This window comes from Nyctereutes procyonoides, unplaced genomic scaffold, assembly GCF_905146905.1.
Source record: "Nyctereutes procyonoides isolate TBG_1078 unplaced genomic scaffold, NYPRO_anot_genome, whole genome shotgun sequence".
Classification (NCBI taxonomy): domain Eukaryota; kingdom Metazoa; phylum Chordata; class Mammalia; order Carnivora; family Canidae; genus Nyctereutes; species Nyctereutes procyonoides.
Window position 1 is genome coordinate 95041 of NW_026575042.1, and position 72089 is coordinate 167129.

A 72089-nucleotide genomic window follows, 5' to 3' on the forward strand; every position below is an offset into this window, starting at 1 on the left:
GAGGGTTAGGGTTAAGGTATGGGTTAGGGTACGGGTAAGTTTTAGGGTTAGGGTACGGTTTATAGTAAGGGTTACGGGGGTATGGATTAGGGTTAGGGTTAGTGTACGGGTTAGTGATAGGGTTAGGGTACGGGTTAGGGTTATGGTACGGGTTACGGTTAAGGTTAGGGTTAGTGTTAGCATTAGGGTGAGGGTACGGGTTAGTGTTAGTGTTGGGTATGGTTTATGGTACCGGTTAGGGTAAGGGTTAGGGTTAGAGGGGATCCTTGGTGGCTCGGCGGTTTGGCGCCTGCCTTTGGCCCAGGGTGCGGTCCTGGAGACCCGGGGTCGAGTCCCGTGTCGGGCTGTCTGCGTGGAGCCTGCTTCTCCCTCTGCCTCTCTCTCTCTCTCTGTGACTATCATGAATAAATAAATAAATAAATAAATAAATAAATAAATAAATAAATAAATAAATAAATTTTTTAAAAAAGGGTTAGGGTTAGGGTTAGGGTACAGGTTAGGGTTAGGGTTAGGATACGGGTCAGGGTTTGTGTTAGGGTTAGGATACGGGTTAGTTTAGGATCAGGTTATGTTTAGGGTTAGTGTTAAGGTTAGGGATATGGTATGGGTTAGGACTGGGTTGGGGTAAGGGTTAGGGTTAGGGTTAGGGTACGGGTTAGGGTTCAGGTTGGGTATGGTTTAGGCTACCGGTTAGGATACGGGTTAGGGTACAGGTTATGGTACAGGTTAGGGTTAGGGTACGGGTTAGGGTTAGGGTACGGTTAGGTTTAGGGTTAGTGTACGGGTTAGGGTTGTGGTTAGGATACGGGTAAGGTTTTGGGTTAGGGTTAGTGTACAGGTTAGGGTTAGGGTACGGGTTATGGTTAGGTTTACCGTTACGGTTAGGATTAGGATTAGGGTTAGGGTAGGTTACGGGTTAGGGTTAGCGTTAGGTTTAGTGTTAGGGTACAGTTTAGGGTATGGGGAGGGGTATGGTTAGTGTTAGGGTTAGGGTTAGGGTAGTGGTTAGGGTTAGGATTTGGGTTAGGGTTAGGTTACCGGTTAGGGTTAGTGTTAGCGTTAGGGTAAGGGTACGGGTCAGGGTTAGGGTTAGGGTACGGTTTAGGGTTAGGGTTAGGGTTCGGGTTAGGATTAGGGATAGGGTCAGGGTTAGGGTACGGGTTAGGGTACAGTTAGGGTACGGGTTAGGGTACGGGTTAGGGTACGGGTTAGGGTACGGGTACGGGTTAGGGTACGGGTTAGGGTACAGGTACAGGTTAGGATTAGGGATAGCGTATGGTTTTGGTTTAGGGTTAGGGTACGGATTAGTGTTAGGGTTAGCGTACGGATTAGGGTTAGGGTTAGGGATAGGGTTAGAGTACGGTTTAGGGTTAAGTTTAGTGTACGGGTTAGGGTTAGGGTGTCATTAGGGCTAGGGTTAGGGTTAGGATACGTGTTAGGGTTGGGTTAGGGTAAGGGTATGGGTTAGGTTAATGGTACGGGTTAGGGTTAAGGTTAGGGTGAGTGCTAGGGTAAGGAATAGTGTATGCGTTAGGGTTAGGGTTAGAGTACGGATTACGGTTAGGGTTAGCGTTAGGGTTAGTGTTAGGATTAGGGTACGGGTTAGCGATAGGGTTAGGGTACGGCATAATTTTAGGTTGAGGGTTAGGGTTATGGTACAGTTTAGGGTTAGGGTTAGAGTTCGGGTTAGGGTTAGGGTACTGGTTAGTGTTAGGGATAGGGTTACGTTTAGGGTACGGGTTAGGGTTAGGGTTAGCGTTAGGGTTAGGTTTAAGGTACGTGTTAGGGTTAGGGTTAGGAGAAGGGTAAGGGTTAGGCTTAGGGTTAGGTTACGGGTTAGGGTTAGTTTAGGGTACGGGTTCGGGTTCCGGTTACGATACAGATTAGGGTTAGTTAGGATACAGGTTAGGGTACGAGTTAGGGTATGGGTTAGGGTTAGCATTAGGGTTAAGGTGATGGTTAGGGTTAGGGTACGTGTTAGGGTTAGGGTACGGGTTAGGGAACGGGTTAGAGTACGGGTTAGCGTTAGGGTTATGTTACGGGTTAGGGTTAGGGTTAGGTTGAGGGTTAGTGTACTGCTTAGGGTTAGGGTACGGATTAAGGTTAGGGCTAGGGTTAGGGTTAGGGTATGGGTTAGGGTTATGGTTAGGGTTAGGGTACGGTTTAGGGTTAGGGTTAGGTTACGGTTTAGGGTTAGTGTTAGCATACGGGTTAGCATTTGGGTTAGGGTTAGGGTGCGGGTTAGGGTTAGGGTACGGGTTAGGTTTAAGTTTAGGGTTAGCGTTAGGGTTTGGGTTAGGGTACAAGTTAGGGTTTGGGATAGGGTACGGGTAGGGTTAGTGTTAGCGTTAGGGATAGGGTTAGGGTTAGGGTTAGGGTTATGGTATGGATAAACGTTAGGGTTAGGGTTAGGGTTTGGGTACAGATTAGGTTACAGGCTAGGGTTAGGGTATGTGTACGGGTTAGGGTTAGGGTACAGGTACGGGTTAGGATTAGGGTTAGCGTATGGTTTAGGGTTAGGGTTAGGGTACGGGATAGGGTTAGGGTTAAGGTACGGGTTAGGGTACAGGTAGGGTTACTGTTAGTGTTAGGATTAGGGTTAGGGTTAGGGTTATTGTACGGGGTAGGTTTAGGTTTCGGGTTGGGGTTAGGGCACGGGTTAGGGTACGGGATAAGGTTCCGGTTCGGGTTAGGGCACAGGTCAGGTGTAGGTTTAGTGTTCGTGTACGGTTTAGTCTACGGGTTAGGGTTAGGGTACATGTTAGGGTTAGAGATAGGTTTAGGGTTAGTTTTAGGGTTAGGGTATGTGTTAGGGTTAGGGTTAAGGTATGGTTTAGGGTTAGGGTTAGGGTACAAGAACAGTTTGGGGTTAGGTTTATGTTTAGGGTTAAAGTACGGGATAGCGGACGGGTTAGGGTTAGGGTTAGCATACGGATTAGGGATAGGGTTAGGGATAAGGTTAGAGTACGGTTTAGGGTTAAGTTTAGGGTACGAGTTAGGGTTAGGGTTAGGGTGTGGATTAGGGTTAGGTTTAGGGTTAGGATACGGGTTAGGGTTTGGGTTAGGGTAAGGGTATGGTTTAGGTTTATGGTACAGGTTAGGGTTAAGGTTAGGGTGAGTGTTAGGGTAGGGGATAGTGTATGGGTTAGGGTTAGGGTTAGCGTTAGGGTTAGTATTAGGGTTAGGGTACGGGTTATCGATAGGGTTAGGGTATGGGATAATTTTAGGTTTAGGGTTAGGGTACAGGTTAGGGTTAGGTTAGGATACGGGTTAGGGTTAGGATACTGTTTAGTGTTAGGAATAGGGTTATGTTTAGGGTACGGATTAGGGTTAGGGTTAGCATTAGGATTAGGGATAGGGTCAGGGTACGTGTTAGGGTTAGGGTTAGGGTTAGGGTTAGGGTTAGGGTACAGGTAAAAGTTACGGTTAGGTTTAGGCCTAGAGGTAGGGTACGGGTTAGGGTACGAGTTAGGTTTAGGGTACGGGTTAGGATTAGGGTACGCGTTAGGGTACGGGTTAGGTTTAGGTTTAGGGAATGGGTTAGGTTTAGGGTTAGTGTATGGGTATGGGTTAGGATTAGGGTTAGGTTTAGGGTACTAGTTAGGGTACAGGATAGGGTTAAGGATAGGGTACGTGTCAGGGTCAGGGTTAGGTTTAGGTCACAGGTTAGGGTACGGGATAGTTTTAGGGTTCGTGGTAGGGTTCGGGATAGGGTAAGGGTTAGTTTTAGGGTTAGGGTTAGGGTACGGGTTAGGCTTAGGGTTGGGGTTAGGGTTAGGGTACTGGTTAGGGATAGGGTAAAGTTGAGGATTAGGGGTAGGGTTAGGATTAGGGTGAGCGTGCGGGTTAGGGTTAGGTTTAGGGTTAGGGTATGGGTTAGGGTACGGGTTAGGTTTAGTGTTAGTGTTAGTGTTAGGATTAGTGTTAGGGTACAGGTTAGGGTTAGGTTTAGTGTTAGGGTACAGGTTACAGTACGGGTAGGGTTAGTGTACTGGTTAGGTTTAGGGTTAGTGTACAGGTTAGGGTTAGGGTTAGAATACGGTTTAGGGTTTACGTTAGGGTTAGGGTATCGTTTAGCATTAAGGTTAGTGTTAGTGTTAGTGTTAGAGTTAGGGTACGTGTTAGGGCACGGGTTAGGGTACAGGATAGAGTTAGGGTTAGCGTTAGGGTTAGGGTTCATGACGGGTTAGGGTAAGGCTTAGGGTACGGGTTAGGGTTAGGGTTAGGGTTACTGTAGGGGTTAGGGTTAGTGTTAGGGTTAGGGTACGGGTTAGGGTTAGGCTTAGTGTACGGGTACGGGTTAGGTTTATGGTTAGCGTACGGGATATGATTAGGGTACGGATTAGTGGTTACAGTTCGGGTTAGGTTTAGGGTTAGTGTATGGTTTAGGGTTAGGATTAGTGTACGGCTGAGAGTACGGGTTACGGTTAGTGTTAGCGTTAGGGTTCGGGTAGGGTTTAGGGTTATGTTTAGGTTTAGGATAAGGGTTAGGGTTAGGGTAAGGGTTAGGCTTAGGGTTAGGTTACGGGTTAGGGTACGGGTTAGAGTATGGGTTAGCATTAGGGTTAATGTTAGAGTTAGGGTACGTGTTAGGGTTAGGGTACGGATTAGGGAACGGGTTAGGGTTACGTTACGGGTTAGAGTTAGGGTTAGGGTTAGTGTACTGGTTAGGGTTAGGGTACGGATTAAGGTTAGGGCTAGGGTTAGTTAGTGTACGGGTTAGGATTAGAGTTACTGTATGGGTTAGGGTTATGGTTACGGTTAGGGTTAGGGTACGGGTTAGACTTAGTGTTAGGTTACGGCTTTGGGTTAGAGTTAGCATACGGGTTAGCATTTGGGTTAGGGTTAGGGTACAGGTTAGGGTTAGGGTATGGGTTAGGTTTAAGTTTACTGTTAGTGTTCGGGTTAGGGTACAGGTTAGGGTTAGGGTTAGGGATAGGGTATGGGTTAGGGTTAGTGTTAGCGTTAGGGATAGGGTTAGGGTTAGGGTTACGGTATGGGTAAACGTTAGGCTTAAGGTTAGGGTTAGGGTACGGGTTAGGATACGGGCTAGGGTTAGGTTTAGGGTTAGGGTAGCGTTAGGGTTAGGTTACGGTTGGGGTTAGGGTTAGGGTACGGGTTACGTTACGGGTTAGGGTTAGGGTAAGGTTTAGGGTTAGTGATAGGGTTAGGATTAGGGTTAGGGTACGGATTAGGGTACGGGTAAGGGTTAGGGTTTGTTTTAGGGTTAGGTTTAGGATTAGGGTATGAGTTAGGATTAGGGTTATGGTATGGGTAAGGGTTAGGGTTAGGATACGGGTTAGGATTTGGGTTAGGGTTAGGGTATGGGTTAGGTTTAAATTTAGGGTTAGTGTTAGGGTGAGAGTTAGGGTTAGGGTTAGGTTTAGTGTTAGGGTACGGGTTAGTGATAGGGTTAGGGTACGGGTTAATTTTAGGTTTAGGGTTAGGGTTAGGGTACAGGTTAGGGTTAGGGTTAGGGTACAGGTTAGGGTTAGGGTACTGGTTAGTGTTAGGGATAGGGTTATATTTAGGGTACGGGTTAGGGTTAGCGTTAGGTTAGGGTTAGGGTATGTGTTAGGGTTAGGTTAGGGTACAGGTTAGGGTTAGGTTTAGGCTACAGGTTAGGGTTAGGGTTAGGATACAGGTTAGTTTTTGGGTTATGGTTAGGGTATGGGTTAGGTTTAAATTTAGGGTAAGTGTTAGGGTGAGAGTTAGGGTACGGGTTAGGGTTAGTGTTAGGGTACGGGTTAGGGAATGGGTTAGTGTTAGGGTTAGCATTATGGTTTACCTTAGCGTTAGGGTTAGGGTACGAGTTAGGTTAAGGGTTAGGGTTAGGGTACGGTTAGGGATAGGGTTTGGGTTAGGGTTAGACTTAGGGTATGGCTTAGGGAACGGGGTAGGGTTAGCGTTAGGGTTAGGTTTAGGGTACGGGTTAGGTTATGGGTTAGGGTTTGGGTACGGGTTAGGGTTAGGGATAGGGTTAGTGTTAGTGTTAGGGTTCGGGTTAGGTTACGTGTTAGGGTTAGGGTTAGGGTACGGGTTAGGATTAGGTTTAGGGTTAGGGTACGGATCAGGGTTAGGGTTAGCGTTAGGGTTAGGGTTATGGTTAGGGTATGCGTTAGGCCTGGGTTTGGTTACGGGTTAAGTTTAGGTTTAGGGTTAGGGTATGTGTTGGGATTAGCGTTAGGGTAGCAGATAGGGTTAGGGTGAGGTTTAGCATACCGGTTAGGGTTAGGGTAGGGATTAGGGTTAGGGTTAGGTTTCGGTGTAGGGTTAGCGTACGGGTTTGGGTTAGGGTTAGGGTATGGGTTATGTTTAGTGTTAGCGTTAGTTTAGGGTTAGGGTACGAGTTAAGGTTAGGTTTAGGGTTAGTGTACGGGTTAGGGTTAAGTTTAGGGTACGGGTTAGGGTTAGGTTACGGTGTAGGTTTAGGTTAGGGTAGGGGTTAGGGTTCGGGTTAAGGTACGGGATAGGGTTAGGATTAGGGTAAGGGTTAGGGTTAGGGTACGGGTTAGGGTTAGGTTTAGGGAACAGGTTAGGGTTATGTTTAGGGTTAGTTTTATCGTTAGGTTAAGGTACGGGTTAGGGTACGGGTTGGGTACGGGTTAGGGTTATGGTTAGCGTTAGGGTTAGTGTTACGGTTCGGGTACTTGTTAGGGTTAGGATACGGGTTAGGAAACGGGTTAGGGTACGGATTAGCATTAGGCTTAGGTTACGGGTTAGGATTAGGGATAGGGTTAGCGTACGGGTTAGGGTTAGTGTATGGATTAGTTTTAGGGTTAGGTTTAGGGTACGGGTTAGGATTAGGTTTAGGGTATTCGTTATGGTGTGGTTAGTGTTAGGGTTAGGGTACGGTTTAGGGTTAGGGTTAGGGTGAGGGTCCAGTTTAGTGTTAGTGTTGCATACGGTTTAGCGTTTGGGTTAGGGTTAGGTATGGGTTAGGGTTAGGGTTAGGGTTAGGGTAGGGTTTAGGGTTATGGTTAGGGTATGGTTTAGGGTTAGTCTAAGCGTAAGGGTTATGCTTTGTGTCAGGGTACGGGTAAAGTTTAGGGTTAGGGTAGGGTAAGGGTTAGGGTACAGGTTAGGGTACGGGTTAGGGTTACGTTTAGGATTAGGGTACGGGTTAAGGTGAGGATTAGGTTTAGGGTTAGGTTTAGGGTACGGGTTAGGGTTAGTGTTAGCGTTAGTGTTAGGATTAGTGTTAGAGTACGGGTTAGGGTTAGATTTAGTGTTATGGTTAGGGTTAGGGTACGGGTTAGGTTTAGTGTACGAGTTAGGGTTTAGGTTAGGGTTAGGGTACGGGTTAGCGTTAAAGTTAGGGTTAGTGTTAGGGTAGGGTGAGCGTACGGGTTAGTGTTAGGGTTAGCGTACGGCTTAGGGTACAGGTTAGGGTTAGAGTTAGCTTTAGTGTTAGGATTAGTGTTAGGGTACGGGTTAGGTTTAGTGTCCGGGTAAGGGTTTGTGTTAGGGTTAGGTTACGGGTTAGCGTTAAGGTTAGGTTTGGTGTTAGGGTTAAATTTTGGGTACGGGTTAAGTTACGGGTTAGGGTATGGGCTAGGGTACGGGTTAGGGTTACGGTTAGCGTTAGGGTTAGGGTTAGGGTTAGGGTATGGATTAGGGTTAGGGTTAGGGTACGGATTAGGGTTAGGGTTAGGGTATGGGTTAAGGTTAGGGTTAGGGTTACGGTACGGGCTAGGGTACGGGTTAGGGTTAGGGTTACTGTAGGGTTATGGTTAGTTTTCGGGTTAGGGTTAGGGTACGGGTTAGGGTTAGGCTGAGTTTACGGGTACAGTTTAGGGTAGGGATAGTGTATGGGTTAGGTTTGGGGCACAGATTAGGGTTAGGTTTTAGTTTAGTGTATGGTTTAGGGTTAGTGTTAGTTTATGGGTTAGTGTACGGGTAGGGTTAGTTTTAGCGTTAGGGTTAGGATTAGGGTTCGGGTATGGGTTAGGGTTAGTTTTATGGTTAGGGTACGGGTTAGAGTTAGAGTTAGGGTAAGGATAAGGGTTAGTGTTAGGGTTAGGGTACAGGTTCGGGTTCTGGTTAGGATACGGGTTAAGTTTAGGTTTAGGGTACAGGTTAGGGTTAGGGTTAGGGTACGTTAGGTTTAAGGTTAGCGTTAGTGTTAGCGTTAGGTTAAGGTACGGGTTAGAGTACGGGTTAGGGTCGGGTTAGGGTATGGGTTAGGGTTAGGGTTAGCATTAGGGTTAGGCTTAGGCTTAGGGTGTGTGTTAGGGTTAGGGTACGGGTTAGGGAATGGGTTAGTGTACGGGTTAGGGTTACGTTTAGGGTTAGGGGTAGGGTTAGCGTCTGGGTTAGGGTACGGTTTAGGGTTAGGGTTAGGGTACAGGTTAGGGTTACGGTTAGGGTTAGCATACGGGTTACGGTTAGGGTACGGATTAAGGTTAGGGCTAGGGTTAGGGTTTGGGTATGGGTTAGGGTTAGGTTTAGTATAAGGGTTAGTTTTTGTGTTAAGGTTAGTGTACTGGTAAGGGTTAGGGTACGGGTTAGGGTTAAGGTTAGTTTTAGTGTTAGGGTTAGCATACAGGTTAGGGTTAGGGTTAGGGTACGGATTAGGGCACGAGTTAGGTTTAGTTTTAGGGTTAGGGTACTGGGGTGGGTTAGGGATATGGTTAGGGTTAGATTTAGGGTACGGGTGAGGGTACAGTTTAGGGTACGTGTTAGGGTTAGGGTATGGGTTAAGTTTAGGTTTAGGGTTAGGTTACGGGTCAGGTTTAGGGTTAGGGTACGTGTTAGGGTTAGGTTTAGGATACGGGTTTGGGTTAGGGTTAGGGTAGGGGTTAGGGTTAATGTTAGGGTTAGTGTTAGGGTAAGAGTTAGGGTAAAGGTTAGGGTTATGGTTAGGGTATGGGTTAGTGTTAGGGTTAGGTACGGGTTAGGTTTACGGTTAGGGTTAGGGTTAGGTTTAGGGTACGGGTTAGGTTACGATTAGGGATAGGGTTAGGGTTAGGGTTAGGGTACGGGTTAGGGAGAAGTTTAGGGTTAGTGTTAGGGTACGGGCTAGGGTTAGGGTTAGGGTACATGTTAGGGTACGGGTTATGGTTAGGGTTAGCGTTAGGGTTAGGGTTAGGGTACCGGTTAGGGTATGTGTTAGGGTTAGGTTTAGGTTTAGGGAATCGATTAGGGTTAGGGTTAGGGTTAGGGTTCGGGTTAGGTTACGGGTTAGGGTTAGGGTACGGTTTAGGGTTAGGGATAGGGTTAAGGTGAGGGTCCGGTTTAGTGTTACTGTTAGCATACGGTTTAGCGTTTGGGTTAGGGTTAGGGAATGGGTTAGGGTTAGGGTACGGGTTAGGGTTAAGGTTAAGGTTAAGGTTAGTGAGGTTTAGGGTCAGAGTAGGGTTTAGGGTTAGTGTTAGGGTATCGGTTAGTGTTAGTCTTGGCATAAGATTTATGCTTTGGGTCAGGATAAGGGTAAAGTTTCGGGTTAGGGTAGGGTTAGGTTTAGGGTACGGGTTAGGGTTTGGGTTAGAGTTAGGGTACTGGTTAGGGTTTGGGTATGGGTTAGGGTTAAGTTTAGGGTTAGTGTTAGGGTTAGGGTTAGGATTAGTGTAAGTGTTAGGGTTAGGGTACGGGTTAGGGTTAAGTTTAGGTTTAGTTAGGGTTAGGGTTACGGATAGTGTAAGGGTTAGGGTTAGTGTTTAGGGGATGGGTTAGGGTACGCGTTAGGTTGAGGGTTAGCATTAGGGTTAGGGTTAGGGTTATGGTTAGGGTACGGGTTAGGGTACGGGTTAGGTTTAGGGTACCGGTTAGGGTTAGGATACCGGTTAGGGTTAGCGTTAGGGTATGGGTATGGGTTAGGGTTAGGGTACGGGGTAGGTTTAGGGTTAGGGTTCGGGTACGGGTTAGGATTAGGTTTAGCGTATGGGTTAGGGTTAGGGTACGGATTAGGGTTAGGGTTAGGGTTAGGGTTAGGGTGAGCGTACGGGTTAGGGTTAGGGTACGGGTTAGATACGGCTTAGGGTTAGTGTTAGCGTTAGTGTTAGGATTAGTGTTAGGGTACGGGTTAGGGTTAGATTTAGTGTTATGGTTAGGGTTAGGGTATGGGTTAGGGTTAGTTATGGGTTAGTGTTTAGGTTAGGGCTAGGGTACGGGTTAGCGTTAAAGTTAGGGTTAGTGTTAGGGTTAGGGTACATGTTAGCATTAAGGTTAGGGTTAGTGCTAGGGTTAAATTTAGGGAATGGGTTAGGTTACAGGTTAAGGTATGGGTTAGGGTACGGGTTAGGGTACGGTTTAGGTTTAGGTTTAGGGTACGGTTTAGGTTAGGGTACGGATTAAGTTTAGGGCTAGAGTTAGGGTTAGGGTATGGGTTAGAGTTAGGGTTAGGGTTAGGGTACGGGTTAGGGTTAGGGTACAGGTTAGGGTACGGGTAAGGTTTATGGTAGGGGTTAGGTTACAGTTTAGGGTTAGGGTACTGGTTAGGGTTAGGGAATAGGTTAGGGTTAGGGTTAGTGTTAATATTAGGGTTAGGGTTAGGGTAAGGATACGGGTTAGGATGCGGGTTAAGGTAAGCATTAGGGATAGGGTTAGGGTACTGGTTAGTGTACGGTTTAGAGTACAGATTAGGCTTAGGCTTAAGGTACGGGTCATAGTTAGGATTAGGGTTAGAGTTAGGGTAGGGAACGGGTTATGTTTAGGGTTAGGGTTAGGGTTAGTGTTAGGGTACGGGTTAGGGTATGGGTTAGGTTTAGGGTATGGGTTATTGTTAGGTTATGGGGTAGGGTACTGGTTAGGGTTAGTGTTAGGGTACAGGATAGGGTTAGTGTTAGTGTTAGGGTACAGGTTAGGGTACGGGTTTCTGTACGGGTTAGGGTACGGGTTAGGGTTAGGTATAGGGTTAGGGTACAGATTAGGGTACGGGTTAAGGTACGGGTGAGGGTTAGGGTACGGGTTAGGGTTAGGGTTAGGGTACAGGTTAGGTAGAGTTAGGTTAGGGTTAGGGTAAGGGTTAGGGTTAGGGTTAGGGTATGGTTTAGTGTACCTGCTAGGGTTAGGGTACGGGTTTGGGTTATGTTTCAGATTAGGGTAAGGTTACGGTTTAGGATTTGTGTATGGGTTAAGGTAAGGCTTAGGGTTTAGGGTTAGGCTTAGGGTTTGGGTTTGGGTTAGGGTTAGGGCTTAGGGTTAGGGTATGAGAGTTCGCTTTAGGGTATGGGTTAGGGTTAGGGTTAAGGTTAGGGTTAGGGAATAGTTTAGAGCTAGGGTACGGGTTAGGGTTAAGGTACGGTTTAGGGTTAGGGTTAGGCTGAGTGTACGGGTTAGGGATAGGGTACGGGTTATGATTAGGGTACGGTTTAGGGTTAGGGTTAGTGTTAGGGTTAGGGTATGGGTTAGGGTTAGCATTAGGGTTAGGGTTAGGGGACGGGTTATGGTTAGAGTTAGGGTTAGCGTACGGGTTAGGGTTAAGGTTAGGGTACGGGTTAGGGTACGGGTTGGGGTTAGGATTAGGGTTAGGGAACGGGTTAGGTTTAGTGTTATGGTACAGGTTAGGGTACGGGTTGGGGTTTGGGGACTGGATAAGGTTAGGCTTAGGGGTTAGGGTTAGGGTTATGGTTAGGGAACGGGTTAGGTTTAGGGATAGGGGTTAGGTTAGTGTACGGGTAAGGTTTAGCGTTCGGGTATGAGTTAGGGTTAGGGTTTGGGTTAGGGTACGGGTTAGGGTTAGGGTACGTGTTACGGTAAGGGTACAGGGTAGGGTTAGGGTATGGGTTAGGGTACGGTTTATGCTTAGGTATGGGTTAGGGTTAGGGTTCGGTTTTCGGGTAGGTTTAGAAATAGAGTATGGGTTAGTGTTACGGTTAGGGTTAAGGTACGGCATAGGGGACTGGTTAGGGTAAGGGTTAGGGTTCGGGTTAGGGTACAGTTTAGGGTACGGATTAGGGTACAGGTTAGTGTACTCATTTGTGTACGTGTTAGGTTTAGGGTTACGGGAACGGGTTAGCATTAGGGTTAGGGTTACAGTTAGGGGTAGGGTACATGTTTGGGTTCGGGTTAGGATTAGTGAATGGGTTAGGATACTGGTTAGTGTACGGTTTACAGTATGGGTTAGGTTACGGACTAGGGTTAGGGTAAGGGTTATGGTTAGGGTTAGAGTACGGGTTAGGGTTAGGGTACAGGATTGGGTAAGGTTTAGTGTACGGGTTAGGGTTAGAGTACGGGGTTTTGTATGGGTTAGGTTATGGATTAGGGTTAGGGTTAGGTTTAGGGTAGGGGTAGGGTTTGTGTACGGTTTATGGTTAGGGTTAGGGTTAGGGTATGGGTTACGGTACGGGTTAGGGTAGGTTAGGGTTAGGGTACGGCTTAGGGTTAGTGTACGGGTACGGGTTATCGGTTCCGTTAGGGTTAGTGTTAGGGTTACGTAAGGGATAGGGTATGGGTTAGGTTACGGGTTCGGATTAGGTACGGGTTACCTTTAGGATACGTGTTAGGGTTAGTGTCAGGGTTATGGTATGGGTAAGTTTTACGGTAAGGGTTAGGTTTCAGTTTAGGGCTAGTGTACGGTTTAGGGTTAGGGAACGGGTTAGGGTTAGGGTAGGGTTAGGGTATGGGTTAGGGTTACGGTTGGTGTTATGGATAGGGTTAGGGTTAGGGTAAGGATACGAGTTAGGGTGCGGGTTAGGGTAAGTGTCTGGGTTAGGGTTTGGGTACTGGTTAGTGTACGGTTTAGGGTCCGGATTAGGCTTAGGGTTAAGGTACACGTCAGGGTTATGTTTAGGGTTAGATTTAGGGTAGGGTACGGGTTATGTTTAGGGTTAGTTTTAGGTTTAGGGTACGGGTTAGGGTTAGGGTTAGTGTAAGGGTACGGGTTAGGGTTAGGGTTACGTTTAGGGTTAGGATACGGGTATGGGCTAGAATACGGGTTAGGGTTAGGGTAAGGGCTAGGGTTAGGGTACGGATACGGGGTACTGGTTAGCGGTTAGGATTAGGTTACGGGTTAAGTTTAGGGTACGTGTTAGGGTACCGGTTAGGGTTAGGGTACGGATTTGGGTACAGGTACGGTTTAGGGTTAGGGTACAGGTTAGGGTATGGTTTAGGGTACGGGTTAAGGTTAAGGGATGGGTTAGGTTTAGGGTTAGGGTTAGGTTACGGTTTAGGGGCGTGTTTGGGTATGCGTTAGGTTTAGGTTACGGGTAGGGTGAGGGTACGGGTTAGTGTTAGTGTTAGGGGTAGGGTACGGGTTAGGCTACGGGTTAGGTTTAGGGATAGGGTACAGGTTAGGTTTAGTGTTAGGGTATGGGTTAGGGTTAGGGTACGTGTTACAGTTAGGTTACGGGTTAGGGTATGGTTTAGGTTATGGGTTAGGGTACACGTTAGGGTACAGGTTAGGGTACGGGCCTGTGTATGGGTTAGGGTATGGGTTAAGTTTAGGTGTAGGGTTACGGTACAGATTAGGGTACAGATTAGGGTAAGAGTGAGGTTTCGGGTACAGGTTAGGGTTAGGGTTAGGGTACGGGGACTGGTTAGGTACGCATTAGGTTTAGGGTACAGGTTATGATACGGTTAGGGTAAGGGGACGAGTTAGGGTATGGTTTAGGGTTAGGGTATGGGATAGGGTGCTGTTGACGGTTAGGGTACGGGTTATTGTTAGCCTACGGGTAAGGTTTAGGGTATGGTTTAGAGTGAGGGTTAGGGTTAGGGTATGGGTTACGGTACGGTTTAGGGTTCGGGAACGGTTTAGGGTTAGGGTATGGGTTAGGGTTAGGGTACGGGTAAGGGTTAGGGTACAAGTTAGTGTATGGGATAGGGTAACCTAACCCATACCCTAACCCTAACCCTAACTCGTACCCTTACCCTAACCATAACCCTAACCCTAACCCGTACCCTAACCCTAATCCATACCCTAACCCTAAACCGTATGCGAACCCTAACCCTAACCCATAACCTAACCCTAACTCATACAGTAACCCGTACTCTAACCCGTACCCTAACCCATACCCTAACCCATACCCTAACCCTAACCCATATAATTACCCTAACCTGTACCCGTTCCCTAACCCTAACCCGTAACCTAACCCGTACCCGTAGAAAAACCCTAACCCGTAGCCTAACCCATATGCTACCCTAACCCGTACCCAAACCCTAAACCTAACCTGTACCCTAACCCGTACACGTACCCTATCAGGTACCCGTAAACCTACCCTAACACATAATCTAACTCTAACCCATGTCCTACCCCTAAACCCTAACCCCTAACCTGTACCCATACTGTAACACTTACCCTCATCCCTTACTCATAACCTGTAGCCGTACCTTAACACTAACCCGTACCCTAACCCTAACCCATACCCATACCCTCACCCTAACCCTAACCCTAAGCCATACCATAACCCTAACCTGTACCCTTACCCAAAACCCTAACCGCTAACCAGTACCTGTACCTTAACACTTACCCGTACCCTAACCCTAACCCTAAACGGTACCCGTACCATAAACCTAACTCTAACCCTAACTCGTACCCGTAACCTAATGCTAAACCTTACCTTAACCCTAACCCTAAACCTAACCCGTATGCATACCTGTACCCTAAACCTAACCCTAAACCATACCTTAAACCTAACCCGTACCCGTATCCTAAACCTAACCCTTACCCTAACCCATACCTGTGCCCTAAACTGTACCCATAAACTAACCCTAACCTGTACCCTAACTTGTACCCTAAACCTTACCAGTATTATCACCCTAAACCTAACCATAAACCTAACCTGAATCCATACCCTAACCCTTACCCTAAAACTAACCCTAGCCCGTACACTCATTTGTACCCTAAACCGGACCCTAACCCATGACCTAACCGTAACCCATACCCTAAAATTCACCCGTAACCTAACCCTAAATCTTTTTTTTATAAATTAATTTTTATTGGTGTTCAATTTACCAACATACAGAATAACACCCAGTGCTCATCCCGTCAAGTGTCCCCCTCAGTGCCCGTCACCCATTCACCCCCACCCCCCGCCCTCCTCCCCCTCCACCACCCCCAGCTCATTTCCCGGAGTTAGAAGTCTTCATGTTCTGTCTCCCTTTCTGATATTTCCCACACATTTCTTCTCCCTTCCCTTATACTCCCTTTCACTATTATTCATATTCCCCAAATGAATGAGAACAAATACTGTTTGTCCTTCTCCGATTGACTTACTTCACTCAGCATAATACCCTCCAGTTCCATCCACGTTGAAGCAAATGGTGGGTATTTGTCGTTTCTAATTGCTGAGTAATATTCCATTGTATACATAAACCACATCTTCTTTATTCATTCATCTTTCGATGGACTCCGAGGCTCCTTCCACAGTTTGGCTATTGTGGACATGGCTGCTAGAAATATCGGGGTGCAGGTGTCCTGGCGTTTCATTGCATCTGAATCTTTGGGGTAAACCCCTAACAGTGCAATTGCTGGGTCGTAGGGAAGGTCTATTTTTAATTCTTTGAGGAACCTCCACACAGTTTTCCAGAGTGGCTGCACCAGTTCACATTCCCACCAACAGTGTAAGAGGGTTCCCTTTTCTCCGCATCCTCTCCAACATTTGTTGTTTACTGCCTTGTTAATTTTCCCCATTCTCACTGGTGTGAGGTGGTATCTCATTGTGGTTTTGATTTGTATTTCCCTGATGGCAAGTGATGCAGAGCATTTTCTCATGTGCGTGTTGGCCATGTCTATGTCTTCGTCTGTGAGGTTTCTCTTCATGTCTTTTGCCCATTTCATGATTGGATTGTTTGTTTCTTTGCTGTTGAGTTTAATAAGTTCTTTATTTTTTTAATAAATTAATTTTCATTGGTGTTCAGTTTACCAACATACAGAATAACACCCAGTGTTCATCCCGTCAAGTGTCCCCCTCAGTGCCCGTCACCCATTCACCCCCACCCCCCGCCCTCCTCCCCTCCACCACCCCTAGTTCATTTCCCAGAGTTAGAAGTCTTTATGCTCTGTCTCCCTTTCTGATATTTCCCACACATTTCTTCTCCCTTCCCTTATATTCCCTTTCACTATTATTCATATTCGCCAAATGAATGAGAACATACACTGTTTGTCCTTCTCCGATTGACTTACTTCACTCAGCATAATACCCTCCAGTTCCATCCACGTTGAAGCAAATGGTGGGTATTTGTCGTTTCTAATTGCTGAGTAATATTCCATTGTATACATGAACCATATCTTCTTTATCCATTCATCTTTCGATGGGCACCGAGGCTCCTTCCACAGTTTGGCTATTGTGGACATGGCTGCTAGAAACATCGGGGTGCAGGTGTCCCGGCGTTTCATTGCATCTGAATCTTTGGGGTAAATCCCTAACAGTGCAATTGCTGGGTCGTAGGGAAGGTCTATTTTTAATTCTTTGAGGAACCTCCACACAGTTTTCCAGAGTGGCTGCACCAGTTCACATTCCCACCAACAGTGTAAGAGGGTTCCCTTTTCTCTGCATCCTCTCCAACATTTGTTGTTTCCTGCCTTGTTAATTTTCCCCATTCTCACTGGTGTGAGGTGGTATCTCATTGTGGTTTTGATTTGTATTTCCCTGATGGCAAGTGATGCAGAGCATTTTCTCATGTGCATGTTGGCCATGTCCATGTCTTCCTCTGTGAGATTTCTCTTCATGTCTTTTGCCCATTTCATGATTGGATTGTTTGTTTCTTTGCTGTTGAGTTTAATAAGTTCTTTATAGATTTTGGAAACTAGCCCTTTATATGATATGTTATTTGCAAATATCTTCTCCCATTCTGTAGGTTGTCTTTGAGTTTTGTTGACTGTATCCTTTGCTGTGCAAAAGCTTCTTATCTTGATGAAGTCCCAATAGTTCATTTTTGCTTTTGTTTCTTTTGCTTTCGTGGATGTATCTTGCAAGAAGTTACTGTGGCCAAGTTCAAAAAGGGTGTTGCCTGTGTTCTCCTCTAGGATTTTGATGAAATCTTGTCTCACATTGAGATCTTTCATCCATTTTGAGTTTATCTTTGTGTATGGTGCAAGAGAGTGGTCTAGTTTCATTCTTCTGCATGTGGATGTCCAATTTTCCGAGCACCATTTATTGAAGAGACTGTCTTTCTTCCAGTGGATCGTCTTTCCTCCTTTATCGAATATTAGTTGACCATAAAGTTCAGGGTCCACTTCTGGGTTCTCTATTCTGTTCCATTGATCTATGTGTCTGTTTTTGTGCCAGTACCACACTGTCTAGATGACCACAGCTTTGTAGTACAACCTGAAATCTGGCATTGTGATGCCCCCAGATATGGTTTTCTTTTTTAAAATTCCCCTGGCTATTCGGGGTCTTTTCTGATTCCACACAAATCTTAAAATAATTTGTTCTAAGTCTCTGAAGAAAGTCCATGGTATTTTGATAGGGATTGCATTAAACGTGTAAATTGCCCTGGGTAACATTGACATTTTCATAGTATTAATTCTGCCAATCCATGAGCATGGAATATCTTTCCATCTCTTTGTCTCTTCCTCAATTTCTTTCAGAAGTGTTCTGTAGTTTTTAGGGTATAGTCCTTTACCTCTTTGGTTAGGTTTATTCCTAGGTATCTTATGCTTTTGGGTGCAATTGTAAATGGGATTGACTCCTTAATTTCTCTTTCTTCAGTCTCATTGTTAGTGTATAGGAATGCCATTGATTTCTGGGCATTGATTTTGTATCCTGCCACACTACCAAATTGCTGTATGAGTTCTAGCAATCTTGGGGTGGAGGCTTTTGGGTTTTCTCTGTAGAGTATCATGTCATCGGCGAAGAGGGAGAGTTTGACTTCTTCTTTGCCAATTTGAATGCCTTTAATGTCTTTTTGTTGTCTGCTGAGGCTAGGACTTCCAATACTATGTTGAATAGCAGTGGTGAGAGTGGACATCCCTGTCTTGCTCCTGATCTTAGGGGAAAGGCTCCCAGTGCTTCCCCATTGAGATTGATATTTGCTGTGGGCTTTTCGTAGATGGCTTTTAAGATGTCGAGGAAAGTTCCCTCTATCCCTACACTCTGAAGAGTTTTGATCAGGAATGGATGCTGTATTCTGTCAAATGCTTTCTCTGCATCTAATGAGAGGATCATATGGTTCTTGGTTTTTCTCTTGCTGATATGATGAGTCACATTGATTGTTTTCCGAGTGTTGAACCAGCCTTGTGTCCCGGGGATAAATCCTACTTGGTCATGGTGAATAATTTTCTTAATGTGTTGTTGGATCCTATTGGCTAGTATCTTGTTGAGAATTTTTGCATCCATGTTCATCAGAGATATTGGTCTGTAATTCTCCTTTTTGGTGGGGCCTTTGTCTGGTTTTGGAATTAAGGTGATGCTGGCCTCATAGAATGAATTTGGAAGTACTCCATCTCTTTCTATCATTCCGAACAGCTTTAGTAGAATAGGTATGGTTTCTTCTTTAAACGTTTGATAGAATTCCCCTGGGAAGCCATCTGGCCCTGGACTCTTGTGTCTTGGGAGGTTTTTGCTGACTTCTTCAATTTCCTCCCTGGTTATTGGCCTGTTCAGGTTTTCTATTTCTTCCTGCTCCAGTTTTGGTAGTTTGTGGCTTTCCAGGAATGCGTCCATTTCTTCTAGATTGCCTAATTTATTGGCGTAGAGCTGTTCATAATATGTTTTTAAAATCATTTGTATTTCCTTGGTGTTGGTAGTGATCTCTCCTTTCTCATTCATGATTTTATTAATTTGAGTCTTCTATCTTTTCTTTTTTATAAGGTTGGCTTATGGTTCATCTATCTTATTAATTCTTTCAAAGAACCAACTCCTGGTTCTATTGATCTGTTCCACAGTTCTTCTGGTCTCAATTTCATTGAGTTCTGCTCGAATTTTAATTAACTCTCTTCTTCTGCTGGGCGTCGGGTCAATTTGCTGCTTCTTCTCTAGCTCCTTTATGTGTAAGGTTAGCTTTTGTATTTGAGTTCTTTCCAGTTTCTGAATGGATGCGATGTATTTCCCCCTCAGGACTGCTTTTGCTGCATCCCAAAGATTTCGAACAGTTTTATCTTCATTCTCATTAGTTTCCATGAATCTTTTTAATTCTTCCTTAATTTCCTGGTTGACCCTTTTATCTTTTAGCAGGATGGTCCTTAACCTCCACGTGTTTGAGGTCCTTCCAAACTTCTTCTTGTGATTGAGTTCTAATTTCAAGGCGTTATGGTCTGAGAATATGCAGGGGACGATCCCAATCTTTTGGTATCGGTTCAGACCCGATTTGTGACACAGTATGTGGTCTATTCTGGAGAAAGTTCCATGTGCACTTGAGAAGAATGTGTATTCAGTTGAGTTTGGATGTAAAGTTCTGTAGATATCTGTGAAATCTATCTGGTCCAGTGTATCATTTAAAGCTCTCGTTTCTTTGGAGATGTTGTGCTTAGAAGACCTATCGAGGGTAGAAAGAGCTAGATTGAAGTCACCAAGTATAAGTGTATTATTATCTAAGTATTTCTTCACTTTGGTTAATAATTTGTTTAAGTATTTGGCAGCTCCCACATTCGGGACATATATTTTGAGGATTGTTAATTCCTCTTGCTGGATAGATCCTTTAAGTATGATATAGTGTCCCTCACTACTGTCTTCGTGGTAAATTTTAGTTTATCTGATATAAGGATGGCTATCCCTGCTTTATTTTTAGAACCATTTGAAAGTAAATGGTTCTCCAACCTTTTATTTTCAGGTTGTAGGTGTCCTTCTGTCTAAAATGAGTCTCTTGTAGACAGCAAATAGATGGGTCCTGCTTTTTTATCCAGTCTGAAACCCTGCGCCTTTTGATGGGGTCATTAAGCCCGTTCATGTTCAGAGTTACTATTGACAGATATGAGTTTAGTGTCATCATGATATCTATTTAGTCTTTGTTTTTGTGGATTGTTCCACTGAACTTCTTCTTAAAGGGGAATTTTAAGAGTCCCCCTTAAAATTTCTTGCAGAGTTGGTTTGGAGGTCACATATTCTTTCAGTTCCTGCCTTCTTGGAAGCTCTTTATCTCTCCTTACATTTTGAATGAGAGCCTTGCTGGATAAAGTATTCTTGGTTGCATGTTCTTCTCATTTAGGACCCTGAATATATCCTGCCCGTCCTTTCTGGCCTGCCACGTCTCTGTGGAGAGGTCTGCTGTTACCCTAATATTACTCTCCATGAAAGTCAGGGACTACTTGTCTCTTGCTGCTTTAAGGATCTTCTCTTTATCTTTGGAATTTGCAAGCTTCACTATTAGATGTCGAGGTGTTGAACGGTTTTTATTGATTTTAAGGGGGGGATCTCTCTATTTCCTGGATCTGAATGCCTGTTTCCCTTCCCAGATTGGGAAAGTTTTCAGCTAGGATTTGTTCAAATACATATTCTGGTCCTCTGGCCCTTTCGGCGCCCTCAGGAACCCCAATTAAATGTAGGTTTCTCTTCCTTAGGCTGTCATTTATTTCCCTTAATCTGTCTTCATGGTCTTTTAATTGTCTCTTTTCCTCAGTTTCCGTCTTTGCCATTAACTTGTCTTCTATGTCACTCACTCATTCTTCCACCTCGTTAACCCTCATCGTTAGGACTTGTAGTTTGGATTGCATCTCATTCAATTGATTTTTAATTTCTGCCTGATTGGATCTAAATTCTGCAGTCATGAAGTCTCGTGAGTCCTTAATGCTTTTTTCTAGAGCCACCAGTAGCTGTATAATAGTGCTTCTGAATTGGCTTTCTGACATTGAACTGTAATCCAGATTTTGTGACTCTGTGGGAGAGAGGGCTGTTTCTGATTCTTTCTTTTGAGGTGAGGTTTTCCTTCTAGTCATTTTGCTCAGTGCAGAGTGGCCAAAAACAAGTTGTATTGGGAAAAGGAGAGAAAGAGAGAGAAGGAAAGAAAAGAGAAAGAGAAAAAAGAAAAAGAAAAAAAAAGGAAAAAAGAGAAGAAATAGAGAAAGAAAAAGAAAGAAAGGTAAAAAAAAGGGGTGGGGGGTGGGGGAAGCAATTAGAAATCAAGAAGAAAAGAAAAAAGAAAAAGAAAACAAAAAAAAAACACGGGGGAGTATCTTCTGAATCTGTAGACTTTAAGTCCCTTGACTTCCCCTGGACCTGGTCCATCTAGCTGGTCTTCTGCGGGAGGGGCCTGCCCTGCTGATTTTCAGGTGTTAGCACTTGGGGGAGCTGCTCTGCCCCTGCCTGCTGCAGGGCTCAGCGGGGGTTGTTTACCCCGTAAGGCCCCAGGAGGAACAGCCGCAGTTGCTATGGCAACTCTGGAAGCCTGGATTCAGCCTCCGCAGGAACTACGGGGCTCTCTGTCTGCAGGGCCTGGAGGCTCCGGGGCGGGGCCGCTGATGTGCTCAGCTCGGGGCAGGAGTGTCCTTGCTGTCCTGGGCCCTCCCGGCCTCTGCCTGTCCTGGGGGAGGCCGGATCCTGGGCTGTGTCCTGGCGCCCTGTGCTCCCAGCCTGCGCTGTTGGATTCGCGCTCCCGCCCTGCAGCTCCCTCCGTGGAGCCGCTCCTGAGCCCCTCCGCGCTACTCCGGCCCCGTGCGTGCTGCAGCCCTTAGGGAGCTTTGCGCACTTTCCTGTGCACGCAGGTGTCTGTTAGTGTCCCAGGGAGCCCGGGGGCATCCCCGCCCTCCTGGGTCCTGTTCCAACTCCCTGCGAGCCCCTTTCCGCCCGGGAAGGTTGGTGCAGCTCCTGCTTCTCCGGGACGGGGCTCTCCTGTCCTGGGGACACTCGCCCCGGCCTCAGCCCGGCTCCTCGCGGGGCTCCTCCCCCTCGGAGGCCTTTTGTTTCTTTATTTCTTTTTCCCCGTCTTCCTACCTTGATAGAAGCGCCAACTCTTCTCACTGTAGCATTCCAGCTGTTCTCTCTTTAAATCTCAGGCCGAATTCGTAGATTTTCAGGATGATTTGAAGGTTATCTAGGTAATTTTTGGGGGACAGGTGATTTGGGGACCCTACTCTTCCGCCATCTTGCCCCTCCTTCCCTAACCCTAAATCTAAATCTAACCTGTACCCTAACCCTAACCCATACTCTAACACTAAACCGTACCCTAACTCTATCCCTAACCCATACACTAGCCTGTACCGGAACACTAACCCGTACCCTAACCCGTACCCTAACCCATACCATAACCCGGACCCTAACCCCTACCCTAACCCTAACCCCTACACTAACCCTTACCCTAACCCATACCCTAAACAGTACCTTAAACCTAACCCGTACACTAACCCATACTCTAACCCGTACACTACTCTGTACCCTAACCCGTACCCTAACCGGTACCTGTACCCATACCCGAACACTTAGCCTAACCCTAACCCGTACACGTACACTAACCCTAACCTGTACCCTAACCCATTCCCTAACCCTAACCCGTATCTGTACCCGTACCCTAACCCGTACCAGTACCCTAACCCGTAACTTAACCTGTACCCCTATCCTAACCCTAACCCATACCGTAACCCTATCCCGTTGCCTAACCCTAACCCCTAACCCTTAACCAGTACCCGTACCTTAACACTAACCCATACCCTTACCCTAACCCGTACCGGTAACCAAACCCTAACACGTACCCTAACCCTATCGCTAACCCTAACCTGTACCCGTACCCTAAACCTAACTCTAACCCTAACCGTACCCTAACCCTAAACCTAACCCGTACCCGAACCCGTACCCTAACACTAACCCTAACCTGTACCCTATCCCTAAGGCGTACCCGTACCCTAACCCAAAACCTTACCCTAACCCATACCCATACACTCACCCTAAGCCGTACACTAACCCTATCCTGTACCCTATCCCGTACCTGTAAACTAATGCCAACCCATAGCCTAACCAGTATCCTAACCCTTACCCTAATCCGTACCCTAACCAGTACCCTAATCCTAACCCGTACACTAACCCGTACTCTATCCCGTACCCTAACCCACACCATAACCCATACCGAAACCCGTACCCTAACCCTAACCAGTGTCCGTACCCAAAGCCTGTACCCGTACCCGTAACCTAACCCATAAGCTACCCTAACCCATACCCATACCCTAACACTAACCCGTACCCTAACCCTAACCCGTACACGTACCCTAAACCATACCCTAACCCTAAACCTTTCAATAACAAGTACACTAACACTAACCTGTTCCCTAACACTAACCCTAAACCTGACCTGTACCCGTACCCGTACCCTAACACTAACCATACACTAAGCCTAACCATACACTAAGCCTAACCCTAACCCGTAACCCCTAACCATAAAAGGTACCTTAACCTGTACCCTAACCCGTACCCATTCTCTAACTCGTACACAAACCCTAAACTGTACGCTAACCCGTACCCTAAACCGTACTCTAACCCTAACAGTAAACCTAAACCGTACACTAACTCTAACCAGTACCCTCACCGTAATCGTACCCTCACCCATACCATAACCCTAACATGTACCCTAACCCGTACCCTAACACTAACCCTAACCCTAACCCATACCCGTAGCCTAACCCTAAGCCTAACCTGTACCCTAACTCTAACCCATACCCGTAACCTAAACCTAACTCGAACCCTACCCCGTACCCATGCCCTAAACTTAAGCAGTACCCTAACCCTATCCCGTACCCTAACCAATACCCGTACCTTAACCTGTACCCTAACCCGTACCCGAAGCCTAACCCTAACCCCTACACTAACTCTAAACTTAACCCTAACCCTAATCCATTCCCTGAACCGTACCCTAATGCTAACACTATCCCGTACCCTAACCCGTTCCCTAACCCTAACCACTAAACCCGAACCCTAACCCTAAACCTATCCCCTAACACTAACCCTAACCCCTAACCCGTACCCGTACCCTATCCCGAACCCTAACCCGTACCCTATCACTAACCCGTACACTAACCCGTACCCTAACCCTAACCCGTACCCTAACCCTAACCCGTACCCTAACCCTAACCAGGACCCTAAACCTAACACGTACCCTAACTCGTACGCTAACCCTAAACTGTACCCTAACCAGTACACTAACCCTAACCCGGAGACTAACCATAACCTCTACCCTAACCCTCAACGTACCCTAACCCTAACCCTAACCTGTACCCTTACCCATACCTTAACCCATAACCTAACCCTAACCCTAACCCTAACACGTATACTAACCCGTACCCTAAACCTAACCAGTACTCTAAACTGTATCTGTACCCTAACCATAACCTGTACCCTAATGCATTCCCATACCCTAAACCTAATCCGTACCCTAACCCAAACCCTAATCCTAATCCATACCCTAACCCGTACCCCAACCCTAACCCTAACCCGTACTTTAACCCTAACCCCTAACCCTAACCACAACCCTAACCCTGTCGTACCCTAACCCTTACCCTAACCCGTTCCCTAACCCACACCCTAATGCCTAAACCTAACCCGTACCCTAACCAGTACCCTAATCCGTACCCTAAATCGTACCCTAAACTGCACCTTATCCATAACTTTTAACCTATCCCTAGCACATACCCTAACCCGTACCCTAAACCTAACCCTACACGTACCCTAACCATAACCCTAACCTGTACACTAACCCGTACCCTAACGCGTACCCGTACCATAACCCTAACCCTTACCCTAACCCTAACACATACCCATACACTAATACTAACCCATACCCTTACCCATACCCTAACAAGTACACAAACCCGTACCCTAACCTGTACACGTTCCCTAACCATACCCATAACCTAACCCTAACACGTAACCTAACCACTACACAAACCCTAACCCGGACCCTAACCCTAACCTGTACCCTAACCTAAACGTACCTTAACCCTACCCTAACCCATACTCTAACCCTAACCCATACTCTAAGCTCTACCCTAACCCTAATGCATACCTGGACACTAAAACTAACCCTAAACCTAACCTGTACCCATACCCTAATCGTCATCGGTACCCTAACCCTAACCCATACCCTAACCCTAAACCCTAACCCTAACCCGTACCCGTACCGTAACCCTAACCCGTACCCTAACCTAACCCGTACCCATCCCTAACCCTAACACGTACACTAATCCTAACCCTAACCCTAACTCGTACCCTAACCCTAACTTTACCTACCCCATATCCGTACCCTAACCCTAACCTGTACACATACCATAACCCTAACCCATACACTAACACCTACACATACCCTAACCCGTACCTGTAACCTACCCCTAAACCGAAATTAAGCCTAACCCGTTCCCTAACCCTAACCCCTAACACCTAACCTGTACCCGAACCATAACCCAACCCGTACCCTAACCCTAACCCTTACCCTAATCCTAACCCTAACCCGAACCCATACCCTAAAGCTAACTGTAACCCTAACCTGTACCCTTACGCTACCCTAACCCTAACCCGTACACTAACCCTAACCCTATCACTTACCCATACCATAACCCTAACCCTAACCTGTACCCTACCCATACCAGTACCCTAACCCTAACCCGTACCCTAAACCTAACCCTAACCTTAATCCATAACATAACCCGTACCCTATCCCTAAACCTAACCCTTACCCTAACCCGTACCCTAACACTAACCCGTACACTAGCGCTAACCCATACCCTAACCCTAACCCGTAACCTAACCCATACCCTAACCTAACCCCTATCCCTAACCCGTACCCTAACCAGTACTCTAACCCTAACCCGTACCCTAAACCGTTACCTAATCGTAACCCTAACCCTATCCGTACCCTAATCTGTACCTTAACCTGTTCCCTAACACTAACCCATACCCTACCCTTATCCTAACCCTAACCCGTACCCTAACCCTAACCCGTACCCTAACCCGAACCCTATCCCTAACCCTAACCCTAACCCGTATGCTAACCCTAACCCACACCCTAACCCTAACCCTGACCCTAACCCTATACCATATCCTAAACCTAAACCTAACCCTAACCTGTAGCCTAACCCCAACCCTTTCCCTAACCCATACACTAACCCTAACCATAACCCGTACCCTAAACCGTACCCTAACCCTAACCCGTACCCTAACTCTAAACCTAACACTAATCCTAAACCTAACACTAACCCGTACCCTAAACCTAACCCTAAACCTACCCCTAACCCTAACACTAAACCTAACCCTAACTGCTAACTCTACCTCTAACCCTAACCGTATACCATACCCTAACCCTAACACGTAGCATAACCCTAACCCGTACCCTAACCCTAAACCATACCCTAACCCTATCCCTAACACATATGTGTACCCGTACCCAAACCTAAACCGTACCCTAAACCTAACACGTACATGTACCCTAACCCGTACCAGTACCCTAACCCTAACCTGTACCCTAACCCTATCCCTAACCCTAACCCGTACACGTACCCTAACCCTAACCCATACCCTAACCCTAATCCGTACCTGTACCCTATCCCGTACCCGGACCCTAACCCTAACCCTAAACCGTATGCTAAGTGTCACCCTAACCCTACCCGTACCCTAACCCTAACCCGTACCAGTACCCGTACCCTAACCCTAAACCTAACTGTAACATGCACCCTAACCCTAACCCTAACACTACCCCTTACCCTAACTGCTAACCCTAATCCTAAACCTAACCCTAATGCTTAACCTGTACATGAAACCTAATACTAATCCGTACTTTAAACCGAACCCTATCCCTAACCCTAACACTAACCGGTACGCTAACACTAATCCGTACCCTAATACATACCATAACCCTAACCCGTACCCGAACGCTAACCCATACCCTAACCCTAACCTGTAACCTAACCTGTACTATAACCTAACCCTCTCACTAACCCGTACTCTAACCAGTACTCTTACCCATACCCTAAACCTAACCCGTACCCTAAACCGTACCCTAATCCCAACCCTAACCCTAACCGTACCCTAATCCGTAACTTAACCTGTACCTTAACACTAACCGTACCCTAACCCATAACCTAACCTGTAGCCTAACCCGTACCCTAACCCTAAACTTAACCCGTACCATAGCCCTAAAAGTACCCTAACCCTAACCCATACACTATCCCTAACCTGTACCTAAACCCTAACCTGTACCCATACACTAAACCTAAACCTGACACTAACCCATACCCCTAACTCTAAACCATACCCTAACCCAAACACTCACACCTAACCCAATCCCTAAGCCGTACCCTAACCTAAAGCGTACCTAGCCATAACACAACCCTGTACCCTAAACCTAACGTGTACCCTAACCCTAAACCATACCCTAACACAAAGCCACACCCTAAACATAACCTGTACTCTAACCCTAACCCCTAACCCTAATCCTAACATTAACCATAACCGTCTAACCCTATCCCTAACCCTAACCCTCACCTTAACCCTAACCCTAACCCTCTAACCCTAACCCTAACTCTAACCCTAACCCCTAATCCTAACCTAATCCGTGCCCTAACCCGTAATCTAACCCTAACCCGTACCCTAACCCTAAACCATACCCTAACCCGTACTGCCCATACCCTAACCCTAAGCACTAACCCGTACCCGTAACCTAAACCTAACCTATACCCTAAACCAAATCCTATCCCTAACCCTAACCCTAACCCGTACGCTAACCATAACCCATACCCTAACCCGTACCCTAACCCTAACCCGTACCTAACCCTAAACCTAACTCTAACCCGTACCCTAACCCTAACCCTACCCTAACCCTAACCCTACGCCTAACCCATACCCGTAACCTAACACTTACCCATATTTTAACCTGTACAATATACCTAACAGTAACCCAATGTGTACGCTAACCCTAACCCGTACCCTAACCCATACCCTAACCCTACGGATTAGAGTACTGCATAGGGTAAGGACCCGTAACCCTAACCCTTACCCTAGCAGTACTCTAATCCGTACCCTAAACCTAACCTGTACCCAAACCTAACCCGTACCCTAATAATCCGAAACCTAACCCATACACTAACCCTATCCTTTTCCCTAAACCGTTCCCTAACCCTTACAATAACCCTAACCCGTACCCTCACCCTTACCCTCAATCTACCCCGTAACCTAACCCTACCCTGTTGCCTAACCAATACCTAAGCCTAACACTAACCGTACCCTAACCTGTACCCTAGCCCTAACACGTACCCATACCCTAACCCGTACCCTAAACCGTACCTAACCCGTACCCTAAAACGTACCCTATCCCTAACCTGTACCCTAAACCTTACCCTAACCCGTTCCCTAACACTAACCTTAACCCGTACGCTAACCCTAACCCGTACGTAACCCTAACCTTAACACTAACCCTAACCCTAACCTACCCCGTTCCCTAACCCGTACCCTAACCCATACCCTAACCGTAAACCTAACCCATAAACTAACCCTCAGCTGAACCCGTACCCTAACACTAAACTGTACCCTAACCCTAAACCATACCTTAATGCTAACCCTAACCCTAACCCGTACCCATACCCTCACCCTAACCCGTATCCGAACCCTAATCCTAACCCTAACACTAACCCATACCCTAACACCCTAAAGCTAACCCTAAGACTAAACCTAAACCTAACACGTAACCTAACACGTGCCCTAACCCTAACCCGTACACGTACCCTAACACTAACCGGTACCCTACCCTAATCTGTACCCTAGCGCGTACCCTAACCCTAACCATAACGCTAAACCCTAACCCGTAGCCGTACCCTAACCCTAACCCGTACCCTAAACCGAACCCTATCCCTAACCCTAACCCGTACACTAACCCTAACCCGCACCCTAACCCTAACCGTAGACTAACCCTATACCTAACCCTAACCTAAACCTAACCCTAACCCGTAGACTAACCCTAACCCGTACCCTAACCTGTACCCTAAACCTAACCCTAACCCGTAACCTAACCCTAACCCGTTCCCTAACCCGTACCCTAAACCTAACCCTAACCCGTACACTAACCCTAAACCTAACCTGTAACCTAACCCATACCCTATCCCGTACCCTAACCCTAATCATAACCCGTACCCTAACCCGTACCCTAACCCTAACTCTAACCAGTACCCTAACACTAAACCTAACACTAACCCTATCCCTCACCCTAACCCTACCCTAACCCTAACACTAACCCTAATCCTAACCATTAACCCTACCTGTAACCCTAACCCTATACAGTACCTTAACCCTAACATGTAGCATAACTGTAACCCATACCCTAACCGTAAACCATACCCTAACCCTAACCCTAACACATACGTGTACCCATATCCTAAACCTAACCCTTACCCTACCCTAACACATACACGTACCCTAACCCGTAACCATACCCTAACCCTAACCCGTACCCTAACCCCTAACCCCTATCCCATACATGTACCCTAACCCTAACCCATACCCTAACCCTAACACGTACCCCTACCCTATCCCGTGCCCGTACCCTACCCTTCCCTAAACTGTACCCTAACCCTCACCCTAACTCTAACCCGTACTCTATCCCAACCCCTAGCCCTAACCGTAACCCATTCTGTACCCTAACACTAAACCTAACCGTAACCCATACCCTCACCCTAACCCTAACCCTACCCCAACCCTAACACTAATCCTAACCTGTACCCTAACCCTAAACTATCCCGTACCCTAACACTTACCCTAACGCTAACTCTAAGCCTAAAGCTAACCCTAAACCTAACCCTAACCCAAACCCTAACCCGTATGCGTACCCTAACACTAACTGGTACCCTAAACCTAATCTGTACCCTAGCGTGTACCCTCACCCTAAACCTAACCCTAAACCCTAACCCGTACCCGTACCCTAACCCATACCCTAACCCGACCCTATCCCTAAACCTTACAGTATCCCATACGCTAACCCTAACCTGCACCCTAACCCTAACCCTATACCTAATCCTAAACCTAAACCTAACCCTAAACCATAGCCTAACGGGTACCCTACCCCTAACCCGTACCCTAACCCTAACACGTACCCTAACTCTAAACCTAACACTAACCCTAACCCTAACCCTAACACTAACCCTAACCGCTAACCCTACCTCTAACCCTAACCCTATACCGTACCCTAACCCTAACACATAGCATAACCCTAACCCGTACCCTAACCCTAAATCATACCCTAACCCTAACAAGTATGCGTACCCATACCCTAAACCTAACCCGTACACTAACCCTAACATGTACACGTACTCTAATCCTTACCCATACCCTAACCCTAACACCTAATGCATACCCTAAACGTACCCTAAACGTAACTCATGCCCATACTCTATCCCGTACACGTACCCTAACCCTACCCTAAACTATACCCTAACCCTCACCCTAAACCTAACCTGTACCCTAACCCTAAACCTAACTGTAACCTGTACCCTAACCCGAACCCTAACCCGTACCCTAACACTAACCCTAAACCTAACCCTAACACGTACCCAAACCTTAACCAGTACCCTAACCCTAAACCTAACCCGTTCCCTAACCCTAACCGATAATCTCACCCTAACCCTCACCCTAACACTAACCCGCACCCGTAACCTAAAACTAAAACCGTACCCTAACCCTAATCCTAACCCGTACCCTAACCGTACCCATAACCCTAATACTAACCCTAACCCATACCCTAACCCTTACCCTAACCCCTAAACCATAACCTAACCCTAACCGTACCCTAACCCTAACCCTAACCCTAACCCATAGCCTAACCCTAACCCATACCCTAATCCTAACCCTAACCCTAACCGTACCCTAACCCTAAACCTAACCGTAACACTAACCCATACCCTAACTCCTACCCATAACCTAACCCTAACCCGTACCCTAACCCAAACATGTACCGTAACCCTAACCCGTACACTAACCCGTACCCTAACCCTAACCGTAAGACTAACCTGTACACTCCCTAACCCTAACCCATACCCTAACCCTAAACCTAACCCTAACCTGTACCCTAAGCCTAAATAATAGAATCGAAATATTCGAATCGAATTGAAATCAATAAATACTCGAATCGAATCGAAGATACCTGAATCGAATCGAAAATAATCGAATCAAATAGAATCGAATCGAAAATAATCAAATCGAATCGAATATACTCGAATCGAATCGATAATACTTGAAATGAATCAAAATTGATCGAATCACATCGAAAATAATTGACGATCCGAAAGTATTCGAATCGTATGAAAAAACACACGAATCGAATCGAAAATTCTCAAATCGAATCGAAAATATTCGAATCAAATTGAAAATAATAGAATCAAAACAAAAAGAATCGAATCAACTTGAAACGAAAATATTCTAAACGAATCGAAAATACATGAATCGAATCGAAAATACACGAATAGAATAAAAAATGCTGGAATCAAATTGAAAATAATTGAATCAGGGATCCCTGAGTGGTGCAGCGGTTTGGCGCCTGCCTTTGGCCCAGGGCGCGATCCTGGAGACCCAGGATCGAATCCCACATCGGGCTCCTGGTGCATGGAGCCTGCTTCTCCCTCTGCCTGTGTCTCTGCCTCTCTCTCTCTCTCTCTCTGTGTGACTATCATAAATAAATAAAAAAAGAAAATAATCGAATCAAATCGAATATAATCGAATCGATTCAAAAATCTCGGATCCAATTGTAAATATTCGAATTGAAAAACTAGAATCGTATCGAAAATAATCGAATGGAATAGAATATACTCGATTCGAATTGAAAATACTCGAAACGAATTGAAAATATTCGAATCGAATCGAATCGAATAGAAAATAATCGAATCGAATCAAAAATAATCTAATCGAATCGAAAATATTGAATCGAATTAAAAATACTCGAATCGAATCGAAAATACCTGAATCAAATCGAAAATAATCGAATCAAATCGAAAATAATCGAATCAAAACGAAAATAATCCAAACAAAAGGACTCGAAACCAAAATACTCGAATCGAAACGAAAATACTCTAATCGAAACGAAAATACTCTAATCAAATCGAAAATAATAAAATCAAATGGAATCACATCGAAAATAATCGAATCGAATCAAAAATGATCGAATCGAAATGAAAATAATAGAATCGCATAGAAAATACTCGAATAGAATCATAAACAATCGAATCGAAAATACTCGAATCTAATCGAAAATATTTGAATCAAATAAAAAATACTCGAATTGAATTGAAAATATTCAAATCGAATTGAAAATAATTGAATTGAAACGAAAAGAATCGAATCGAACAGAAACGAAAATATTCTAATCCAATCGGAAATACATGAATCGAATCGAAAATACATGAATAGAATCAAAAATGCTCAAAACAAATAAAAAATAATCGAATTGAATCAAAAAATGGAATGAAATCGAAAACACTCGAATCGAAAATACTCGAATCGAATTGAAAATACACGAATCGAATAGAAAATACTCGACTCGAATTGAAACTACTTGAATCGAATCAAAAATACTCGAATCGAATCGAAAATACGCGAATTGAATAGAAAATACTCTAATCGAATCGAAAATAATTGAATCAAAAAGAAAATACTCAAATCGAATTGAAAATACTCGAATAGAATAAAAAATACTCGCATCGAATCGAAAATAATCAAATCGAAAATAATCGAATCGATTCGAAAATAATCGAATCGAATCAAAAATAATCGAATTGAATCGAAATACTATAATAGAATCGAAAATAATCGAATTGAATCGAAAATAATCGAATGGACTCGAAAAGAATCGAACCAAAAATAATCGAATCAATCTAATCAAAAATAATCGAATCGAATTGAAATGACACGAACCGAAGCGAAAATACTCGAAACGAATGGAATCAAATCGAAAATAATCGAATCGATTAGAAATGACACGAATCGAATCGAAAATACTCGAAACGAATCGAATCGAATCGAAAATATTCAAATCGAATGGAAAATATTCAAATCGAATCGAAAATACTCGAATCGAATTGAAAATACTCTAATCGAATCGAAGCAAATCGAAAATAATCAAAATGAATCGGAAATACTCGAATAGAATCAAAAATAATCGAATCAAATCGAATCAAAAATAATCGAATCGAATCGAATTGAAAATAATTGAAATGAACCGAAAATAATCGAATCGAATCGAGTAGAATCGAATCAAAAATACTTGATTCCTATCGAAAATACTCGAATAGGGGGATCCCTGGGTGGCGCAGCGGTTTAGTGCCTGCCTTTGGCCCAGGGCGTGATCCTGGAGACCCGGGATCGAATCCCACGTCGGGCTCCCGGTGCATGGAGCCTGCTTCTTCCTCTGCCTGTGTCTCTGCCTCTCTCTCTCTCTCTGTGTGACTATCATAAATAAATAAAAATTAAAAAAAAAAGAAAATACTCGAATAGAATCAAAAATTATCGAATGGACTCGAAAATAATCAAATCGAATCGAAAATACTCAAATTGAATCGAATCGAATCGAAAATAATCGAATCGCGAATGGAATCGAAAATAATCGATTCGAATAAAAAATACTCAAATCGGAAACACTCGAATTGAATTGAAAATAATCGAATCGAAATGAAAATAATCGAATCGAAACGAAAACACTCGAATCGAATAGAAAATACTCGAATCGAATCGCAAATAATTGAATCGAATCAAATCAAGTCGAGAAAAATCTAATCGAATCGTAAATATTGGAATCGAATCGAAAATACTCGAATCGAATAGTAAATACTGGAATCGAATCGAAAATACTCGAAATGAATAAAAAATACACGAATCGAATAGAAAATACTCGAATTGAATCAAAAATACTCGAATCGAATAGAAATATTAGAATCAAATCAAAAATGCTCGAATTGAATCGAAAATACTAGAATCGAATCGAAAATACTCGAATCGAATTGAAAATACTCGAATCGTATCGAATCAAATTGAAAATAATCAAAATGAATCGGAAATACTCGAATAGAATCGAAAATAATCAAATCAAATAAAAAATAATCGAATCGAATCGAATATAATTGAATCGAATCAAATCAAATCGAAAATAATCGAATCGCGAATGGAATCGAAAATAATCGATTCGAATAAAAATACTCAAATCGAATCGAAAACACTCGAATAGAATAAAAAATAATCGAATCGAAATGAAAACGCTCGAATCGAATAGAAAATACTCGAATCGAATTGCAAATAATTGAATCAAATCAAATCAAGTCGAGAAAAATCTAATCGAATCGTAAATATTGGAATCGAATTGAAAATACTTGAATCAAATAGTAAATACTGGAATCGAATCGAAAATACTCGAATCGAATCAAAAATACTCAAATCGAATGGAAATATTAGATTCAAATCGAAAATGCTCGAATCGAATCGAAAATAGTTGAATCGAATCGAAAATACTCGAATCGATTTGAAACTATTCGAATTGAATGGAAATATTAGAATTGAATCGAAAATACATGAATCGAATTGAAAATACGTGAATCGAATCGAAAATAATCGAATAGAAAACAATCGAATCGAAAATACTCGAATCGAATCGAAAATACTCGAATCGAATAGAATCGAATTGAAAATAATTGAATCGAATCGAAAATATTCAAATCAAATCGAATAGAATCGAATAAAATTGAAAATACACGAATCAAATCGAAAATACTCGAATCAAATCAAAAATACTCGAATCGAAGAGAATCAAATCGAAAATAATCAAATCGAATCGAATCAAATCGAAAATAATCGAATCGAATCGAAAATACTCGAATCGAATCGAAAATACTCGAATCGAATCGAATCGAAAATAATCGAATCGAATTGAAAATACTCGAATCGAATCGAAAATACTCAAATCGAATAGAATTGAATCGAAAATAATCGAGTCGAATCAAAAATACTCAAATAGAATAAAAAATACTCGCATCGAATGGAAATAATCGAATCGACTCGAAAATAATTGAATCGAATAGAAAATAATGGAATCGAATCAAATCGAATCGAAAATAATCGAATGGACTCGAAAATAATCGAATCGAATCGAAAATACTCGAATCGAATCGAATAACATCGAAAATAATCGAATCGCGAATGGAATCGAAAATAATCGAATAGAATAAAAAATACTCAAATCGAATCGAAAACACTCGAATCGAATAGAAAATACTCGAATCGAATCGCAAATAAGTGAATCAAATCAAATCAAGTCGAGAAAAATCTAATCGAATCGTAAATATTGGAATCGAATCGAAAATACTCGAATCGAATTGAAAATACTCGAAACGAGGGATCCCTGGGTGGCACAGTGGTTTAGCGCCTGCCTTTGGCCCAGGGCGCGATCCTGGAGACCCGGGATCGAATCCCACATCGGGCTGCCGGTGCATGGAGCCTGCTTCTCCCTCTGCCTGTGTCTCTGCCTCTCTCTCTCTCTCTGTGACTATCATAAATAAATAAAAATTTTAAAAAAGATTTAAAAAAAGAAAATACTCGAAACGAATCAAAAATACACGAATCAAATAGAAAATACCCGAATCAAATCGAAAATACTCGAATCGAATGGAAATATTAGAATCAAATCGAAAATGCTCGAATCGAATCAAAAATACTCGAATCGAATTGAAAATACTCGAGTCGAATCGAAAATACTCGAATTGATTTGAAACTACTCGAATTGAATGGAAATATTAGAATCGAATAAAAAATACGCGAATCGAATCGAAAATATGCGAATCGAATTGAAAATACTTGAATCGAATCGAAAATACTCGAATAGAATCAAAAATACTCGCATCGAATGGAAATAATCGAATCGACTCAAAAATAATTGAATCAAATAGAAAATAATAGAATCGATTTGATTTCATTCTTTTCGATTTGATTTGATTCGATTCTTTTCAATTCGATTCATTTCAATTTTTTTGATTAGATTCGATTCTTTTCGATTCGAATAGAATCGATTAGATTCTTTTCGATTAGATTCGATTCTTTTCGATTCGAATCGATTCGATTCGTTTCTAGTGTTTTCGACTCGATTTGTTTAGATTTGATTCGATTTGATTCTTTTCCATTTGAACCATTCGATTTGATTCTTTTGATTCGATTTGATTCTTTTATTCAATTCGATTTGATTCTTTTCGATTTGATTTGTTTTGATTTGTTTCTTCTCAATTCGATTCGATTCTTTTCGATTTGACTCAATTCGATTCAATTCTTTTATTTCGATTTGAATCGATTTGATTCAATTCTTTTCGATTCGTTTCTTCTCGATTCGATTCAATTACTTTCGATTGGATTAGATATGATTCGAATCTTTCAATTCGTATCTATTCTTTGATTCAATTCGATTCAATTCAATTCGATTTGATTTGATTCCTTTCTATTCAATTCGATTAGATTCTTTTCGATTCGATTCTCTTCGGTTCAATTCGATTCTTTTCGATTTGATTTGATTCTTTTTGATTCGATTCGATTCGATTCTTTTCAATTCGAACGATTCGATTCGATTCTTTCAATTAGATATGATTCGATTCGATTCGATTCTTTTCGATTCGATTCGAATCGATTCAATTCTTTTCGATTCGATTTGATTCTATACTTTTCTATTCTGTTCGATTCGATTTGATTCTATACTTTTCTATTCTGTTCGATTCGATTTGATTCTTTTCTATTCTATTCTATTCAATTCGATTCAATTCTTTTCAGTTAGATTCGATTCTTTTCGATTTGATTCTTTTCGATTCCATTCTTTTATCATCTATTCAATTCTTTTCAAATCGATTTTTTTCGATTCGATTCGATTCTTTTCGATTTGATTTGATTCGCTTCGATTCTTTTCGATTCGATTTGTTCGATTTTCTTGATTCGATTTGATTCTTTTTTTAATTTTTATTTATTTATGATATCCACACACACACACACAGAGAGAGAGAGAGAGAGAGAGAGAGAGAGAGAGAGGCAGAGACACAGGCAGAGGGAGAAGCAGGCTCCATGCATCGGGAGCCCGACATGGGATTCGATCCCGGGTCTCCAGGATCGCGCCCTGGGCCAAAGGCAGGCGCTAAACCGCTGGTGCCACCAAGGGATCCCTGATTTGATTCCATTCTTTTCTATTCTTCTATTTCATGCGATTCAATTCGATTCTTTGCAATTCCATTCGATTTGATTTGATACTTTTCTAGTCTATTCTATTTGATTCGATTCTTTCTATTCAATTCCATTCGATTCTTTCCTATTCAATTCTTTCCGATTCGATTCGTTTCTTCTCGATTCGATTCGATTCCTTTCGATTCGATTAGATATGATTCGAATCTTTCGATTCATTTCAATTCTTTGATTCGATTCGATTCAATTCAATTCAATTCGATTTGATTCTTTTCTATTCGATTCGATTAGATTCTTTTCAATTCGATTCTCTTCGATTCAATTCGATTCGATTCTTTTCGATTCGATTTGATTCTTTTCAATTCGAATGATTTGATTCGATTCTTTCGATTAGATATGATTCGATTCGATTCTTTTTTATTCAATTCGAATCAATTCGATTCTTTTCGATTCGATTTGATTCGATACTTTTCTATTCGATTCGATTCAATTCGATTTGATTCTTTTCTATTCAATTCGATTCTTTTCGATTCCTTTCTATTCAATTCAATTCAATTCTTTTCGGTTAGATTAGATTCTTTTCGATTTGATTCTTTTCGATTCCATACTTTTATCATCTATTCAATTCTTTTCAATTCGATTCTTTTCGATTTGATTTGATTCGCTTTGATTCTTTTCGATTCGATTCGATTTGTTCGATTTTTTCGATTCGATTCGTTTTTAATTTTTATTTATTTATGATATTCACACACACACACAGAGAGAGGGAGAGAGAGAGAGAGAGAGAGAGAGAGAGAGAGAGAGGCAGAGACACAGGCAGAGGGAGAAGCAGGCTCCATGCACCGGGAGCCCGACGTGGGATTCGATCCCGGGTTTCCAGGATCATGCCCTGGGCCAAAAGCAGGCGCTAAACCGCTGGTGCCACCCAGGGATCCCCGATTTGATTCCATTCTTTTCTATTATTTTATTCCATGCGATTCGATTCTTTGCAATTCGATTCGATTCGATTTGATACTTTTCTAGTCTATTCTATTTGATTCGATTCTTTCTATTCGATTCCATTCGATTCTTTCCTATTCTATTCTTTTCGATTCTATTCGAGTTGATTCGATTCTTTTATATTCTGTTCTATTCGATTCTTTTCTATTTGATTCGATTCCTTTCTTTTCTATTCTATTCTATTTGCAATTCGATTCGATCCGATTCTTTTCTATTCGATTCGATTGTATTCCATTCTTTTCTATTCTATTCTATTCTATTCTATTCGATTCTTTTCAATTCGATTCGATTGTTTTCTATTCAATTCGATTTGATTCTTTTCTATTCTATTCTTTTCGAGTTGATTCAATTAGATTCGATTCGATTTTTTTCTATTCGATTCGATTCGATCCCTTTCTATTCGATTCAATTCGATTAGATTCTTTTCTCTTTGATTCGATTTTACTCGATATGATTCGATTTGATTCTTTTCTATTCTATTCAATTCGTTTCAATTCGATTCCTTTCTATTCTATTCGATTTGATTCGATTCTTTTCTATTGGATTTGACTCGATTCTTTTCTATTCTATTCTATTCCATTCGATTTGGTTCATTGGAATCTTTTCGATTCGATTCGATTCCATTCGATTCTTTTCTATTTGATTCAATTTGATTCTATTCTTTTCTATTCGATTCGATTCTTTTCTATTCAATTCGATTCCAATTGATTCGCTTCTTGCCTATTCTACTCGATTCGATTTGATTCTTTTCTATTCTATTCTATTCGATCTGATTTGATTCTTTTCTATTCGATTCAAATCGATTCTATTCGATTCATTTCCATTCGATTCTTTTCTATTCGATCTGATTTGAATCGATTATTTTCTATTCGATTCAATTCGATTTGATTCTATTCTATTCGATTCGATTCGATTCTTTTCTATTCGTTTCATTTTGATTCTATTTGATTTTTTCTATTCTTCAATTCGATTCGATTCTTTTCTATTCGATTTGATCGATACGATTCTTTTCTATTCGATTCTATTCTTTTCTATTCGATTCGACTTGATTCGATTCTTTTCTATTCTATTTGATTCTATTCGATTCGATTCAATTCGACTCGATTGTTTTGTATTCTATTCTATTTGATTCGATACGATTCGATTCTTCTCTATTCTATTCGATTATTTTCTATTCTATTCGATTTTATTCGATTCAATTCTTTTCTATTCCTTTCTATTTGATTCGATTTTTTTCTATTCGATTCAATTTGATTCCACTTGATTTGATTCTTTTCTGTTCTATTATATTCGATTAGATTCAATTCATTTCTATTCTATTCGATCTGATTCAATTCTTTTCTATTCGATTCGATTCTTTCTATCTATTCTATTCGTTTCGGTTCGATTCAATATGATTCTTTTCTATTCGATTAGATTCGATTAAATTCTATTCTTTTATATTTTATATTCTTTTATATTCTATTCGATTCAATTTGATTTGTTTCGATTCGATTCCTTTCTATTCGATTCGATTTGATTAGATTCTTTTCTATTTGATTCGATAAGATTCGATTCGATTCTCTTCTATTTGATTCGATTCGATCGATTCTTTTCTATTCAATTCGATTTGATTCGATTCTTTTCTATTTGATTTGATTCGATTCGATTCAATTTGATCCTTTTCGATTCTGTTCAATTGTATTCAATTCTTTTCTATTCGATTCGATTCAATTCTTTTCTATTCGATTCTATTCTATTCGATACGATCCATTTCGATTCGATTCGATTCGATTCTTTTCTATTCGATTCGATTCGGTTCAATTCTTTTCTATGCTATTCGATTCGATTCGATCCTATCTGATTCGATTCGATTCTTCTCTATTCGATTCGATTCGGTTCTTTTCTATTCGATTCGATTCGGTTCGATTCTTTTCTATACTATTCGTTTTGATTCTGTTCGATTTTCTATTCTATTCATTTCGATTCGATTCGATCCTTTTCGATTCTATTCTTTCTATTCTATTCGATTCGATTTGATTCTTTTCTATTCGATTCTATTGTATTCGATTTGATTCCTTTGTATTCTATTCGATTTGATTCTTTTCTATTCTATTCGATTCGATTCCATTCCATTCTTTTCTATGCAGAGGGAGAAGCAGGCCCATGCACCGGGACCCCGACATAGGATTCGATCCCGGGTCTCCAGGATCGCGCCCTGGGCCAAAGGCAGGCACCAATCCGCTGCGCCACCCAGGGATCCCTCGGCCTGAGATTTAAAGAGAAACCAGGTGTAATGCTACAGTGAGAGGAGTTCGCAATTCTATCAAGGTAGGAAGACGGGGGGGAAGAAAAAAAAGAAACAAAAGGCATCCAAGGGGGAGGATCCCTGCCAGGAACCGGGCTAAAGCCGGAGTGAGTCCCCCCAGGACAGGAAAGCTCAGTCCCAGAGAAGCAGGAGTTTCACCAACCTTCCCAGATGGAAGAGCGCTGGCAGGGAGTTAGAGCAGGACCCCAGGAGGGCTGGGATGCCCTCGGGCTCCCTGGGACACTAACAGACACCTGCACGCCCAGGAGAGTGTGCCATACCCTGCAGCCGAGCTCCCTAAAAGACTGCAGGGCACACCGCTGGACCTGGAGCAGCTCGGAGGGGCTCGGGCGGCGGCTCCACTTAGGCAGCTGTGCGGCCAGAAGCATGAATCCAACAGCGCAGGCCCCGGTGCACAGGGCGCCAGGACACAGCCCAGGATCCGGCCTCCCCCCAGGACAGGCAGAGGCCAGGAGGGCCCAGGATAGCAAGGTCACTCCTGCCCCGAGCTGAGCAGATCAGCAGCCCTGCCCTGGAGCCTCCAGGCCCTGCAGACAGAGAGCTCCGTAGTTACTGTGGGAGCTGAATCCAGGGCTCCAGACCTGCCGCCGCCACTGGGATTGTTCCTCCTGGGGCCTAACGGGTTAAAGAACCCCCACTGAGCCCTGCACCAAGCAGGCGGCAGAGCAGCTCCCCCAAGTGCTAACACCTGAAAACCAGCACAGCAGGCCCCTCCCCCAGACCAGCTAGACGGACAAGTTTCAGGGGAAGTCAAGAAACGTAAAGTATACAGAAACAGAAGATACTCCCCAGTAGTTTTTCTTTTCTTTTTTTTTCTTTTTGATTTCTGATTGCTTCCCCCACCCTTTTTTCCCTTTCTTTCTTTTTCTTTCTCTTTTTCATCTCTTTTTTCTTCCCTTTTTCTTTTTCTCTTTTCTTTCCTTCTTTCTCTCTCTTTTTCTCCTTTTCCAAATACAACTTGTTTTTGGCCACTCTGCACTGAGCAAAATGACTAGAAGGAAAACCTCGCCTCAAAAGAAAGAAACAGTCCTCTCTCCCACAAAGTTACAAAATCTGGATTAAATTCAAAGTCAGAAAGCCAATTTAGAAGCACAATTATATAGCTACTGGTGGCTCTAGATAAAAGCATAAAGGACTCAAGAGACCATGACTTCAGAATTTAGATCCAATCAGGTAGAAATTAAAAATCAATTGAATGAGATACAATCCACTCCAAGTCCTAACAACAAGGGTTAATGAGGCGGAAGAACGAGTGAGTGACATAGAAGACAAGTTGATGGCAAAGAAGAAAACTGAGGAAAAAAGAGACAAACAATTAAAAGGCCATGAGGGAGGCGGGGCAAGATGGCGGAAGAGTAGGGTCCCCAAATCACCTGTCCCCACAAAATTACCTAGATAACCTTCAAATCATCCTGAAAATCTACGAATTCGGCCTGAGATTTAAAGAGAGAACAGCTGGAATGCTACAGTGAGAAGAGTTCGCGCTTCTATCAAGGTAGGAAGACGGGGAAAAAGAAATAAAGAAACAAAAGGCCTCCGAGGGGGAGGGGCCCCGCGAGGAGCCGGGCTGAGGCCGGGGCGAGTGTCCCCAGGACAGGAGAGCCCCGTCCCGGAGGAGCAGGAGCTGCACCAACCTTCCCGGGCGGGAAAGGGGCTCGCAGGGAGTTGGAGCAGGACACAGGAGGGCGGGGATGCCCTCGGGCTCCCTGGGACACTAACAGACACCTGCGCGCAGGAGAGTGCACCGAGCTCCCTAATGGCTGCAGCGCGCAAGGCGGTGGGCCGGAGCAGCTCGGAGGGACTCGGGAACGGCTCCAGGGAGGGAGCTGCGGGCCGGGAGCGCGAATCCAACAGCGCAGGCCCCGGAGCACAGGGCGCCGGGACACAGCCCAGGATCCGGCCTCCCCCGGGACAGGCAGAGGCCGGGAGGGCCCAGGACAGCAAGGACACTCCTGCCCCGAGCTGAGCAGATCAGCGGCCCCGCCCCGGAGCCTCCAGGCCCTGCAGGATGGAGAGCCCCGAAGTTCCTGCGGAGGCTGAATCCAGGCTTCCAGAGTTGCCATAGCAACTGCGGCTGTTCCTCCTGGGGCCTCACGGGGTAAACAACCCCCGCTGAGCCCTGCAGCAGGCAGGGGCAGAGCAGCTCCCCCAAGTGCTAACACCTGAAAATCAGCGCAGCAGGCCCCTCCCCCAGAAGACCAGCTGGACGGACCAGTTCCAGGGGAAGTCAAGGGACTTAAAGTCTACAGATTCAGAAGATACTTCCCCGTGTTTTCTGTTTTTTTTCTTTTTTCTTTTCTTTTTGATTTCTGATTGCTTCCCCCGCCCCCCCTTTTTTCACCTTTCTTTCTTTTTCTTTCTCTTTTTCTTCTCTTTTTTTCCTCTTCTTTTTCTTTTTTCTCTTTCTCTTTCCTTTCCTTCTCTCTCTTTCTCTCCTTTTCCCAATACAACTTGTTTTTGGCCACTCTGCACTGAGCAAAATGACTAGAAGGAAAACCTCACCTCAAAAGAAAGAATCAGAAACAGCCCTATCTCCCACAGAGTTACAAAATCTGGATTACAATTCAATGTCAGAAAGCCAATTCAGAAGCACTATTATACAGCTACTGGTGGCTCTAGAAAAAAGCATTAAGGACTCACGAGACTTCATGACTGCAGAATTTAGATCCAATCAGGCAGAAATTAAAAATCAATTGAATGAGATGCAATCCAAACTAGAAGTCCTAACGACGAGGGTTAACGAGGTGGAAGAACGAGTGAGTGACATAGAAGACAAGTTAATGGCAAAGAGGGAAACTGAGGAAAAAAAGAGACAAACAATTAAGGGACCATGAAGACAGATTAAGGGAAATAAATGACAGCCAGAGGAAGAAAAACCTACGTTTAATTGGGGTTCCCGAGGGCGCCGAAAGGGCCAGAGGGCCAGAATATGTATTTGAACAAATCCTAGCTGAAAACTTTCCCAATCTGGGAAGGGAAACAGGCATTCAGATCCAGGAAATAGAGAGATCCCCCCCTAAAATCAATAAAAACCGTTCAACACCTCGACATTTAATAGTGAAGCTTGCAAATTCCAAAGATAAAGAGAAGATCCTTAAAGCAGCAAGAGACAAGAAGTCCCTGACTTTCATGGGGAGGAATATTAGGGTAACAGCAGACCTCTCCACAGAGACCTGGCAGGCCAGAAAGGGCTGGCAGGATATATTCAGGGTCCTAAATGAGAAGAACATGCAACCAAGAATACTTTATCCAGCAAGGCTCTCATTCAAAATGGAAGGAGAGATAAAGAGCTTCCAAGACAGGCAGGAACTGAAAGAATATGTGACCTCCAAACCAGCTCTGCAAGAAATTTTAAGGGGGACTCTTAAAATTCCCCTTTAAGAAGAAGTTCAGTGGAACAATCCACAAAAACAAGGACTAAATAGATATCATGATGACACTAAACTCATATCTGTCAATAGTAACTCTGAACGTGAATGGGCTTAATGACACCATCAAAAGGCGCAGGGTTTCAGACTGGATAAAAAAACAGGACCCATCTATTTGCTGTCTACAAGAGACTCATTTTAGACAGAAGGACACCTACAACCTGAAAATAAAAGGTTGGAGAACCATTTACCATTCAAATGGTTCTCAAAATATACCCTAAAAACTATAGAACAATTCTGAAAGAAATTGAGGAAGACACAAAGAGATGGAAAAATATTCCATGCTCATGGATTGGCAGAATTAATATTGTGAAAATGTCAATGTTACCCAGGGCAATTTACACGTATAATGCAATCACTATCAAAATACCATGGACTTACTTCAGAGACTTAGAACAAATTATTTTAAGATTTGTGTGGAATCAGAAAAGACCCCAAACAGCCAGGGGAATTTTAAAAAAAGAAAACCATATCTGGGGGCATCACAATGCCAGATTTCAGGTTGTACTACAAAGCTGTGTTCATCAAGACAGTGTGGTACTGGCACAAAAACAGACACATAGATCAATGGAACAGAATAGAGAACCCAGAAGTGGACCCTGAACTTTATGGTCAACTAATATACGATAAAGGAGGAAAGACGATCCACTGGAAGAAAGACAGTCTCTTCAATAAATGGTGCTGGGAAAATTGGACATCCACATGCAGAAGAATGAAACTGGACCACTCTCTTGCACCATACACAAAGATAAACTCAAAATAGATGAAAGATCTAAATGTGAGACAAGATTCCATCAAAATCCCAGAGGAGAACTCAGGCAACACCCTTTTTGAACTTGGCCACAGTAACCGGAGAAGGACAAACAGTGTATGTTCTCATTCATTTGGGGAATATGAATAATAGTGAAAGGGAATATAAGGGAAGGGAGAAGAAATGTGTGAGAAATATCAGAAAGGGAGACAGAACATAAAGACTTCTAACTCTGGGAAATGAACTAGGGGTGGTGGAGGGGGAGGAGGGCGGGGGGTGGGGGTGAATGGGTGACGGGCACTGAGGGGGACACTTGACGGGATGAGCACTGGGTGTTATTCTATATGTTGGTAAATTGAACACCAATAAAAATTAATTTATAAAATTAAAAAAAAATCAAAATGGAAGAAGAGATAAAGAGCTTGCAAGACAGGCAGGAACTGAAATAATATGTGACCTCCAAACCAGCTCTGCAAGAAATTTTAAGGGGGACTCTTAAAATTCCCCTTTAAGAAGAAGTTCAGTGGAACAATCCACAAAAACAAGGACTAAATAGATATCATGATGACACTAAACTCATATCTGTCAATAGTAACTCTGAACGTGAATGGGCTTAATGACACCATCAAAACGCACAGGGTTTCAGACTGGATAAAAAAGCAGGACCCATCTATTTGCTGTCTACAAGAGACTCATTTTAGACAGAAGGACACCTACAACCTGAAAATAAAAGGTTGGAGAACCATTTACCATTCAAATGGTTCTCAAAAGAAAGAAGGGGTAGCCATCCTTATATCAGATGAACTAAAATTTACCCCGAAGACAGTAGTGAGAGACGAAGAGGGACATTATATCATACTTAAAGGATCTATCCAACAAGAGGACTTAACAATCCTAAATATATATGCCCCGAATGTGGGAGCTGCCAAATACTTAAACGAATTATTAACCAAAGTGAAGAAATACTTAGATAATAATACACTTATACTTGGTGACTTCAATCTAGCTCTTTCTACCCTCGATAGGTCTTCTAAGCACAACATCTCCAAAGAATCGAAAGCTTTAAATGATACACTGGACCAGATGGATTTCACAGATATCTACAGAACATTACATCCGAACTCAACTGAATACACATTCTTCTCAAGTGCACATGGAACTTTCTCCAGAATAGACCACATACTGGGTCACAAATCGGGTCTGAACTGATACCAAAAGATTGGGATCGTCCCCTGCATATTCTCAGACCATAACGCCTTGAAATTAGAACTCAATCACAAGAAGAAGTTTGGAAGGACCTCAAACACGTGGAGGTTAAGGACCATCCTGCTAAAAGATAAAAGGGTCAACCAGGAAATTAAGGAAGAATTAAAAAGATTCATGGAAACTAATGAGAATGAAGATACAACCGTTCAAAATCTTTGGGATGCAGCAAAAGCAGTCCTGAGGGGGAAATACATCGCAATAAAAGCATCCATTCAGAAACTGGAAAGAACTCAAAAACAAAAGCTAAACTTACGCATAAAGGAGCTAGAGAAGAAGCAGCAAATCGACCCGACGCCCAGCAGAAGAAGAGAGTTAATTAAAATTCGAGCAGAACTCAACGAAATTGAGACCAGAAGAACTGTGGAACAGATCAATAGAACCAGGAGTTGGTTCTTTGAAAGAATTAATAAGATAGATAAACCATTAGCCAACCTTATTAAAAAGAAGAGAGAGAAGACTCAAATTAATAAAATCATGAATGAGAAAGGAGAGATCACTACCAACAGCAAGGAAATACAAACGATTTTAAAAACATATTATGTACAGCTCTACGCCAATAAATTAGGCAATCTAGAAGAAATGGACGCATTCCTGGAAAGCCACAAACTACCAAAAGTGGAGCAGGAAGAAATAGAAAACCTGAACAGGCCAATAACCAGGGAGGAAATTGAAGAAGTCATCAAAAACCTCCCAAGACACAAGAGTCCAGGGCCAGATGGCTTCCCAGGGGAATTCTATCAAACGTTTAAAGAAGAAATCATACCTATTCTACAAAAGCTGTTTGGAAAGATAGAAAGAGATGGAGTACTTCCAAATTCATTCTATGAGGCCAGTATCACCTTAATTCCAAAACCAGACAAAGATCCCACCAAAAAGGAGAATTACAGACCAATATCCCTGATGAACATGGATGCAAAAATTCTCAACGAGATACTAGCCAAAATTAAGAAAATTATTCACCATGACCAAGTAGGATTTATCCCCGGAACACAAGGCTGGTTCAACACTCGTAAAACAATCAATGTGATTCATCATATCAGCAAGAGAAAAACCAAGAACCATATGATCCTCTCATTAGAGGCAGATAAAGCATTTGACAAAATACAGCATCCATTCCTGATCAAAACTCTTCAGAGTGTAGGGATAGAGGGAACATCCCTCGACATCTTAAAAGCCATCTATGAAAAGCCCACAGCAAATATCATTCTCAATGGGGAAGCACTGGGAGCCTTTCCCCTAAGATCAGGAGCAAGACAGGGATGTCCACTCTCACCACTGCTATTCAACATAGTACTGGAAATCCTAGCCTCAGCAATCAGACAACAAAAAGACATTAAAGGCATTCAAATTGGCAAAGAAGTCAAACTCTCCATCTTCGCCGATGACATGATACTCTACCTAGAAAACCCAAAAGCCTCCACCCCAAGATTGCTAGAACTCATACAGCAATTTGGTAGCGTGGCAGGATACAAAATCAATGCCCAGAAATCAATGGCATTTCTATACACTAACAATGAGACTGAAGAAAGAGAAATTAAGCAGTCAATCCCATTTACAATTGCACCCAAAAGCATAAGATACCTAGGAATAAACCTAACCAAAGAGGTAAAGGATCTATACCCTAAAAACTATAGAACACTTCTGAAATAAATTGAGGAAGACACAAAGAGATGGAAAAATATTCCATGCTCATGGATTGGCAGAATTAATATTGTGAAAATGTCAATGTTACCCAGGGCAATTTACACGTTTAATGCAATCCCTATCAAAATACCATGGACTTTCTTCAGAGACTTAGAACAAATTATTTTAGGATTTGTGTGGAATCAGAAAAGACCCCGAATAGCCAGGGGAATTTTAAAAAAGAAAACCATATCTGGGGGCATCACAATGCCAGATTTCAGGTTGTACTACAAAGCTGTGGTCATCATGACAGTGTGGTACTGGCACAAAAACAGACACATAGATCAATGGAACAGAATAGAGAACCCAGAAGTGGACCCTGAACTTTACGGTCAACTAATATTCGATAAAGGAGGAAAGACGATCCACTGGAAGAAAGACAGTCTCTTCAATAGATGGTGCTGGGAAACTTGGACATCCACATGCAGAAGAATGAAACTAGACCACTCTCTTTCACCATACACAAAGATAAATTCAAACTGGATGAAAGATCTCAATGTGAGACAAGAGTCCATCAAAATCCTAGAGGAGTACACAGGCAACACCCATTTTGAACTCAGTCCACAGTAACTTCTTGCAAGATTCATCCACGAATGCAAAAGAAACAAAAGCAAAAATGAACTATTGGGACTTCATCAAGATAAGAAGCTTTTGCACAGCAAAGGATACAGTCAACAAAACTCAAAGACAACCTGCAGAATGGTAGAAGATATTTGCAAATGACATGTCAGATAAAGGGCTAGTTTCCAAGATCTATAAAGACTTATTAAACTCAACACCAAAGAAACAAAGAGTCCAATCATGAAATGGGCAAAAGACATGAACAGAAATCTCACAGATGAAGACATAGACATGGCCAACATGCACATGAGAAAATGCTCTGCATCACTTGCCATCAGGGATATATAAGTCAAAACCACAATGAGATACCACCTCACAACAGTGAGAATGGGGAAAATTAACAAGGCAGGAAACAACAAATGTTGGAGAGGATGCAGAGAAAAGGGAACCCTCTTACACTGTTGGTGGGAATGTGAACTGGTGCAGCCACTCTGGAAAACTGTGTGGAGGTTCCTCAAAGAGTTAAAAATAGACCTTCCCTACGACCCAGCAATTGCACTGTTGGGATTTACCCCAATGATTCAGATGCAATGAAACGCCAGGACACCTGCACCTGATGTCTATAGCAGCAATGTCCACAGTAGCCAAACTGTGGAAGGAGCCTCGGTGTCCATCGAAAGATGAATGGATAAAGAAGATGTGGTTTATGTATACAATGGAATATTACTCAGCCATTTAGAAACGACAAATACCCACCATTTGCTTCAACGTGGATGGAACTGGAGGGTATTATGCTGAGTGAAGTAAGTCAATCGGAGAAGGACAAACATTGTATGTTCTCCTTCATTTGGGGAATATGAATAATAATGAAAGGGAATATAAGGGAAGGGAGAAGAAATGTGTGGGAAATATCAGAAAGGGAGACAGAACATAAAGACTCCTGACTCTGGGAAACAAACTAGGGGTAGTGGAAGGGGAGGACAGTGGGGGGTGGGGGTGAATGGGTGATGGACACTGAGGGGGCACTTGACGGGATGACCACTGGGTGTTATTCTGTATGTTGGTAAATTGAACAGCAATGAAAAATAAATTTATTTAAAAAAAAAGATCAAACAACTAAATATTTATGCTGCCTACATGGGAGTACCTAAATATAGAAACCAATTAACAACAAACATACAGGAGCTCACTGATAATAATACAATGACAGGGGATTTTAACACCCACTTAAGTCAATGGACCAATCATCTATACAGAAAATCAACAGGGCACAATAGCCTTGACACACTGGACCACAGGGACTCAACAGACGTAGTCTGAACATTTCATTCTAAAGCAGAATACACATTCCTTTCAAGTGCACGTGGGACATTCTCCAGGACAGATTATATCATGGGACACAAATCAGCCCTCAACAGGTACAACAGGTACAAGAAGGTTGATATCACATCCCGTACATTTTCGGACCACGACGCTATGAAACTCGAAGTCGACAGGAAGAAAAAACTTGGACAGACCAAAAATACGTGGAGATTATGAATATTCTACTAGAGAATGAATGGAGCAACCAGGAAATTAAAGAGGAAATTTAAAACAAATGAAAATGAAAACATGTTTCTCCAAACCTCTAGGATGTAGCAAAGGCAATCCTAAGAGGGAAGTACATAGCAATACAGGCCTACCTCAAGAAACAAGAAGTCTCCAATACACAACCTAACCCTACACCTAAAGGAGCTGGAAAAGGAATAGCAAACAAAGCCTAAAGCCTACAGAAGAAGGGAAAAAATAAAGATGAGGGCAGAAATAAACAATTCAGAAACAACCAAACAGTAGAATGGAATAACGAAACTAAGAGCTGGTTCTTCAAAATAATAAATAAAATGGATCAAGCCCTAGCTAGCCTTATCAACGGGAAAAGAGAAAAGACCTAAATAAATAAAAACACAAATGAGAGAAGAGAGATCACAATCAACAGCAGAAAAATAAGAAAATTATAAGGGAATACTATGAAAGATTATACGCTAACAAACTGGGAGACCTGGAAGAAATGGACAAATCCCTAGAAATGTGCAAACGAGCAAAACTGAAATAGGAAGAAATAGAAAATGTGAACAGACCTATAACTAGCAAAGGAATTGAATCAGCAAGGTACCTGGGTGCCTCAGTGGTTGAGCATCTGCTTTGGCTCAGGTCATGATCCCGGGGTCCTGGGGGATCAAGTCCCACATCAGGCTCCCCACATGGAGCCTCATTTTCCCTCTGCCTATACCTCTGCCTCTCTGTGTCTCTCATGAAGAAATAAATAAAATCTTTAAAAAAGATAAAAGATAAAAAGATGAGAAAGGACCCAAATAAAATCACAAATGAGAAAAGAGAAATAACCAACACTAGAGAAATACAAAAGTTTATAAGAGAACATTATGAAAAATTATATGCCAGCAACCTAGAACCTGGAAGAAATAGATCAATTCCTAGAAATATATAACAAGCAAAAATGAAAAAGGAAGAAATAAGAAATTTGAACAGACAGATAACCAGCAAAGTAATTGAATCAGCAATCAAGAATCTCCCAACAGGAGACGCTTAGATCAATAGAACAGAATGGAAAGCCGAAACAAGATACAAACCTATAACTCTATGATCGATTAATCTCCAACAGAGCAGGAAAGAATATCCAATGGCAAAAAGACAGTCTCTTCAACAAACCCTAACCCTGACCCCAGGATAAGAACAAATGGTGTTGGGAAAACCAGGCAGCCACATGCAGAAGAATGAAACTGGACCACTTTCTTACACCATATATATAAAAAATAAATTCAAAATGGATGAAAGACCTAAATGTGAGACCTGAAACCATAAAAAGAAGAAAAGATAGGCAGCAACATCTTTGACATTGGCCATTGGATCTTCTTTCTAGATATGCCTCTGAGGCAAGGGAAACAAAAGCAAAAATACTATTGGGACTTCATCAAATTGAAAAGCTTCCGCAAAATGAAGGAAACAACCAACACTAAAAGGCAACATACAAAATGAGAGGAGATATTTGTAAACAACACATCCAGTAAAGAGTTAGCAAAACATAAAGCAAATATAAATCTCAGCATCCTAAACACAAATTATCCAAACGCAGATGGCAGAAGACATGAATGGACTTTGTCTCTGACAAGACATCCGGATGGCCACCAGAGACACGGAAAGACACTCAGCGTCACCCATCATCAGGGAAATGCAAACCAAAACCACAATGAGATGTCACCTGACAGCCGTCAGAATGGCTGAAATTAACAACACAAGAAACAACAGGTGTTGGTGAGGCTATGGAGAAGGGGGAGCCCCCTTACACTCCTGGTGGGCATGTGAACAGGTGCAGCCACTGTGGAAAACAGTGTGGAGGGTCCTCAAGAAGTTAAAAGTAGAGCTACCCTACGATTCCAAAATTGCACAGCTAGGTATTTACCCCGAGGATACAAAAGTAGTTTAGTAGATTCGAAGAGGGACACGCAGCCCAGGGTTTGTAGCAGCGTTATCAACAACAGCCAAACTGTGGATACAGCCCAGATGTCCATTGGCAGACGAACAGGCAGAGATGATGTGGTAAATATACACACTGCGACATCACTCGGTCATCAGAAGGGATGAAATGAAGCCATTTACAATGATGTGGGAGAAGTGGAAAGGACTTATGCTAAATGAACTCAGTCAGTCAGAGAAAGACAGATACCAAATACCATACAATTGCATTCACATGTGAATTTTAAGAAACCAAACAAACTGGCAAAGGGGCAGAGGGGGGGGATGAGAGAAGCAAACCAAGAAACACACTCTTAACCACAGAGAATAAACTAATAAATACCAGAGCAAGGTGGGGGGATGAGGAATCAGGGGATGGGGATAGTGGAGGGCACCTGTGACCAGTACCAGGCGTTGTATCCAAGGGTTGAATCACTATGTGGTAAACCTGAAGCTATATCATACTGTGTTTACAAACAGGAATTCAAGTAAAACTTTAAAATGATAATTGGTGGTATTGATGAAACATGTGCGCACAAGAGATAAAATCAGAAAGGCAACTGAAAATCCAAATAAGAGTATTTAGAGCCACAAATCCCCTCCTCAGCTCAGCTCAGGAGAAGCCTGCCATGTCTATTCAGACCCCAGCAGAAGCCTGGATTTTGATTCTCTGGGGAGGCCACTGACTTGGTGGAGTCAGGCTATCTTTGAATCCAAAACCTAAATAGAGTGCATAAAACTAAACTGCCAAAGATACTAGAGTCCCAGTGCAGGCACATGCCAAGACCCAAACTCTAACCATACACAGACATAACCCTAACCCTACCCTTAAGCCTAATGTTAACCTAACCCTTAAACAAGACCTATCACTAATCGAAAACCAAACACAAACCCCAAGCCCGAAACACATTCACTGAACCTTCCTGCCAACCTTCACCCTAACTCCTAAACCTATTCTAAACCCTTAACCCTGACCCCTACCTTAAATATAACCCTAACCCTAACCTCTAACCCTAACCTTAACTTAATGTACTCAAATCCTATTCCTAACCTTAACCTGTACCCTAACCCTAACCCTCTAATACTAACTCTATCTCATACCCCAAAATGTACCCTAACCCATACCCTAAAACTAACCCCTAACCCACTCCGTAACCCTATCTCTTACCCGTTTCCAAAACCGTATCCTGACCCTGACCTGAACCTAACCCCTAACCAAACACTAACCCTAACCCTTGCCCTAACCCCTATCCTAACCATAACCCTCGCCCTAACCCTAAACCTAGCCCTAACTTTAACCCTAACCCCTAACCCTAACCCCTAACCCTAATTCATACCCTAACCCCTAACCCTAACTGCAAACCTAAGCCCCACCCTAACTCTAACCATAACCCTAACCCCAACTCCTAACCTCCAGTCCTAATCCCTAAAGCCTAAACCCTAACCCTAACTCTAAATCCTGTCCCTAACCCTAACCCTAACCCCTTTCCCTAATCCCTAACCCCCATCCTAACTCCTAACCACCGACCCTTACCCTTATCCCTCACCCTAACCTCTAATCCGTAACCATAAGCATAATCACGAACCCCTAACATCTAACTTAACCCTAACCACCAACTGCCTCCCCTCCCCTGACCCTACCATTAATTCTACCCATTCACTAATCCCGTGGTTGTGAGGAGTCCCTTCTGATGTGGACGTGGCCCCCAAGGGAGCCTCCAGAGTCCTCCAGGGGGTCCTGAGGAAGCCGGGCTCCTGTGAGTGCGGACGTGGCCCCACGTGTTCCTGAGTCATGGTCAGCGGGTCCTGAGGACACCGGCTCTCCTGTCACTGTGGACTATGCCTCACATCCTCGGGAATACTCACAGCAGGTCCTCAGGAGGCCGGGGGCTCCTGTCAGGCTGGACATGGCCCCACGTCCCCCCGAAAACTCACCGCGGGTCCTGAGGAGGCTGTGGGCTCCTGTCAGCATAGACGCAGCCCCATATGTCCCGAGGACAAAGTGCAGGTCCTGCGGAGGGCGGGGGTCCTGTCAGTGTTGACGTGGCCCCACGTTTTCCTCAAGCCTCACCATAAGACCAGAGGAGGCTGGGGGCTCCTGTCAGCATGGACGTGGCCCCAAATCTTCCCAAACCTTCACAGTGGGTCCTGAGGAGGCCGGAGACTCCTGTTAGTGTGGATGCGGCACCCACATCTTTCTTAGGCCTCACCACAGCCCTGACAAGGCTGGGGTCTTCTGTCCGCATGGACGCATCCCCATATTTCCCGAAGTCTACCCCGGGGGTCCTGAGGAAGACAGCGTCCTGTTGTGTGGACGTGGCCCCACGTCCTCCCGAAGCCTCACCGCGGGTTCTGAGGAGGCCGGGGCTCCTGTCACCATGGATGCGGCCCCGAGCGTCCAGAAGCGTCAACTTGGGTTCTGAGGGGCCCGGGAGCTCCTGCCAGAGTAGACGCGGCGCCACATCTTCCTGAAGCCTCCCCGCGGGTCTTGAGGAGGCTGGAGCTCAGCGTGGACGCGTCCCCATGTCCTCCTCAGGCCTCCCCAGCACAGGCGGGCTCGTGTAGTGCAGGCGGAGGAGGCCTACTGTGCATGCGCGCCCCGTGGGTGGGGCCTGGGCTCGGGCGCCCCCTGCGGGAGGCTCAGGCACTGCAGGAGGCCCTGCATGAGGCAGCGTCAGGTGCGCAGGGCCGCACCTGCCTCCTTCCAGGCTCCAGCTGAGGCCTGTGAGCTTCGAAACGTCTCACTGAAACGGAGCCCAACACCCGGCTTCCCCAGAAATACTTAAGGACAATGAATTGGAGCCCACAGGACGCAGAATGAAATGTGGACCAGACTTTTACCACGTCCTGCAAAACTCACTCAACCCTCTTCCACTGTGGGCAGGACCGCGGGCTGGTGCAGCTGCCCTGGAAACAGTGTGGAGGCTCCTCAGGAAGTTACAAATAGAGCCGCCCTGCGACCAGCAGGTGCACGGCCTGGAGCTCATTCCAAAGATACAGATGCAGTGAGACTCGGGGACACCTGCACCCCAATGTCCACAGCAGCCGGGTCCACAGTAGCCACACTGTGGGAGGAGCCTCGGTGCCCTCGGGCAGATGATGGATAAAGAGGATGGGAGACAGATGATGGTCATAGATGATAGATAGGTAGATAGATAGATAGATAGATAGATAGATAGATAGATGATAGGAATGGTACTCAGCTATCAAAGAGAAGGAAATCTTGCCATTTGGAATGATGTGGATAGAACTGGAGGGATATGTTAAGTGAAATAAGTCAGTCAGGAAAGAAAATTACTGTATGGTTTCATTCATAGGTGAAATTAAAGAAGCAAAGCAGATGGACATCTGTGAAGGGAAGGAAAAACAAATAAGATGAAAAACAGAGATGGAGGAAAAAGAGACTCAATCACAGGAAACAAACTGAGAGTCGCTGGAAGGGAGGGGAGTGGAAGGACAGGGTAACTGGTAGACGGGCATGAAGGAGGGCACGTGATGTCATGAGCCCTGGTGTTATCTCCAACTGGTGAATCCCTGAATTCTACCTCTGAAAGTATAATACACTATACTGTTAATTAATTGGGTTTAAATTAATTTAAGTTTAAAAAATCAGTTGACTGTATCAGAGTGCATTTTCTTCCAGGCTCTCTATTCTGCTCCTTCAGCTTATGCCAGAACCACAGCCCTGTGGGTTTGGTTTGTTTAAGTAGGCTCCATGTCCACAGCCCAGCACAGGGCTAGAACTCATGACCCCGAGATCAAGACCAGGGGTGAGGTCAGGAGTTGGATGCTTAACCAACGGAGCCAGCCGGGGGCCCGAGAACCACACTGCTTTATCCTGTGTCTCTGTGACATCGTTTGAAATAGGAAAGTGCTGCGTCCAGCTCTGTCCTTCTTCTCCTATACTGATTTGCTGTCCAGAGTCATTTGTGGGGGTGGACGAATGTTACTAGTGCTTTTTCTATTTCTAAAATCGGCCACCATGATTTTGATAGGAATGACATTGAAACTGAGGGTGGCTTCTGGAACTGTGGACATTTTAACAGGATGAAGGCTCCCTCGAGCCCAGGATGTCCTCCCAAAATCTTGTAATTTTCAGTGTACAAGTCTTGCACTCTCTTGGTTCAGTCTAATTATTTTGTTCTTTTGGATGCTCCTGATAAGGGAAGTCCTGAATTTCCTTTCTGAGTGCTCATTGTCGGGACACAGCAAGGCTACTGATCTCTGTTCATTTGGTGTCCCATAACTTTACTGATTTCACTCATTAGTTCTAACAGTTTTTGGTGGAGTCTCTCGGGTTTCCTGTTTCTAATGCCACATCTTCAGCAAATAGGGACAGTTTGACGTCCCCCTTACAGGTGTGGAACCTTTTCTGTTTCCTGTCTGTTGACTACGGTAGGACTTCCAGTGCTGAGAGGGGACTTCCTTGGCTTGTTCCTGCTCTTAGGGGAGACGATTTCAAGATTTCACCCTTGAGGATGATGTCAGCTACGGGCCTTCCTACACGGCCTTTATTCTGTTGGTAAAAGTTTCCTCAAAACCCACTGTGCCAAAAAAAATAAAAATAAAAAACCCGCTATGCTTTTATGTTGTATTTTGTCAAATACTTTTTTTGTAACTCTTGAGAGGATCATATGCCTTTGTCCTTTCTCTTGTTTTTGTTTTTAAGATTTTATTTATTTACCCATGAGAGACATAGAGTGAGAGAGCGAGAGCGAGAGAGAGAGAGAGAGAGAGAGAGGCAGAGACACAGTCAGAGACATAGACAGAGGGAGAAGCAGGCTCCATGTAGGGAACCCGGACGTGGGTCTCAATCGTAGGAATCCAGGATCACGCCCTGGGCCGAAGGCAGCTGCTAAACCACTGAGCCCCCTGGGCTGCCCCATGTCCTTTCTCTTGTTAATGTGATGGATCATGGTGACTGATAGCCAGAGGGGACACAGGTGGGAGATGGGCAAAATAGATGAAGAATATTAAGAGCTATAATCATCTGGTTCTCAAATAAATAAGTCACAGATATTTAGAAAGTACAGCCTAGGCAATAGAGTCAGTACTATTGTGACAGCTTTGTATGGGGACAGATGGTGATGACACTTCTCGTGGGGAGATCTGAGTATGCACAGAATTGTCAAATCACTAAGTCATAGCCCTGAAACTACTGTAACATTGTGTGTTGACTGTACTTCAATAATATCAAAGAAAAGGGGTTTCTGATGGGACTCATGGTGGGTCCATGAAAGGCATTAAAATGGTCATTACACATATGAAGTCACCTCTGAAGAGGGGATAAAGATGCTCACATGTCTTGATGTGAATTTTCAGAAGATTTACTTGAGAGAGGGTGCAGTGGGGAGGGGTGGAGGGAGAGGGGGAATCTGGAGCAGACTCCTCACATACCAGTCACCAGGTCTGGGTGAGGACCACGTGAGGACCACAGTCACCAGGTACAGGTGAGCCCCATATGGGACCCAGAGCAACCAGGACCAGATGAGGCTCAGGTGGGAACCAAAAAGACCAGGTCCAGATTGAGGCCCAGGTGGAGCCCACAGGCACCAGGTCCAGGTGAGGCCCAGGAGGCAACCAGATTCACCAGGTCCAGGTGAATCCCAGGTGGGGACCAGATTCACCAACTCCAGGTAAGGCCCAGGTGGGGACCAAAGTCACAAGGTCTCAGTGAGGCCCAAGTAGAGACACAGTCTCCAGGTCCAGGTGAGGCAAAACAGGACCAGAGTCAATAGGTCCATCTGAGGCACAAGAGGGGACCAGGAACAGGTAAGGATCAGATTCACCAGGTCCAGGTGAGGCCCCAGTGGGGACCAGAGTTGCCAGGTCCAGGTGAGACCCAGGTGGCAACCACACTCAGGAGGTCCAGGTGAGGCCAAGCTGAGGAGCAGTGTCACCAGGGCCAGGTGAGGCCCAGATGGGGGCCAGAGTCACCAGGACCAGATGAGGCCAGAATGACAACACAGGTACCAGCTCCAGGTAAAGTCCATGTGCAAACCAGAGCCACCTGGTCCAGGTGAGGCCCAGGAGGGGACCAGAGTCACCAGGTCAAGGAGTGGCCCAGAAGGGGACCAGAATCCCCTTGTCCAGGTGAGGCCCAGGTGTGGAACAGATTAACCAGGTCCCAATGACACCCAGGTGAGGACCAGAGCGACCAAGTCAAGGTGTGGCCCAGATGGTGATCAGAGTCACCAGGTTCAGGTGAGGCCAAGAAGGGGACCACAGTCTCCATGTCCAGGTGAACCCGATGTGGGAACTAGAGCCACCAGATCCAGGTGAGGCCCATGTGGGGACCACAGAAACCAGATCCAGATGAGGCCCAGGACGGGACCAGAGTCACCAGGTCCAGGTGAGCCCAGGTGGGAAACAGATTCACCAGGTCTGGGTGAGGCCCAGGTGGGGAACACAGTAACCAGGTCCAGGTGAGGCCAAGCAGAGGACCAGAGTCACCAGTTCCAGGTGAGGCCCAGGTGGGGACCGGAGTCACCAGGTACAGATGAGGCTAGAAGGAAACGAGAGACACGAGGTCCAGGTGAGGTCCATGTGGGAACCAGAGTCACCAGGTACAGGTGAGGCCAGGTGAGGACCAAAGTTAACAGATCCAGGTGTGTCCCAGGTGGGGAACAGAGAAACCCTGTCCCGATGATCCTAGGTAGATACCAGAGACACTAGGTCCAGATGAGGCCCTGGTGGGGACCAGTTACGAGATCCAGGTGAGGCCAAGCTGAGGACCAGAGTCATCAGGTCCCGGTAAGACTCAGGTGAGGCCCAGGTTGGGGATCAGAGTCATCAGGTCTGGGTGAGGACCAGGTAAGGACCAGATTCACCAAGTCTAAGTGAAGCCTACGTGGGGACCTAAGTCACCAGGTATGGGTGAGGCTCTGGTGGGGACCATAACCACCAGGTCCAGGTGAGGTGCAGGTGGCAACCACACTCACCAGGTCCAGGTGAGGCCCTGGTGGGGACCAGAGTCACAGGTACATGAGAAGCTAGAAACACTACAGCCACCAGGTCCACAGGAGGTCCATGTGGGAACAAAAGTCACCAGTTACAGGTGAGGCCCAGGTGGGCCCAGATTCACCAGATCCAGGTGAGACCCAGGTGGGAACCAGTGTCACCATGTCCAGGTGTGGCCCAGGTGAAGACCAGAGTTAACAGGTCCAGGTGGGTCCCTCTTAGGGAACAGTGTAACCATGTCCTGATGCTACCCAGGTGGGTACCAGAGACACCAGGTCTAGGTGAGGCCCAGGTGGGGACCAGAGACCTGAGGTCCAGGTGAGGTCCCGGTGGGAACCACAGTCACCAGGTCAGGTGAGGTCATGCTGAGGATCAGAGTCACCAGTTTCAGGTGAGGCCCAGGTGGGGCCAGAGTCACCAGGTACAGAAGAGGCCAAAGTGAGGACCAGAGTCACCAGGTCCAGGTGAGTCCCAGTGGGGAATAGAGTAATCATGTCCCAATGATGCCCAGGTGGGGACCAGAGTCACCAGGTCCAGATGAGGCCCAGTTGAGGACCAGAGTCACCAGGTCTGGTTGAGGCCCAGAGGGGTACTGGAATCACCCGGTCCTGGTGACATCCAGATAGGGACCAGAGTCACCAGGTCAGGGTGAGGCCCTGAGAGGTTCCAGAGTCATCATGTCCAGTTGAGGCTCAGGTATGGAATAGAGTAACCAGGTCTCAATGATGCCCAGATGAGGACCAGAGTCACCAGGTCTGGTTGAGGCCCAGATAGGATCAGAGTCACCAGTTCCAGGTGAGGCCAAGAAGTAGTCCACAGCAACCAGGTCCAGGTGAGGCCCAGGTGGGGACCAAAGTCACCAGGACTGGGTGAGGCCCAGGTGGGGACCAGATTCCCCCAGTCCAGGTGAGGCCCAGGTGGTGACCAGAGTCACCAGGTCCGTGTGAGGACCAGGTAAGGACCAGATTCACCAGGTCCAAGTGAGGCCCACGTGGGGACCTTAGTCACCAGGTACAGGTGAAGCCCAGATGGCAACCACACTCACCAGGTCCAGGTGAAGCCAACCTACAGACCAGAGTCACCAGGTCCAGGTGAGGCCCTAGTGGGGACCGGAGTCACCAGGTAAATGTGAGGCTAGAAGGACACCACAGTCACCAGGTCCAGGTGTGGTTCATGTGGGAACGAAAGTCATCAGGTCCAGGTGAGACCCAGGTGGGGACCACAGTCACCAGGTCCCGATTGAGGCCCAGGTGGGGCCCAGAGTCATCAGGGCTAGATGAGGCCAAAGTGTGGATCAGAGTTATCAGGTCCAGGTGAGTCCCAGGTAGGGAACAGAGTAACCATGTCCCAATGATGCCTAGGTGGAACCAGAGTCACAAGGTCCAGATGAGGTCCAAGTGGGGAGTAGCTTCATCAGGTCCAGTTGAGGCCCAGTTGTGGACCAGAGTCCCCAGCTCCGGGTGAGGCCCAGAGGGGGACCAGAGTCACTAGGTCCAGGTGAGGCCCTGATGTGGAACTGAGTAACCAGGTCCCATGATTCCCATGTGAGGACCAGATTCACCAGGTCCAGGTGAGGTCCATGTGGGAACCAGTCACCTGGTCCAGGTGAGGCCCAGGTGGGACCACAGTCACCAGGTCAGGGTGAGGTCCAGAGGGAGACCAGAGTCACCAGGTCCAGGTGAGGCCCAGGGGAAGAAGAGAGTAACCAGGTCCCAATGATGCCCAGGTAAGGACCAGAGTCACCAGGTCCAGATGAGGCCCAAATATGGATCAGAGCCATGAGTTCCAGGTGAGGTGAAGAAGGAGACCACAGGAACCAGGCCCAGGAGAGCCCCATATGGGAACCAGAGCCACCAGATCCAGGTGAGGCCCAGGTGGGGACCACAGTCACGAGGTCCAGGTGAGGCCCAGGTGGTGACAAGATTCACCAAGTCCAGGTGAGCCCCAGGTGATGACCAGAGTCACCAGGTCCAGGTGAGGACCAGGTAAGGACCAGATTCACCAGGTCCAAGTGAAGCCCAGGTGGGGACCAGAGTCACCAGGTAAGGGTGAGGCTCAGAGAGGGACCAGAAACCCAGGCCAGGTGACACCCAGGGGGGACCAGAGTAACCAGTTAAGGGTGAGGCCCAGAGTGGGACCAGAGGTCCCCAGTCAAAGTGAGGCCCAGGTGTGGAATAGAGTATCCAGGTCCCAATGATGCCTAGGTGAGGATCCGAGTCACTAGGGCCATGTGAGGCCCAGATGGGGATCAGAATCACCAGGTCCTGGTGAGGCATAGAAGGAGACCACAGTCACCAGTATCAGGTGAGCCCCATGTGGAACCAGAGCCACTATATCCAGCTGAGTCTCAGGTCCATGTGAGGCCCACGTGAGGACCAGATTCATCAGGTTGAGTTGAGGCATAGCTGGGGACAAGAGTCACCAGGTCTGGGTGAGGCCTAGGTGGGGACAAGATACACAAGATCTGAGTTAGGTCAAAGTGGGGACCAGGGTCACCAGGTCCAGGTGAGGCCAAACTGAGGCCTAGAGTCACCAGATCCAGGTGAGGTCCATGTTGGAAAGAGAGTCACCAGATACAGGAGAGGCCCAGGTGGGGACCAGAGTCACCAGATCCAGGTGAGGCCCAGGTGGGGACCAGAGTCACCAGGTCCAGATGAGGCCCAGGTGAGGACCAGAGTTACCAGGTACACATGAGGCCCAGGTGGGGACCAGAAGCTACAGGTCCGTGTGAGGCCAGGTGGGGACCATGGTCACCAGGTCTACATGAGGCCCAGGTGTGGAACACAGTAACCAGGTCCAGGTGAGTCCCAGGTGGGGACAACAGTCACCACGTCCAGGTGAGGCCCAGGTGGGGACCAGAATCACCAGGTACAGGTGAGGCCCTTGAAAGAACCAGAGTCAGCAGTTCGAGGTGAGGCACACGTGGGAATCAGCAGGCCCAAATCAAGCCAAATTGGGGTTTACAGTCACCAGGTCATGGTGAGACCCAGAGGAGGACCAGAGTCACCTGGTCCAGGTGATGCCCAGTTGTGGGATACAGTAACTGGGTCCCAATTATGCCCAGTTGAGGACTAGATTCAACAGGGCCAGGTGAGCCCAGATGGGGATCAGAGTCACCAGCTCCAAGTGAGGCCCAGGTGGGGATCACAGTCACCAGATCCAGGGTAGTCTCAGGTGCAGACCAGAATCACCAGGTCCAGGTGAGGCCCTGGTAAGGACCAGTGTTATCAGGTCGAGGTGAGTCTCAGGTGGGGAACAGAATAACCATGTCCCAGTGATGCCCACCTTGGGACCAGAGTCACCAGGTCCAGTTGAGGACCAAGTGGGGACCAGATTCACCAGGTCCAGGTGAGGCCAAGGTGGGGACCAGAGTCACCAGGTCCAGTTGAAGTCCAGGTGCTGACTATGGTCCCCAGCTCCAGGTGAGGCCAGGCTGAGGACCAGAGACACCAAGTCCGGGTGAGGCCAGGTGAGGCCCAGGTGCAGACCAGAGTTACCAGTTAAAGGTGAGTCTAGAAGGACAGCATGGTCACCAGGTCCAGGTGTGGTCCATGTGAGAACCAGATCACCAGGTACAGGTGAGGCCCAGGTGGGAACCAGAGTCAGCAGGTCCGGGTGAGGCCAAGGTGGGGACCATAGTCACCAGGTCCAGGTGAAACCAAGGTGAGGACCAGAGTCACCAAATCCAGGTAAGGCCCCGGGGAGGGGACTGGAGTCACCAGGTACAGGTGAGGCTAGAAGAACAGCAGAGACACCAGGTCCAGGTGAGGCCCAGGTGAGGACCAAAGTTAAATGTTCCAGAGTCTCACTTGGGAAACAGAGTAACCATATCCTGATGATGCCCAGGTGGGTACAAGAGTCACCAGGTCCAGGTGAGGCCCAGGTGGAACAGAGTCACCTGGTCTGGGTGAGGCCCAAGTGGGGACAAAAGATATAAGTCCAGTTGAGGCCCAGGTGGGATCACAGTCACCAGGTCCAGGTGAGGCCAAGCTAAGTACCAGAGGCACCAGGTCCAGCTGAGGCCCAGTTGGGGACTGGAGTGACCAAGTATAAGTTAGGTTAGAAGGACACCACAGTCATCAGGTCCAGGTGAGTTCCATGTGGGAACCACAGTCACCAGGTACAATGATGCCCAGGTGGGGACAAGATCCACCAGGTCCAGGGGAGGACAAGGTGGGGATCAGAGTCACAAGATAAGGGTGGGGCCCAGGTGGGGACCACAGATACAAGGTCCAGGTGAGGCCCCTGTGGGGACCACAGTCACCAGGTCCACGTGAGGCCAGGCTGAGGACCGGAGTCAACATGTCCAGGTGTGGCCCAGGTGGGGACCGGAGTCACCAGGTACAGGTAAGGCTAGATGGATACCACAGTCACCAGCTGCAGGTGAGGTCCATGTGGAAATCAGAGTCACCAAGTCCTGGTGAGGCCCGGATGAGGAACAGAGTAACCATATCCTGATGATGCCCAGGTGGGTACCACGGTCATCACGTAGGAGTGAGGCCCAGGTTGAGACCAGATTCCGGAGTTTGAGGTGATGGAGTGAGAGGCAAGGGGAAGGTGCAGGCCCACAAGACTTGTGCCACCAAGCTCAAACCAGCAACTTCCGAGGAATTCCTCCCTTAGATTGGAGCTACATACTAACATCCATACCTGAGAACATAGTTAAAAGCTGTCTCCCAGGGAAACTTCCTTCTGCGAGTTGAGCTCTCACGCGGTCCACACCAGTTCCACATTGCCTGCAGATGGACTTTCGAACATCCTCACTAGGGATGTTGGTCAGAAGATAGTGGGGAACAAAAGGCAGGCTGCAGCCTTGGAAGGCTTGTGTCTCCGGGTCAAGGAGAGCAGTATTCATGGAACATCCTCACTTAAAATGCTGCTGCATTCTCACTCAAAGGAGAATGCAGATAGTTGAGAGCTGGCTTCTAGGCATGCTTGCTTGTGAGAGCTGAGCTCAGGGCAGGACCCTCCCACATCCTGACACCCTGTGGACTTAGCTCCTAACATCCTTAGGTTTGGTGTTGGCAGAGGTTGGGTGAAAAGCATGTAGAAGTGGCAAGCCTGTAGTCATGTGTATCCGAGTTCACTACAGCGATTTCCAAACACTGTCTTCAATTAGAGTGGAGCTAGGGGCTAACTCCCATAAATGAGCGCCTAGCGGACAGCTGCCTCCAAGGCATACAGACTCCTGAGAGTTGAGCTTATGGCCTGTACCTCCCACATGCTGACTGCCTGTATGCTTTGCTTCCACTGGATTTTGTTCATGCGGGACAGAAGTGGTGTGAGAAGCAAGTGTCTCCAAGCTCAATTCAGGGACTTCTGATGAATTCCTCCCGAAGATTGGAGCTACATACAAGCTTCCATACCTGAGAAGCTAGTTGAAAGCTGTCTCCCTGGTGAACTTCCTTCTGCGAGTTGAGCACACACTCGTCCTTCCCAGTTCCACATGCCTGCAGATGGAGTTTCGAACATCCTCATTAGAAATGATGGTCAGAAGCTGGTGGGAGTCAAGTGGCAAGCTGCGGGTTTGGAAGCTTTGTGTCTCCGAGTCCAGGAGAGCGGTATTCATGAAACATCCTCACTTGGAATGCTGTTACGTTCTCACTCCATGGGAGAGCAGCTAGTTGAAAGCTGGCTTCTAGACTTGCTTGCTTGTGAGAGCTGAGCTCAGGGCAGGACCCTCCTGCATCCTGATTGCCTGTGGACCCAGTTCCTAATATCCTGAGGTAGATGCTGGCAGAGTTTGGTTGAAAACCATGTGGAAGTGGCAGGCCCATAGTCATGTGTATCCGAGTTCAATACAGCATTTTCCAGTCATCGTCTTCAATTAGAGTGGAGATAGGTTTTAACTCCCATAAATAAGCACGTAGCAGACAGCTGCCTCCAAGGCATACACACTCCTAAGAGTTTAGCATGTGGCCGCTACCTCCCACAGGCAGACAGACTGTATGCTTCACTTCCACAGGATTTCGTTTGGTGCAGGACAGTAGTGGAGTGAGTGGCAAGTGTCTCCAACCTCAAACCATCGACTTCCGGGGGAATTCTTCTTAGTTTGGAGCTACATACTAGGGATCCCTGGGTGGCGCAGCAGTTTAGCGCCTGCCTTTGGCCCAGGGCGCGATCCTGGAGACCCTGGATCGAATCCCACGTCGGCCTCCCGGTGCATGGAGCCTGCTTCTCCCTCTGCCTATGTCTGTGCCTCTCTCTCTCTCTCTTTCTCTCTCTCTCTCTGTGTGTGTGTGTGTGACTATCATAAATAAATAAAAATTTAAAAAATGTTTGGAGCTACATACTAACTTCCATACCTGAGAAGGTAGTTGAAAGCTGTCTCCCTGCAGAACTACCATCTGTGAGTTGAGCTCACACACAGGCCCTCCCAGTTCCACACTGCCTGCAGATGGAATTCAAACATCCTCAACAGAGATGATGCTCAGAAGCTGGTAGGAGTCAAGTGGCAAGCTGCAGGTTTGGAAGGCTTGTGTCTCCAAGTCCAGGAGAGCAGTATTCATGAAACCTCCTCACTTGGAATGCTGTTGTGTTCTTACTCCATGGGAGAGCAGCTAGTTGTAAGCTGGCTTCTAGGCATGCTTGCTCGTGAGGGCTGAACTCAGGGCAGGACACTCCCACATCCTGACTGCCTGTGGACCCAGCTCCTAATATCCTGAGGTAGATGCTGGCAGAGTATGGTTGAAAAGCATGTGGAAGTGGCAGGCCCATAGTCAGGTGTATCCAAGTTCAGTACAGCATTTTCCAAACATCATCTTCAATTAGAGTGGAGATAGGTTTTAACTCCCATAAATGAGCATGTGCCTGAGACCTGTCTCCAAGGCATACACTCTCCTGAGGGTTGAGCTTATGGTCTTTACCTCCCACATGCTGACTTTCTGTAACCTTCACTTTCACAGGATTTTTTTCATTGTGGGAAAGCAGTGGTGTGAGCAGCACGTGTCTCCAAGGTCAATCCAGAACCTAGCGGACAGTGGCCTCCAAGGAATGCACACTACTGACAGTTCAGCTTATGGCCTGTACCTCCCACATGCTTACGGCCTGCAACCTTCGATTCCTCAGGATTTCGTTCTATGCAGGTCAGTAGTGGAGTGAGAAGCAAGTGTCTCCAAGGTCATTCCAGCGCCTAGCAGACAGTTGGCTCCAAGGCATACACACTCCTGAGAGTAGAGCTTATGGCCTGTACCTCCCACATGCTGACTCTTCGTATGTTTTGTTTCCACGGGATTCGTTCGATGCGGACTGTAGTGCAGTGAGAAGCAAGTATCTCCAAGGTCAATCCAGCGCCTAGCGGACATTTGGCTCCAAGGCATACATACTCCTGAGAGTTGAGCTTATGGCCTTTATCTCCCACATGCTGAAAGACTGTATGCTTCACCTCTACGGGATTTCATTCGATGCGGGACATTACTGGAGTAAGAAGCAAGTGTCTCTAAGGTCAAACCAGTGGCTATCAGAAAGCTGCCTCCAAGGCATGCACACTCCTGAGAGTTGAGTTATAGCCTGTACCTCCCACATGCTGACTGCCTGTACGCTTCACTTCCACAGGATTTCGTTCGATGCGGGACAGTAGTGGAGTGAGAAGCAAGTGTCTTCAAGGTCAATCCAGGGCCTAGCGGACAGCTGCCTCCTAGGAATGCACACTACTGAGAGTTCGGCTTATGGCCTGTACTTTCCACATAGACGGCCTGTACCCTTTGCTTCCACAGGATTTCGTTCGATGCAGGACAGAAGTTTTGTGAGAGACAAGTGTCTCTTAGCTCAATCCATAGACTTCCGAAAATTCCTCGCTTAATTTGGAGCTACATACTAACTTCCATACCTGAGAATCTTGTTGACACCTGTCTCCCTGGGTAAATTCATTTTGCAAGTTGACTCACACGCGGTCCTTCCCAGTTCCACACTGCCTGGAGATGGAGTTTCGAACATCCTCAATAGAGATGATGGTCAGGAGCTGATGGGAGTCAAGTGGCAAGCTGCGGGTTTGGAAGCTTTGTGTCTCCGGGTCCAGGAGAGCGGTATTCATGAAACATCCTCACTTGGAATGCTGCTGCATTCTGACTCCATAGGAGAGCAGCTAGTTGAAAGCTGGCTTCTAGGCTTGCTTGCTTAGAAGAGCTGAGTTAGGGGCTGGACTCTCCCGCATCCTGCCTGTGGACCTAGCTCCTAATATCCTTAGATGGATGCTGGCAGAGTTTGGTTGAAAAGCATGTGGAATGGCAGGCCCCTAGTCATGTGTATCCGAGCTCAATACAGCATTTTCCAAACATCATCTTCAATTAGAGTAGAGATAGGTGTAACTCCCATAAATGAGCACCTAGCGGACAGCTGTCTCCAAGGCATACGCACTCCTGAGAATTGAGCTTATGGTGTGTACCTCCCACATGCAGACTGCTTGTACACTATGCTTCCACAGGATTTATTTTGTTGTGTGACAGCAGTGGTGTGAGCAGCAAGTGTCTCCAAGGTCAATCCAGTGCCTAGTGGACAGCTGCCTCCAAGGCATACACACTCCTGAGAGTTGAGCTTTGGCCTGTGACTTCCACATGCTGACTGTACGCTTCGCTTCCACAGGATTTCTTTCGATGCAGGACAGAATTTTTGTGAGAGGCAAGTGTCTCATAGTTCAATCCATCTACTTCCAAGGAATTCCTCCCTTAGATTGGAGCTACCTACTAACTTCCATACCTGAGAAGCCACTTGAAACTGTATCCCTGGGGAACTTCCTTCTGCGAGTTGATCTCACACGCGGTCCTTCCCAGTTCCACATGCCTGCAGATGGAGTTTCAAACATCCTCAATAGAGATGATGGTCAGAAGCTGGTAGGAGTCAAGTGGCAAGCTGCGGGTTTGGAAGCTTTGTGTCTCTGAGTCCAGGAGAGTGGTATTCTTGAAAAATCCTCACTAGGAATGCTGCTGCGTTCTCATTCCATGGAAGAGCACCTAGTTGAAAGCTGGCTTCTAGGCATGCTTGCTTGAGAGAGCTCAAGGCAGCACCCTCCCGCATCCTGACTGCCTGTGGACTTAGCTCCTAATATCCTTAGATGGATGCTGGCAGAGATTGGTTGAAAAGCATTTGGAAGTGGCAGGCCTGTAGTCATGTGTATCTGTTTTCAATACAGCGTTTTCCAAACATCGTCTTCAATTAGAGTGGAGATACTTTTTAACTCCCATAAATGAGCACGTAGCGGACAGCTGCCTCCAAGACATACACACTCCTGAGAGGATCTTATGACGTCAACCTCCCACATCCTCACATCCTGTACGCTTTGCATCCACAGGATTTCATTCGATAAAGGAGAGAAGTGTGAGAAGCAAGTGTCAATCCAGTGCCTAGCAGACAGCTGCCTCCAAGGCATACACACTACTGAGAGTTGAGCTTATGGCCTTTACTTCCCACATGCTGACTTCCTGTATGCTTTGCTTCCACAGGATTTTGTTCGATGTAGGACAGAAGTGCCGTGAGCAGCAAGTGTCTCCAAAGTCAATCCAGCGCCTAGTGGACAGCTGCCTCCAAGGCATACACATTCCTGGGGTTAAGCTTCTGGCCTATACCTCCCACATGCTTACTGTCTGTACACTTCGCTTCCACAGGATTTCGTTTGATGCGGGACAATAGTGGAGTGAGAAGCAAGTGTCTCAAAGTTAATCCAGCGCATAGCAGACATTTGGCTCCAAGGCATACAGACTCCTGAGAGTTGAGATTATGGCCTGTACCTCCCATATGCTGACTGCCTGTACGCTTCATTCCACAGGATTTTGTTCAATCCTGAACAATAAGTGGAGTGAATGGCAAGTGTCTCCAAGCTCAATCCATTGCCTTCTGGGGGAATTCTTCCTTTAGTTTGGAGCTACATACTAACTTCCATACCTGAGAAGCTAGTTGAAAACTGTCTCCCTGGGGAACGTCCCTCTGCGAGTTGAGCTCACACGCTGTCCTTCCCAGTTCCACACTGCCTGCAGATGGAGTTCCGAACATCCTCAATAGAGATGATGGTCAGAAGCTGGTGGGAGTCAAGTGGCAAGGTGCGGGTTTGGAAGCCTTGTGTCTCAAGTACCAGACAGGAGAGTGGTATTCATGAAACTTCCTCACTAGGAATGCTGCTGTGTTCTCACTCCATGGGAGAGCAGCTAGTTGAAAGAAGACTTCTAGGCATGCTTGCTTGTGAGCTGAGCACAGGGCCGCACCCTCCCGCATCCTGACTGCCTGTGGACTTAGCTCCTAATATCCTTAGATGGATGCTACCAGAGAATGGTTGAAAAGCATTTGGAAGTAGCAAACCTGTCGTCATGTGTATCCGTTTTCAATACAGCTTTTGGCAAACGTCGTCTTCAATTAGAGTGGAAATAGGTTTTAACTCCCAAAAATGAGTGTCTAGCAGACAGCAGCCTGCAAGGCATACACACTCCTGAGAGTTGAGCTTGTGGCCAGTACCTCTCACATCCTCACATCTTGTAAGCTTTGCATCCACAGGATCTCGTTCATTATGGGACATAAGTGTTGTGAGCAGCAAGTGTCTCCAAAGTCAATCCAGTGCCTAGCGGACTGCTGCCTCCAAGGCATACACACTCCTGAGAGTTGAGCTTATGGTCTTTACCTCCCACATGATGAAATACTGTACGCTTCACTTCCACAGGATTATGTTCGATGCAGGACAGTAGTGGAGTAAGAAGCATGTGTCTCCAAGGACAAACCAGTGACTAAGGAAAGCTGCCTCCAAGGCATACACACTGCTAAGAGTTGAGCATTTGGCCTGTACCTCCAGAGGCAGACGATCTGTATGCTTCGCTTTCACAGGATTTCGTTCAATGTGGGACAGTAGTGGAGTGAGTGGCAAGTGCCTCCAAGCTCAATCCATCGACTTTCAGGGGAATTCTTCCCTTACTTTGGAGCTACATACTAACTTCCATACCTGAGAAGCTAGTTGAAACCTGTACCCTGTGGAACTTCCCTCTGCGAGTTGATCCCACATGCGGTCCTTCCCAGTTCCACTCTGCCTGAAGATGAGGTTTCCAACATCCTCAATAGAGATGATGCTCAGGAGCTGGTGGGAGTCAAGTGGCAAGCTGCAGGTTTGGAAGCTTTGTGTCACTGAGTCCAGGAGAGGGGTATTCATGAAACATCCTCACTTGGAATGCTGCTGCGTTCTGACTCCATGGGAGAGCAGCTAGTTGAAAGCTGGCTTCTAGGCATGCTTGCTTGTGAGAGCTGAGCCCAGAGCAGGACCCTCCTGCATCCTGGCTGCCTGGAGACATAGCTCCTAACATCCTTATGTTACATGCTGGAAGGGGTTGTGTGAAAAGCATGTGGAAGTGTAAGGCCTGTACTCCCGTGTATCTGAGTTCAATACAGCGATTGCCAACGGCCTTGTTCAATTAGAGTGTAGGTAGTTTCTAGCTTCCATCAATAAGTGTCTATTAGACATCTGCCTGCAAACCATGCACACTTCTGAGAGTTGAGCTTATGGCCTGTGCCTCCCACATCCTGCCTACAGGTACACTTCTCTCTTAACAGGCCTAGGTTCGATGAGTGACAGAAGTGGTGTGAGAGGTAAGTGGAAGGTGCAGGCCCACAAGACTAGTGTCTCCAAGCTCAATACAGAGATATCTGAGGAATTGCTCTCTTAGATTGGTGCTACATACTAAGTTCAATACATGAGAAGTTAGCTGAAGGCAGTGTCTGAAGGGAATTTGCTTCTGAGAGTTGAGCTCACACACAGTCCCTCACAGTTCCACACTGCCTACAGATTGAGTTTCGAACATCCTCACTAGAGATGTTTGTCAGAAGATCGTGGGACGCAAGTGGAAAAATGCAGGCTTGGAAGGTGTCTCCAGGTGCAGTAGAGTGGTATTCATGGAATCTCCCGACTTAGAATGCTGCTACTTTCTAACTGCCATAAGAATGCAGCTAGTTTAAAGCTGGCTTCTAGGCATGCTTCCTTGTGAGAGCTGAGCTCAGGGCAGGACCCTCCTGCATCCTGACTGCCTGTACACATAGCTCCTAACATCCTCATCTTAGGTGCTGGAAGAGGTTGTGTGGAAAGCCTGTGGAAGTGTCAGGCCTGTACTCACGTGTATCTCAGTTCAATACAGCGATTTCCAACAGCCTTTTTCAATTAGAGTCGTGCTAGGTTTTATCTCCTATAATGAGTGACTAACAACATCTGCGTGCAAAGCATACACACTTCTGAGAGTTGAGCTTATGGCCTGTACCTCCCACATGCTGACTGCAGGTACACTTCACTCCTAACAGGCCTAGGTTCGATGCGTGACAGAAGTGGTATGAGAGGTAAGTGGAAGGTGCAGGCCCCCAAGACTAGTGTCTCCAAGCTCAATCCAGCGATTTCCGAAAGCTGTAACCTGTAGGAATTCCAATCTGTTTTAGGTCGGCATTGGCTTAGGCGGACACATTGGCGGGCCATCGACTGGGGGTCTTGAGGAGACGTCCCTTGCCCCTGCCTGGGAGACGGGGTCCTCATCTGTAAGGAGGATGGAGGTCCTCATCTGAAGGAGGACGGGGTCCTCATCTGTAAGGAGGGTGGAGGTCCTCATCTGTTTGGAGGACAGGGACCTCATCTGTATGGAGGACGGGGGTCCTCATCTGTAAGGAGAGCCGGCTGCCAGCCCTTCGGATTGCTTTCTGTCTTGTCTCCTCAGCCGCACTAGAACGTTTGTCTGTTACTGTGTTCTTGTTACCTGTTTGTGGGCTGGTCTGTGTTACTGTGTTCTTGCTAACTGTGCATTTGTCTGTGTTGTTGGGTCCTTGTTAATTGTTTTTACTGTCTGTGTCTTGGTGTGGATTGGGGACATAATGGGGGAGACAGAAACCACTCCCTTGTCTCTTATGCTCTTCCACTTCTCAGATGTTAGGGAAAGAGCTCGAATTCTGAGCATAGACATATGGAGAGAGAGATTCCAAGTTTATTCCATTTCCGAATGGCCAACCTTTGACGTGGGATGGCCCTGAGAAGGAACTTTTCACCTCCCTATTATCTTACAGGTTAAGGCTGTGATCTTCAGGGACAAACCAGATGGCCACCCTGACCAGATGCCCAACATCCTGGCCTGGCAGGACATGATCGAGAATTCCCCTCCTTGGCTAAAACCCTTTTTACTCCCCAAAGCGCACAACTCAGCTGAAGGTAAGAAGAGACTCCGGGTCTACGGCCAGACTCTAATGGCAGGTCTCCAGGCTGCCGTGCGCAAGCCTACCCATCTGGCCAAGGTCTATGATGTGAGACAGGGTAAGGATGAGAGTCCAGCAGCCTTCTTAGAGTCATAGAGGCTTTTAGGCAGTGCACCCCAATGAACCCAGAAGCCCCGGAAACAAAGGCCGCAATTATCATGACTTTTGTTAACCAGGCCGCTCCAGACATTAAAAAGAAATTGCAACGAGTAGAGAGACCGGGAGAGAAGAGCTTGCAGGACTTAGTGATAATAGCAGAACGAGTCTATAAAAGAAAAAGTCCGGGGATCCCTGTGTGGCGCAGCGGTTTGGCGCCTGCCTTTGGCCCAGGGCGCGATCCTGGAGACCCGGGATCGAATTCCACATCGGGCTCCCGGTGCATGGAGCCTGCTTCTCCCTCTGCCTGTGTCTCTGCCTCTCTCTCTTTCTCTCTCTGTGACTATCATAAATAAATAAAAATTAAAAAAAAAATT